At 39.0% G+C, this 72,089-nt stretch overlaps 1 pseudogene; it reads right to left on the reverse strand.

Annotated features, from left to right (window-relative positions):
* Positions 1-23,350: 23,350 nt before the first annotated feature.
* LOC142442378 (aspartate aminotransferase, mitochondrial pseudogene) lies at positions 23,351-24,559 on the reverse strand (annotated as a pseudogene).
* Between the last annotated feature and the right edge of the window lie 47,530 nt (positions 24,560-72,089).

Here is a 72,089-nt window from a genome sequence, read left to right on the forward strand (position 1 = left end):
GAAGCTCTGCTGAAACCTGTTCACTATGGGTGACCCTGCTGGCATTGTAAGTACCAGTGACATTGCTTCCAGCCTCGAAGCAACACATAAGCCACCATACTATGACAAACTGACAGACAAGTGGTATTATTTACATTTAAGAGTACTAAAAGTTCTATATGAGAATTGTGTAGGGCAGTGATTCTCTGTGTTATAATTGCTCGAAATTCAAAAACAAATTCACTGCTATCGAGTCAATTCTGACTCATTGTAAGCCTGCAGGACAAGGTAGACATGCCCCTGTGGGTTTTCAAGACTGTAATTCTTTATGTGTGTAGAAAGGCTCATCTTTCAGAGGATGGTGGTTTCAAACTGCTGACCTGGCAATTTGCAGCCCAAAGTCACTAGTACTCCTTAAAATTGCCCAGTCTCTCTCTCTCTCTCTCTTTCTTTCTCTTTCTTTCTCTCTCTCTATCTATCTCTCCCTTCTCCCTCCCCACAGAGTAACACCGTTTTCATATGGTAACCATGATCTTTCCTCTTCAGAATTTAGTTGGGCAGGAAATTGTTAGACTGCATGTGATTCTGCTACTTCACTCTATTTTATCCTTATGGGTATGGAAGCTACCTGTCCTGTTAGGCCAGGCCAGTTTCAGTTCTCCTTTTTTAGGGTAGTATTTTACATTCAAATAGGAAAAGACAGTAATACCTGGTTTGGTACTCTTGGAATGGGAAACTAAGAGCTTTCGCGGCCATGTTCCTTGCCATGTGGAGGAAGATAGCCATCAGTAGGGGAGAATGAAACTGGTATTCGACACAAAGAGAATCCTGATCCTTGTAGGCCCCTGATTCCATTGTTCCTGGGAACCAATTGAACCCTTGCCCCTTCCTGCTTAGTCAGTACTTCCTTACATACAGTACAGTTTGCTTGTTTTCCAATCAATTCCCTTTACACTTGCAGCTCCTGTGAACCAAATCTCTGGCCAAAGCAGAATTTAATACACTTGACTTTGCAGTGAGCACATATTAGGCTGGGAAAAATAAAAAGGTTCATATAACATGGCTGAAGCAGCAGCAGAACGGGCATAACTCCTGCAGGTATAGTTAATACTTCTTTAAATGAGTAGGCCATTGTCTTTGAATTGTTCGGGGTACATTAGTTTTGCTCTTGCTGTATGCTGTAGAGTTGATCCTGACTAATAATATTCTCATAGGACAGAGGACAGCCACCAGAGTACAGGATACCTAGACTGTAATCTCTAACAGATAACCAGGTTTCTGGTGGGTTTGAACTGCCCGGATTTTGCTTAGAAGTTGAGAGTTTCACTGTTGCCCTATTAAGGCTCCTTGAGCTTCCCCTTACCAGGTTTTTTGGGCTTATTTTAGACAAGGTAGAATATAATTTGCCTCAGTAAATTGGAATAATAGTCAGTACCTCAAAAGAGGAAAGAAAATATCTAAAAAGGATTTTGTATTACTTGGCTCCACAGTCAATGCTAAGGAAAGCAGCAGTCAACAGATCAAAGGAAGCATTGCACTGGGTAAACCTACTACACAAGCCCTCTTTCAAGTGTTGACGTTACTTGACAACTGAGGTACACTTTGACCTGGCCATGATATTTTCAATTGTTTCCCATTTATGTGAATGTTGGGCATTAATTAAGGAAGACTGAAGAACAATAGATGTATTTGAACAATGATGCTGGTAAAAAGGATTGAAGGTACTATGGACTGCCAAAAGAACAAGCAAATCTGTCTTAGACAAAGTACAGCCAGAATGCTCCTTCGTGGCAAGGATGGTGAAGCTTCGTCTCAGGTACTTTGAGCATGTTTTCAGGAGAGATCAGTCCCTGGAGAAGGACATCATGTTTCGTGAAGTAGAAGAGCAACAAAAAAGAGGAAGGCTTTGGATAAGATGGATTGCTACTGTGGTGGCAAAATGGGCTCAAACCTCAGAACAAATGTGAGGATGGTCCAGGGTCAAGCAGTGCTGTACACGGGCTGCTATGCATCAGCACTTACTTGATGGCACCTAACACTGATAATAAACATGTCTACTCTCATTCCAGAGGGAAACAGGCAACTCTAAAGGTATGTACAGATTCATAGATGAAAAAATATGCTCTTAGATCTTCCACTTTCAATGCTTTTAGGACTAGATACGCTTCTGGTATCTGGTGATATACTAAAAGTAATGATTTCTGAATAGTCTGCCACTTTTTCTATCAGATTGGGAACACTAGTGATATCACTTACTGTGCCACTAATTTGGCAAGAATTTTTGTATTCCAGAAAGTCTGAAGCATTAAATGAAACTAAGCCTTCTTTAGTCTACCCACTCACCAATCAGCTTAGTTAAAACTCAGATTATTAGTCAAATTCCAGACATCTGAGCAGAAAAGCCAGTGTGTCACATTTTGAGGTTTTCAAAGTTCTTGGTTAGTAAATGAGATAAGTACAGTTAGCAGCAATAGAAAAAAATGTTTCCTATTTGATTTTATTAACTGATTGATATGAATTAATGCATTAGAATATTTGATTGTGTCATAAAATGTGTATATGAGCATCATTATTCAATTTAATGTACCTATTACTGGTTGATGTGCCATTATATTAGGCTAAATTAAAAGAATTTTATGGAAAAAAAATTACAATTAAAGACTCAAAATTGATTGCATTCATAACTTAAAGGAAGATATTCCCTTCCATTAATATTTTGAATAATTATAATAATATATCAGAAAACAATGTGAAAAACTATGGACACATACAAAGTAAAACAAAGAAAAATAGATTAGTCAACAATAAAGTCTATCTTCTATTTTAAATATAATAGTTTCTCATTAGTTCAAGTTTTTAGAAACTGAGAGTAAGCAAACTCACCCGGTTAACAGCTTGCCTCAGCAAGTAAGTTTAGGTCACATTGCCTAATGAGATGGATAGATAAATAAGATGTATTTTTCTTCTTTCATCTTTAAAATTAGAATATAAATTATTTCCACATAAAGTATTTTTAAGTGATGCTATCCTTGAAAATAAGGTGACAGATTTTCTGGACAAACTCATGCCAATCTCTGAAAGCAACATTTTTATGAATGGTGACCAGGCCAAGGGGCTCCCAGGACATGGAATAGTTCAGTAGCCAACCAGAAAGTCGTTGGGAGAGATGTAATGTTGACCACCATATCCCTATAGGGGCAAATCACTTGGTTTTAGGTGTAACCTAGGTACCCAGAGGCTAATTTAGCAGACGTTGTATCTCATTCTTTAACACTTCGGTGTGCTTCCCTCATATTAAACGGATACGGCTGATTTAGAAGTAGAAGTATGCTGGATTCCTACAAGGGAGCCTGAAATGATATGCTGGAATTCTCTAAGCATTGTAGTTACTCTTTCTCTTGTTTCTCAAGAGCAGAGCAGGGTTTCTGCTTATGGAATATTTTCTTCAACCACAAACCAGCAGTATCTAAGTCACCTTGGAGTTATTAGATGTTCCAAATCAAACATAAATCGATATCTGCTAAATCAGAATCTACACATTGACAAAATACCCTAGGTGATTTGTATGCATTCTAAAGACTGAGAAGCAAGCATTGCTTTAAACTCTCTTACATTAGTTTTCTAAATGAACTTCAATTTTCTCGGTTGTCAGCTTTCTTCGGCATCCCTGTCTAGTTCACAACAAAGCTAGTTTCATCTCATTAGCTAAGCTGCAATTAACTTTGCACTTACAATAAGCTGACCTGGGTCAGGCTAGCAACTACCTTTGTGCTCTCTACGCAAGAAGGCATCATTAGCTGATTTTGGGAAAACAACCCATTTCAACATGTGACAAATTAATTTTTCATAAAGTAATAGAATCTAGCTATAAAATAATGTAAGCCTGTCTAGAAGGATCCTTACTTAGAGACTTGTTCTTTACAGGTGATTAAAATTTGGGAAAGACTGGGTGCAGTATAGGATTACTCTATTCCATAGCCTTCTGATTTGACCAAGTTTTGACTGCCTCATCATTTAATGTCTTGCCTAATTATTTAGCTCCATTACCCTTACTTTCTTTGAAAATTAAAATTCAAAACTGAATAGAACATCTAGAAAAACACGTTTTTAAAATTTTAGATCCCTTTATTTTGTCTTTCTCTTCAGATTCACAACTCTTTCCCTACACCCATCAACGTCCAAATCTCTGAATGGAAAACAGGTACCAAAATAGAAAACTCTTTCAATGCCATTTTCTATATGTTCAATTACCCAAGTTAAGATTCTCCTTATAAGTTCTTTCTTTGTATCTCCTGCATCATTCCCTCCTCTCCATCATAAGTGGTTGTTATGTTGTGTTCTAATTCTGTGTGTGAAATCCTTCAAATGAGTTATTGAATCTTTAGAAAAGATCCCTTTTGTGTCCTTAGCACTTAATTCAGACTTGGGGCTTAATAAGTATTTATTGAATGAATGAATGAATCAATGAGTTTCAAATAATGAAAGCTTCTCTAATAATGAATGATTTGGATCTTCTTACATACAACACACACAGAGACATATATATATATATATAAATCGTAGTTTCCCAGAAGAACCAAAGCAAAGAGCAGATGCTATTTACTGTTTGCAAACCTTATGCATTGATGCAGAGCCACCCTTTCAATATACAAGGGGTACCAGTTCCCCAAAATGGAATTGCGCTCAGCAGAGCAGAGATTTCTTATGCATTTTTCTTGCTAAGTGAGCATCCAGCAACTCACTCTGAGTTAGTGCACTCAGTGGCATCCCCCACAGTGAATTTTTTCAATTAAAGAACTTTCGCTCGAATCTCATTCTTTGAGATAGCCAATTTAAGAGAAAGGCATGTGGCTATGAAATTCTGTTTCCTGCTCAGGAAAAAATGCTGCAGAAACTGTTGTGATGTAGAAGATAGTTTACAAGGGCAGCACTATGGCAAAAATCCAAGTGTATGAGTGTTTTTTTCTCATTTCAAAAAAAGTGAAATGTCACTTGATGACAAACCTCATTCTGAATGTCCTTCAAATTCCTTAACCAAAAATGTCAACTCATAGTGCATTTGGGGTTCCTTCGTTCCAGGTCAGACTATTAATCAAGTTTTCTATTTAGAGTTTCTGAAAAGATTGTGCAACCACGTGGGACACAAAAGGCCTGATTTGTGGCAGTTGAGGGGCTGGTTTTGCCAGCTCAGTGTGCCACTTTGGGGCAAACAACAACAACAATGACAACAAAAACCAGCATGTCTCTCTTGCCCCATTTACCTTACTCACATGACCTCAGACTGTGTGACTTCTTTTTGTTTCTCCAAAGGAAGGGTGACTTGAAAGGACAGTCATTAGATGACATAAAAGAGGCGAAGCTAAAAACAAGGAAGGTGTGGTCAGCGGTCCATACTGATGAGTTTGAAACATGGTTCCAGGAATGGAATCACAGATTTGAAAAATGCAGTGTGTAATGGAGAATACTTTGAAGGCGATAAGTTAGTTTTGTAATAAAATTTAAATACATCGCTTTGAAAAAAATCCATTTTGGGGGGGTACCTCCTCCTACATACTAGTGCTGAGGCTGAAACAGGGGTGCCATGTTCCTTGTACTATCTCTTCAAAGGATCCTCATTTAGGGAATCAGCCAACTTCTGCTCATGATGAAAATTGTGCTATTATTTTTTCTGAATTCCACTGCTCTTTATATGTGACAAAATGGTCCACACTGCTACCTTTGCCCATCACAGAACGGGCATATATGTGGTTAATCTTCTAACGAGGCTCCCGGTGAAGACTAGAGCTAGGAATGTGCTGACGGCAAATGTGTCACTTAAACTTGACCAAGCAATCGACTACAAGGAGCTACATATAACCTCCTCCCTGGGGGATGGACAACAGAAAAGTGGGTGAAGGGGGCATCAGACAGTGTAAGACATGACAAAATAATAATTTGTAAATTTTCAAGGGTTCATGAGGGACCTGGGAGCATGGAGGGAGAAGGGAAAATGAAGAGCTGATATCAAGGGCTCAAGCAGAAAGCAAATATTTTTGAGAATGATGAGGGCAACAAATGTACAAATGTGCTTAACACAGTGGATGGGTATATGGATTGTGATAGGAGTTGTAAGAGCCCCTATTAAAATTATGTTTTTAAGTTGACCAAGAGTTTTGAACTGTAAGAAATTGAGAAATGAATTTAACTTTGAACTTTAAAACACTACTAGAGAATATAATTTAATGAAAATTGTTCAATGTAAATTAAATCAAGCAATCACCCATCTTTTAAGAAAACAAAATGTATAAATAGTTTTTTGAAGTAACCAAGTGCCCCATTCCAGATGAGAAATGTAGGGTTCTCGTTAGCATTATCTGAACTCACTGTCAAAGAAGTCAGTGCCAGCTCAGTTACTCTGTAGCCTTATACAAATGGTAATTTTAGTGGATTTACATCATTGCAAATCTTAGAGAAGAGGTTGAATCACAAATATCTTTACAGTGAAGACTGGTGCTATAAATGAGTGACATGAGCCAAGTTGGATCTGCCTTAACTCAAGAGTTGGTATGTATATTAAAGAAATAGTATTAACTTTGCCGCAGACATTCGGCCAGACAGAAACATAGTTTTGAGGTTGTCATGTATTTAAAATTTCAAAATAAGCCGATATTCTTAAACGAATACATTTCAAATATTGGAAAATATTTCTAATTTTTAGTGCGTGGCTGCTAGTTGAAAGATTGGGGGAGGGGTCAAGTCTATGTATAGGAACATCAGAAGTCTTAGTGATATACATCTGAAATATCAGTAATTTGCAAATCCTATGTAGTGTAGTTTTATTTCAACTCTTATGGGGTCACCATAAATTGGAGTTGACTCAATGGTAATTTGTTACTGGCACTAAATAATAAATGCTTGCAGAAAGGATATGCTAAATTGACCAGCATCTTTTAAACTTTGTTTGATAGACATGCTTCTTTCTTGAAATTTTATTTCAGATTGTTCAGACCTCATTACTAACTGCATGTGCTAACAGAGTGGAGTGTGTTCTATGAATATGTATTTTCAATGTGCAGTGCTTAGAGAGAGAGCAATACAGAACGGCCAGACTAGAATGGAACTTGATGAAGCTACAGGTAGTAAACTCTGGAATTACTTAAGGTATATCATTCCTGATGTTTATGACTTACCAATTTTGTTAAAAAATCAGTAATCCTGACTTAGAAATATGCATTGTCAAATGACAGTGCTATTTTTTCAGGGGATGTCAAAATCTGTATAGATATTTTGCCTACAGCTGTGTGGCCATTTTCAATAGGTGATGATGTTTTGCATGTCAACCATTATCCATGAAGTGTCCTTAAAAGTTTGAACCTGGTCGCTTTTGCGCTATAGGAATTAAAAGGCATCTGGGCAGAAGAGTCAGTGGAATACCATTGTCCTCTCCCTGAATCTCTATCGGCAATTTGAGCAATGGTTGTTAGAGTTGGTCGGTTGTACTCAGTATTGTAGTAAAATGTGACTGGGGCTAGTGAACCCAAGACAACGCACTCATGAACAATCCCTTTGGAAATTGTCCTTTCTCCACAATAAATATGAGTACATCAATAATAAAAATTGCTGTCTGTTTAATTGTGAACACAAGTAATGCTATAATTATTTATAGAGAAAGAAAATGTGTCTTGTAACTCTAACTTATGAGCATTTATGTTAAAATATAATGCTCTACACTTTATGAAAAAATTGATTTATGACTACATGACACAAGCTAGCAGAAACGTCATAAAATCGGCATTAATTACTATTATTTAGTTATAAAAAGGAAATATAAAGAATGTGTCACCTCATTCGTCCCTCTTACTTCAAATCATTGCTGGTGGGTGCTCTTACCACCAATGAAAAACCAAATATATTCTTTACCCTCCTAATTCCCTAGAATATCGTCTCTGCGGCTGTCAACACAAGGTTGTTTGACCAAAGTAAACTTGCATGTTTTAATGTAGTGAGTGTACAACTTTTTAGATGTGATTAAGCTATTGAATTGAATTGTGTGGTAGCTGAAGTATATGCTGATAAATATTGGAAAAGAAAACACAGAAAAATAAAATAAAGAAACAGATTGAACAGTGGCTATAACAATGGCCTAAAACCTAAACATTGAGAGGATGGCACAAGTCTGGGCAGTACTTCAGTGTGCTGTGCCAAGAGTTGCTATAAATTGGACCTTATCCTTTTACTTTTCTTGTTGTTAAATGTCACCCAGTCAGTTCTGACCCACAGTGACCTTATGATCAATAGAATAAAACACTGCCCTGACCCATAGCGACTTTATGCAGAACGGGCAAGGTGGCATCTGGTCAGGAGAGACCAGTCCCTGGAAAAGGACATCACATTTGGTAAAGCAGAGGGAACCAAAAAGAGAAATGCCCTCAACACGGTGGGCTGACACCATGGCTAGGACAATGGGCTCCACCACGGGGACAATTGTGAGGACGCCACCGGCAGGCAGTTTCATTCTGTCCTGCCCGAGGTCAGAACCAGCATGATGGCACCGAACAACAACAGCAGCAGCAAACAACAGCCACTACAGGCATTCTGGCCCCACAGATGTCGCGTGTTTTGCAAAAGGCAGCTTTAATATCCATTCAGAATCATTTCTCATAAAAGCATGTGCTTTTTTTTTTACATCTGAGTTGCAGTTTGACAATTGTCATAATAGCGAATCCCTCATCATTCTATTGTACACACAGTAGACCGCGTTTACTCCCCTGCTGCCATTGAGTCCGTTTTGACCCATGTCAGTCCTGTAAGATAGGGTAGATCTACCCGCGTGGGTTTCTTAAACTGCAATTGTTTACTGGAGTAAAAATCCTCGTCTTTCTCATGAGCAGCAACTGGCTGATTTGAAATGCCGACCTTGTGGATGGAAGCCCAAAGTGTAACCACTTGTGGCTATAACCTTTTTATGCACTAGGAAACCAAAAAGTTCCCGCCACTCCTCGCTGTATTGTAAAAGTTGCTTCATTACAGCGTTCTGGACCCAAAGCCACAGCATCTCGGAGGTCTTCCGCTGTTCAATGACAGCACCTATTTCCCTCCTAAGCAAGTCTGGATGTTCTCTGTTTGCATTTGGATTGGAGGGGGAGGGGTTGTGCCGGTGCTTTCCACTCTGGCAACTAGGAAAGACCAAGGTGACATTGGTGAGGAAGTTGCCTTGTGATACGATCATTATCAGTAATTAGCCACAGAGAGTAAGCTTCTATTAATCAAACCCACATCTGGAAAGACTTCAGTAATTCTGTGAGATGAACAGGGTTGTTTGCAACATTTAAATCATAAAAATCAGCATCGCACAACTTTGCAGAAGAGAAAAAGCAGGAGCATTAAAGCATAAGCCATAATATTCAATTAAACCTATTGTCTGTAAAATTAAATGTATTATTAAGCAAAAACTGTAAAATATGTAAATAAAATAAATTGATTACAGCAATATCATCTTTGATAAAATTGTAAATTCCCAAATAAAACCATTTTAGATGTGTTCTATCTATGTGTGCTTCATATGCTAGTAAATGAGATGTCTCACTAAAATTCTACAGATGCTGTAACTAAAGAGGCCAAGATGAAAGGGGAGGAGAACCTCAGTTTCAAAGCATGTTAATATGAATAGTTGAATTTTAGACATGAGGGTAATGGCAAATCTTTGAGGAAGAATGAAAGGGTGCAAAGGTGATCATTCAATTAAAATATTAGGTTTAAAGATTTAAATCAAGACCATTTTCCTTTGATCTTGGAAGGAAAACAGAGCATTCTGAGAGGAGGAGAATGAAGAGCCTTTGCCCCTGGTCAAATATCCTTTCCCACAGGAATATCTGCAGGAACCTATCCTAAATTGGAAGTTCTGGACCTACTCGTTGATAAAGAAAGAAGTAAACTTTAGAAATGAAAGCATTTCCTCTAGCTATAGAAGAACTAAGACAAATATTCTAGAGGGTTACTAATCCATTTTTTAAAACCTACAATTTGAAATATTTTCATTTCAATTTAGAGCAATTTCATTACCTAGAATGAATTGTTCCTTTCAACTCATCTTGATGTTAATATACTCCATTACTGTATGCTGTATTTAATTTTCTTACCACTTAATACAGTTTTTCTAAGGGACTGAATTTATACCTAAATGTATTGCAGTACCTACTATCTCTGTTTTCTGTTATGGATATTATGGACGAGTGCTGGATTAAATTCAAGTGACACATTTTCTAATCTCAAATCTGTAATTTTCTAGGAAAGAAATATTGGGCAACTTATTCAATTTCCTAGAGTCTATTTTTTCCCTCCAAGTTTTCTGCAAAGGTCAAATTTGCCAATAAAAAATTGTGATCCTCTTTGAAAGTAAGATGAAGATGTGAAAGTTCTTTCAACATTCCTAAGAACTTTCCACCATTTCACTCTTTTCCTCAGGCTGTTACTGCTGCTTTGTGCCTGTGGAACATCTCAGTCATTGATAAAAGTTAATGAAAAGTTGGTGCACTTTAAAATTCTTTATTTAAAAAAATCACTTTATTGGGGCTCTTACAGCTCTTATAACATTCCATACATAATTGTATCAAGCATATTTATATATATGTTGTCATCATTATTTCCAAACATTTTCTACTTGAGCCCTTGGTATAAGCTCCTCTTTTTTCCCCTCCCTTCCCTACCTTCCCACCCCTGTGAATCTCTAATTATATATTGTTATTATTATTTCATATCTCACATTGTACATCATCTTCCTTCACCCACATTTCTGTTATATGTCCCCTTTGATGGGGGCTATATATTCAACCTTGTGATGGGTTCTCTTCTTCTCCCTCTCCCTCCTCCCCAACCATCCCCATACCCTCATGATATTGCTACTCCCACTACTGTTCCTGAGGGATTTATCCATGTTTCAAGGGTTCTTATCTATATTTGTGTGTTCTCCGGTCCAGCCAGATTTGTAAGGTAGAACTGAGTCATGGTAGTGAGGGAAGAAAGCTTTCAGGAACTAGATGGACTTTGGACCTCTGCTGAAGGACTCCCTAAACACAAGAACACTTGGTTCTAATAAGCTGGACTTATTAGATACTTAGGTTCCCAACACAATTGAAGACAAAATGGGTGCATAATCAAATGTTGTGAAGAGAGTGGATGGTGCCCGGCTATCAATAGATATAGTGTCTGGGGCCTTAAAGGCTTGAAGTTAAACAAGCAGGCATCCAGTAAGGAAGTAAATAAGTCCACATGGAAGTAGCACATTAACTTGTGTGATCATAAGGTGTCTATGGGATCAGGTATCAGTTATCAAAAGACCCAAAACAAACAACTATATCAATGTGAAGCAGGGAATTTGGAGTGGAGACCCAAAGCCCATCTGTAAACTGGATATCCCCTCACAGAAGCTATGATTCAACCAAGGTGCGATGAAATGCACATCATGTTAAAACTCTTAATTCATTAGCTGTGATTATAACAATTCAAAAGTAATCTTAAAAAGATGACTTCATATCCATTCGACATGACTATAAGTTATCTCATTCCCAGCACAAAAAATATTTATATTATTAGCTGCTGATGGGTCCTTTCCCACTCATAGTGACCCCACATGTGAGCCTGGAACTGCTTTATTGTGTTTTCCTGACAGTTTTATTTTAACAATTCACCAGATATTGGTGGGTTTGATCCACTAACTTTTAGTTCTTCTTTATTTTCTAATTATTTTAAATAGAGACTTATGTTATTAATCTAAATCTTGCTATGATCCTGGATATGGTGTCTCTGGGTGATTGTTCCATGAGTAATTGAAAAAGAATATGAGTTTTGCTGATATTGGATGATTATTTCATGAAGTCCATAACTGCCTTTTGGTTAATTAGTGGAGTAGAAAGACAATAAATGAGAAACAAAATAAAACCTAGTTATCAAGAATTATGTGAACAAAATTCTTTCTTATGATTATTCCATTTTATTTTTATTTATGGTTTCTATAGGGATCTAGGGAGCCCTGGTGGCACAGAGGCTATATGTTAGATAGAAAGGGCATCCTATCATTAAGTCTCTCTCACTGAATGCTGCTATAAAATTTGGACAGAATGCATGGAAATACAAATTCTAAAAAGCAAATAGTAGGAGACAGCTAGGGGAAGATGACCAGAATTTGAAAATACCACTAAACAAGCAATGGCTTTTTCTTTTTATTCTATACTTCCCAACACTAATGACCCCAAACACAAAATTAAAAGAAAGATGCAGAAATGCAAGATAGTTAAAGATTCTGCTTTCTAGCTGAAGGGCCAAAAGGGGAGTCCCAAAGAATCAGAAAGTTCTAGGGACACCGCAAAGTTAAAGGAGTTTGGGAAAAGAGCGCATGGAGTTATTTATGACCATATGATTCATTCGTCAACTGTGCATACACTTGCATGACCAAGAAGTCATACCCAAGTCTTTAAAAGTTGAACTAGTAGACACACTACTGGCCCTTGGATGACACATGCAACCTAGATCTTAATGGAAAGACATTTGAAAATTGAATGGACATGGAAACCACCACCTTGAGCAGGTCAGTCAGAATTGGGGGACTGGAATAATGTCAACTTTCTTGATAGAGGTTTGATTAACAAGACCTGGAGTCCCGTGGCAGAGTATAGATTTTGTCCAGGATACACACCACAAATCTCGAGGACATCAGTAAAAAGTAGAACACATTGCGGAAAATAAGGAAGAAAAGTCAACACAAAAATCTATTCAGCAAAATATCATTGTGTTAGTCCACTCAAACTAGAGAAATAAATTCATGGATATTCATATGTGTATAAGAAAGAGGTTTACATACAAGAGTGATTGAATATTGAGAAAACATCCCTGTCCAGTCCAGATCATGTTCATAAGTCAATTATTAGCCCATATGTCTGATATGCAATGACACTGAATGCAGGAAGATCACAGACCAGTGGGTGGGAAGTCTTATGGATCCAGTGGCGTTGTAACCATCTCAGCACTGGCCGGGGCCTCCACATGGCTCCTCTAGCTCAGGGCACTAGCAGGGCACTAGTGTGCTCCATTTGTCTTCTCAGCTGCAATGTCTCCTAGGGAGTGAGTATGTGTCCCGCCTCCAACAGACTATTTATCTCCTTACCGCCTCCAGCACCCAGGGTTGCATCAGGGTAAGTTGATGTGGCTTCTCCTCAAGAATGTCTCGCAGGGAGTCAGCCTTGTCAGGAGAGGGTCTCCAAGGGAGTGACTAGAGAGAAAGAGTGTGTCTCCTGACTCCAAGGAGGAAATATCGGAATTCCCAGAATCATCAGAGGAAGGCCATGCCCACCCAGAGACATCATTGACTATGACCCGATTGACAGACTAGACTCCACCCCTACACTCTTAATCCTCTCAAATTCCTAAATGACACCAGATTATGTAACTACCACACTCATCTAGGTAAAAGAAAGATTTGCTTCAATGATTGGATAAAGGCCAACAAGATAATTTGCTGCTAGAATACATGTGCAACAATAATTGTTAAAGAAATTTTTCACAGAGTAGAAATAAAACCAAAGAAACTTAAACATAAGGAATGAAGATAGATTTTTTTCATTGTTATTATTTATGTAATTATTGTAGCAGCTTTAGTTACAATAGCTACAAACTATGAACATCAAGGGGTCATCATGCCTGGAGCTCTTGTTGGCCCTAAACTCTTCTCTGTGTCTTAGTATCTCTGTGCAGGGTGTCGTTCTTAGGGTTTGGAGAGCCAATCTAGGATCTAGAACTCCATAGGTATACACTTATGTAAATATATTAATTCATAAAAATGGCAGTATTGACTTAGGTATATATATTTATATGGCAATACATTGAAGAAGTGGACAGACTTCGGGCTTCTGCTCAAGTCCCCTCTCAATGCAAGAACTCTTTGTTCTAATAATCTGGCATTCTGTGATGCTCACCTTTCCAACAGGATCACTGAAGACAAAATGGGTACACAAATAAATGTAATGAAGAAAGTTGATGGTTCCCGGCTATCAAAAGATATAGCTGCTGGGGTCTTACAGTCTTGAAGTTAAACAATCGGCCATCTAGCAGAGAAGCAACAAAACCCACTTGGAAGAAGCACACCAGCCTGTGTGATCATGAGGCCTTGACTGGATAAAGCAACAGGTATCAGAAAACCCAAAATAAACAAACAAAAGAACATATTGTTGAGAACAAGGAGGTCAAAACAGAGACCCAAAACCAATCTGTAAACAATGGGACATCCCCTTACAGAAGGGTCATAAGAAGGGGATGAGTCATCCCGGGTGTAGTATAGTACTGATGAAACACAATATTTATCTGGTTCCTGGAAGATTCCTCAGTCCCCTATCATGATTCCAATCCTCCCTTACGCTGTGGGCTACGCCAAAGCATGTACACAGGTATAGATAAGAGCTCAGGATAAACAGAACCCAGGTCAAATAAACCCCTCAGACAGAAATGGGAGTCCTGATACAAAGAGGGTAGGGTGAAGGTGGGGATAGGAGTGGGGGAAAAACTGCAGGGGAAGAGAGACAGCAGTTGGTGTAATATAAAAATAGTAATTAATTTATAATTTATCCAGGGGTCAGGAGGGTTGAAGGGAGAAGAGAGGATAAAAAGTGTAGCTGATACCAAGGGCTCAAATAGAATGCAAATGTTTAGAAAATAATGATGACAACATATGTACAAATATGCCTGATGTGCTTGATTCATGGATTGTTATAAAAGCTATAAGAGCCCCAATAAAATGATCTTTAAAACAAGCAACAAAAACAACATATGAACAATCCAAATTTCCATCAATAGGTGAATGAGTGAACTGATTGTGTTTGTGGTAATTATATAATTTTGTGTCAACTTGATAAATAAGTATGGGGTGGAGTCTAGCCTGTCAACCAGGTCACATCCTGATGATGCTTCCCTCTCAATGTGGTCTTCTCATGAGGATTCTGGAGCTGCATCTGTCGACCACAATTGGATCTACAAGGATTTTCACCAACCAGCCTATGATCTTCCTGCATTCGGCATCATTGCAAGTGTCTACATGAGTCTGAAGAGGAGTCTATGGCCCCGCGTCAGTCATATGGGCTCATATTAGACTTATGGACTTGATCTGGACTGGGATGTTTGCACTTTGATATAAAGCTCTCTCTTACATATGAGTGTCTCTGGATTTGTTTCTCTAGCTACCGTGGCTAAAACAGTGTTGTAGTCACACAATGGAATAATAGTTAGCAATGAAAATGACCGCATGGATATATATCAAAATAATTATGTTGTGAAGGAACCCAGCTGAAAAAGTACATATTATATGATTATCGTTGATACCAAATTCTAGAAAATGCATACTATTATGACAGAAAACAAATCATGTGTACCTGAGTAAGGCCAGGGGGATAATAGAGGAATCACTAAGGGACAAGAAAAGAAAACTGTTTGGGGTGATGCCAGTATGTCAATTCTTACTGTTAGTTAGTATTGAGTCAGCTCCAATTAATGTTGACCTCATGCATGACAGAGTAAACATTGTCTGGTCTTGGTCTTTCTCCAGATAAACTTCCTTTACTGGCATCCCCAACATTTTAATAGGCTTTATTTTAACTTTAATTTTCTTTAAGACTCTCTTATTACTCATAGATTATGTTGCAGTATGTAGTTGGTTTTTTAAGTGTTTGGGGATTTTCTTGTTTTATTGCCATTGATTTCAAGTTTAATTACTTTGTGCTCAGAGTATATACTTTGTATGATTTTAGTTTTTTAGTTCTTCACATGTGGATTATGGTATCTTCATCTCCTCCTCCCTGGAAGCGGGGCACACACTCTTTCTTGATTCCTCCATATGTGAATGTCAGTGAATTTGTTTCTCTAGTCAAACTTGTGACACTGTGCCCTGTAACAGGCAGGTCACCCCGTTCAGGAATGGGTGCCCTGTAACAGTAACAGGCAGGTCAGCCTCCAGTCAGAAATGGAAAAATTTTAAATTGCAGCCTGAAGCAGGTGTACCCCAGCCCAGGATGTTTACGCTCCAAGAAGCAGCCTAGCCTACCTGCAGTATCATTTGGCAGACCACTGGGGACAAACTGACCTTAAATGTAGAACTTACTTTGTTAGACTTAAAAACTGTTTTGTTTCACTTTTCTAAGAATGCTTTGCCAGTTTCACACAAGAACTTGCCTTCCCCCTCTCCTTGCTTGGCAAGACGTCCCACAAGGAAGTATAACTTCCCTTTGAAGCTGTTCGAGCCTGCCTCAGTTGCTGGTGAGAGCCCAGATTCGAATCTGTCTGAATAAAGCTTTACTGTTTCCATCTCTGTTTCAGTGAGTGGTCTGGGTGAGGGTCTTGCTCGCTAATAAAACTGACCTAACACATTATGATACCTTGTGAGTGGGGTACTAGAGAAACAAATCATAAAGATGGAGAGTGGATTTTTGTTTGACCTCTGCCTTATGGTAGTTTTTTTCTTTGGCTAGCCAGAGGTTAGATATGTCCATGCACTTTACTGGGTTGTTCGCTAGAAAAAATATGGGAAGTTAAAGTTTTGATTATTTTCTTTGGTTGCTGTCTTTGGTTATTCCTGTTTGAGATGGTGAAAATGAAAGTCATTAATGTATATTTTAAGCTGGGGGGAGAAATTGCCCCTTGCGTTTCTCAGGTAGCAGGCTGCTTAGTGAAAATGGCTACCAGAAGGCCCCACCCTGGCTTGATGCAGTCAGAGGCTAAAGGCCATGTTTTGTATCAATGGAATAATTTAGATAAGAATTAAGATAAGATAGATAAGGGTTGAACTTGACTGTTTTAAGAATTAAATTTAGGATCTGGCTGTCCCAGGTTTATACTGTCTTCTTCAATTGTTATTGATACAATGATTAGTAGAAATGATTATTGGGAAGTATAATTAAAGAGCTTGTAAGTTCACTCTTTCAGCCATCAATTTGAATCTTTAAATGGGTTAGGACATGCCTGTGAAGAGGCTCTGAAAAGATAACCCCCACCCAGTGCTTTGGAATACTCGGGATATTTGCATTTAAGAGACTTGCCTAGGGGCTGTTGATTGAAGAAAACAAAAACTCTTTGGCTTTTTGATTTTTGAACTAGTAGTTTGTGCCTGAGGCTGGAAAAATCTGGAACCATGAAGAAACTCTCTTCTTTAGGACTGAACAAGAAAGGGAGCCTTCCAGCAGCCTGAAATTCTTGCTAGGTGACCACTGGGATCCACTAGTTGAGTGGAAGTGGGATGAATACAGCAGTAGAGAGATGGGTTGAGTCTGGCCACTGACACCCATGGACCTGGTTCACAGGATCTAGAGGCAAAGTTGGGAGTGGCTGGCTGGTTTGAAGTTCATGATTTAGCCCAATGGGGCTACAGTTGTTGAGAATTTGTGATGGGGCACGTGTTCTAAAAGTGAGGCAAGCAATGGGCACCCTAGTGAGGCTGAGTAAGACAGCCCACATCAAGTTGAAGAGAACCCAACCAGATGAAGAAAAGATTTTTTAGCCTATGAATTGGTGCATTTTGCTGCTGACTTTATGGATTGCCTGCCCTGATTTGACTTTGCTTATGGATGTGGACTCACAAGGTTCCAACAGGAATGAAGATTCTTCATGACAAAGAACATGCTTATCTCCTCAGAGCACTGGGTTGATATAAGTGGGCAGGATAGAAATTGGATACCCAAAATCGGGTGGATAAAGGCATGAAGTGGCCGGCTTACAAACTTTCATAGATGGGGGAACATATTCAAAGGATTAAGGTGTAGATGTTCACCAAACTGCAATTGTTAGGCATTGAATATATATTTTTTTGTTCACTTAGAGAATAGATATTTAAATGAGGCTATCATATTTTGAACTGTATACATTTTAGTTTTATTCTGTTGGGTACAAATATAATTTTAATATCATTTTGTTTAAAAATTATGTATGGTTTAGACCTCCATGAATGCCCTTTGACTCCTAGCTCTTTCCTCCATCTCCCTTGACCTTCCTCCTGCCCTACTACCATGCTTCATTGCCACCTGGGCTAGAGTATACCTCTTCTCTAATCAACCTTACCCTTGATCATTTCCCACCAGGCCTGCCACTCCCCCTTCTCTACCCTTTGGGGTCCCATGTTTTTCCCTTGTCCCTGGGTTTGTTAACACCACTTCCTTACCCCCCCTACCCCCCACCCCAAGTCCCCCCGGAACTGTCGGTCCCGTTGTTTTTCCTCCCGATAGTTCATCCAGCCTGTCCTATTCAGACAGACCTGTGGAGTCACTAACATGCACGAAAACTAGACAGAGGAACACAAAGCAACAGTATATAACCGGACAACAAAACAACCAAGACAAACCACTGAAAAAGAACAGTACATGCAAATATATATAGGAGGTTGGGGAAATAGATCTTTGTGTCTATATTTATAGATCAAGTATTAAGGTGGCGGAAGGACCTTGGGCCTCTACTCAAACACTCCCTCTATGCATGAATACCTTCTTTTATTAAATTGGAACTCTATGATGCTCACTCTCCCGACACAACAGCTGGAGCCTACATGGGTGAACAAGTAAATGTGGTGAAGAAAGCTGATGGTGCCCGGCTATCAAAAGAGATAGTGACTGGGGTCTTAAAGGCTTGAAGATAAACAAGCGGCCATCTAGCTCAGAAGCAACAAAGTCCACATGGAAGAACACACCAGCCTGTGTGATCGAGTGGTCCCAAAGGGATCAGTTACCAGGCATCAAAGAACAAAAAATCATATCATTGACTGCACACCTCCATGATAGGATCGCTGAAGACAAATGGGTGCATAAGCAAATGTGGTGAAGAAAGCTGATGGTGCCCGGCTATCAAAAGAGATAGTGTCTGGGGTCTTAAAGGCTTGAAGGTGAACAAGCGGCCATCTCGCTCAGAAACAAATAAGCCCACATGGAAGAAGCACACAGGCCAGTGCGATCACGAGGTGCCCAAGGGACCAGATATAAGGCATCATGCAAAAAAAAAATATGTGTGTGTATGTATGTGTATTTATGTGTATATGTATATATGTATGTGTATATATATATTATATTAAATGAAGGGGGAAGTGCAGAGTGGAGACCCAAGGCCCAAGTGTCAGCCAATGGAGATCCCCTCATAGAGGGGCTTAGGAGAGGAGATGGGTTAATTAGGGTGTGAGGTAGTATCGATGAAGAACACAGCTTTCCCCCAGATCCTGGATGCTTCCTCCCCCCAACTACCATGATCCGAATTCTACCTTGCAGGGCTGGATAGGACAGAGGCTGTACACTGGTACATAGGAGGGTTGGAGATACAGGGAATCCAGGGTGGATGATACCTCCAGGACCAAGGGAGTGAGGGACGATGCTGGGAGAGTGGAGGGTGAGTGGGTTGGAAAGGGGAAACTGATTACAAGGAGCCACATGTGACCTCTTCCCTGGGAGAGGGACAACAGAGAAGGGGGGAAGGGAGACCCCGAATAGGGCAAGATATGACAAAATAACGAGGTATAAATTACCAAGGGCATATGTGGGAGGGGGGAAAAGGGAGGGAGGGGGGGAAAAAAGGAGGACCTGATGCAAGGGGCTTAGGTGAAGAGCAAATGCCTTGAGAGTGATTGGGACAGGGAGTGTATGGGTGTGCTTTGTACAATTGATGTATGTATATGTATGGATTGTGGTAAGAGTTGTTGGAGTCCCTAATAAAATGTAAAAGAAAAAAAAAAAAAAGAAAATGATTAGGGAAAAATATGTACAGATGTGCTTTATACAATTGATGTATGTCTATGTATGGATTGTGATAAGTGTTGTATGAGCCCCTAATAAAATGTTTAAAAAAAAAAAACAAAAAAAAAAAAAAAAATTATGTATGGTTAAAGAGTTGTGTAAAAGTCAAGTTGACAAGGGTGGTCTGTGTAGTTACACAGTTTCTTGAGTCAACTTGGTAAATAAAGTGCAGGTGTAGAGTTTAGTTTGTCGATCCGGTCACAGCCTGATTATGCTTCCTGGTGAACGTGACCTTCTCATGTGGATTCTGGCTCTGGAAACACCATCTCTTCCTCCCTGGAGGTGGGACACACACTCTCTCTCTGCTACACATTTCTATTGACAAATCACATGGAGCAATACTAATGGCAGCCACACCCCTGGAGATGCATCCACTCCATTGGATCCACAGCACTGTCTACCCACTGGCCTGTAATCTACCTGTATTTGGCATCAATGCATGTGCTGTCTGAGCCTAAAGATGAATTCATGGGTTAATATCTGTCTTATGGGCTAATATAGAACTTACGGGCTTGATTTGGACTGGCCTGAGATGTTTTACTCATGAATAATTACTTCTAAATATAACGTTCTCTCTTACACATAGATGAATGTCAATGAATTTGTTTCTCTAGTCAACCCATCCTAACATAGGCCATAATTAGTGTGAATGAGACTTAAATTTTGTCTTTTCATTTTACCCTATTTCTATAGTTACAATGAAATGTATGGATAGTGTATAGATAAGTACAAAGTTGGGTAATTTAAAAAATATTTTATTATGATAAAATATCTCTACTACAAAACATTTGCCAATATTATATTTTTATGTGTGCATTTCAGTGACATTGGTTATATTTACCTTGTTATGAAACAAACACCATTATCTATTTACAAATTTACCACTACCATTCAGAGAAGCTTAGTACACCCTAAGATAAGAGTTCTTCTTCCTTCTAACTCTAGATAACAATGAGGAATTCATGTGTTAATAAGTTTGCCTATCTTTTGGAATAGTATATCATTTGTCTTTTGTGATTGAGTTATTTCACTCAGCATAATAGACTCACTCTTGTAGTGTGTATGTTTCAGCCATTTAGAAAATCAATCCCTTCACTGATTTGCTTATCCATTCACATTTAGTGTCATTTTTGGTATAGTAAGATTTAGTTATGCTTCATATTTGCTTCTTTCCTCTGCCCTCTTTATTTGCCCAGTTTACCTTCCATACCTTCTTGTGGATCATTTAACACATTTTTATCACTTTATTTTATTTATTTATTATTAATTTTGTCATATTTTTTTGAACTTTTTTAGTGCTAATGTTAGAATTTTTAATATAAATTATTATACTATTACATATTAAATATTTAATCACTTCATGTAGCATGTAAACACTTGTTACCATTTAGGTAACTTTACCCTGTCTTTTTATGTTCAAATTATATTATGTAATATATACATATATTTCATCTGACTAGGTTGCATTCTTATTCTTCTATCTTTATTTTAATATACTTGAGAAGAAAAGAGTAGTTTTAATGTTTACCTACATATTTATCTTTTTTCCTTCAAAATTCTTTCTTCACAAAATCAAGGATTTTGTGTGACCTGGAAAAACAAGGTAGTCTCAATGAGTTCAGTCTCTCACAGGTCTCACAGTGTTTATTTTCTAACAGCTTTATTGAGGCATAACTAGCATACCATAAACGGAACATATTAAAGAGGAAAATACGATGTTTTGACTTGTGTACACCTGTGACACACCATCTGTCTGTCAGTTCATCTTAATGTGGTGGTTTACATGTTGCTATAATGCTGGAAGCGGTGCCATTCGTATTTTACATATTAGCAGGGTGGACCAATTTTAGTGGCTCTTCCAAACTAAAGCAATTGGTGGGAGTTTGAGGTGGAACCTTATGACCTAGTGCCAGTAATTAGCCAATGGCCACCCTATGAGCACCAGTCAATACTATCTGATATCATGCTGGAAGATGTGCTTCCTCCACTGGAATTTGCTCCAGGTGTATTTGCCACAACAAAACAAACCCAAAATAATCGCTTTGGGTAAATCTGCCACACAAGACCTCTTAAAGTGCTGAGAAGCAAAGTTACTCTGAGGGCTGTCATGCAAATGGCCCATCAGGGTCTTTTCAATTGCCTCAGACGCACTGAAAAATTGAACATTGGATAAGGACGATTGAAGATGAATCAAAGCGTTTGAATTACGGTGCTGGCAAAGATCATTGAAAGTACAACGGACTACCAAAATAACAAAGTAAATCTGTCCTGGAAGCAGTACAGCCAAGTATGTTCCTTAGAGGCAAGGATGGCAAGATGTTGCCTCACATACTTTGGGCGTGTTGTCAGGAGAGACTAGTTCCTGCAGAAGGACATCCTGCTTGGTAAAGTAGAAGGGTGGTGGGAAGAGGAAGGTCCTCAACAAGATGGACTGACAAGTTAGCTGCAACAATGGGCTCAAACAGTTGGGAGGATGCCACAGGAATGGGTGGTGTGCTGTCATACAAGAGGGTCACTCTGAGTGGGAACCTAATTGATGGTATCTAGTGACAACAGCCACTGCTCTGTCCTGATAATATGTCTAACTAAGTGAACCAAAATCTCAGCGCCCCCACTTTCTAAGTTGCATTCTGGTTGCATTTTCCCCAAAGACTGATTTGATATGTTCTTCTGGCAATCCATGGTATGTTCAATAATCTTCATCAACACCACAGTTCAAGTATGTCAGTTCTTTTTTTTTTTTTTTTTTGGAGGGGGGGGGGAGTGGGGCACGGTGGTAGGAGGGGAAAGATCTACAGCGATTTGATTGAAACAGAGAACTAGACTGCAATCAATCTACATGAATAGAGGTGGTGGTTATGTTTCCCGAGGGTGAAGTCTGAGTCCTCCCGTCAGCACACACCAGGTGGCAAGCAGAGCCCAGAGGGCACCCTCTCCGGGTCCTGCCCCGTGCTGCCTGGTTCACACTGTGTGAAGAGAGGCTGCACAGCCACCTTCAACTGAGGTCGGAAGTCCCAGTGGGTAAAAGAGGTAATCAAACAATAACTGAAAGGATGCTAGCAGGGGAGGGGATGCACATCCTTGAAATAAGTAAATCCTGACAGAAGGAGTGGGGGTGGGTCGATGGGCCCATGGAACATTAGATTGAGATGAAGCTCTAAGTTAGTGATAGGCCCTTGTGTCTTCAGGCAAAGAACAGCAATGATAGGGCTAAGAAGGGAGCATTAAAATGCCTTTAACAGTAAAAAGGAGAGCCTTCTTTCCTCCTTTTCCTTAAGTATACAGAAAAGGGTGTCTTTTTCCCTCTTGCTGCAGGGCAGTGAGCTCAGTGGTTTTCATGGGACATGATTTCTTACTGTGGTTTCTTGCCAGGAAGAATGCAGCAAGGCCAAATGGGGCTTTCAGAACCCCGCCTTCTCACAGAGTTCCTCTTTCTTCGGCTGGATGAAGAGAGGGGGTCTTAGCACATAGGTGCTTCAGTGAAAGCTCTTGAAACATTTTCGATGTTTGGCTCTTTCTCACACATGCAAGCTGTCCTTGGGAGATGCTGGACGGAAAAGGATGGGGGCAGGTTTGGTTTGGGAGCCACAAAGCTACCGCCCCCTCCATGGCTGCCTCTGCCCGATTACACTAGGTGTCTTTTGGGAGAAACACGGGCAGTGGCTGAGTGTGAAGCACTGCGGTTCAGAGAAATGAGGTGCTCTCCTCCACCACCTGCCATAATGCTCCCTGAGAATCTCACAGCAGGGATAAAAAACTACAACCAGGTTGTCTCTGTACCTTCTCACCAGTGGGTGAGCAATTGGGTGGGCAAGGTAGCCTACATTGCCAGACTCTGCCGCAGAGAGGTGGCTGCCTTTTGTCACTTACATGGAGAAACTCCTTCATCAGCTGCTCCACCTGTTTAAGCTTGGGGCCTGTGAAACAAAGCATGCCCATTTGGTCCGTTTGTCCTGCCAGTTGTGGAAGGAGCCCAGTTGGGTGCGCATGCTAATGATGAGGCCTTTCAGTCCCTTCACATCCAGGGACAGATGTTTCTGCAGATCCCGGGTGCTCAGGATGATAGAGGCAATCCGGCCCATTGAGAGGAGAGCTGGAATACATGGACGGATCAAAAGCTTCGCTGTGATTCCACCCAGCGTCCATGCTGCCCACAGAGAAGGCTCACCAACACGCTCACCGTACAAGCCATGTTCTTGGCGTACAAGCCCATGTTCTTGGCGTATGACTGGCAGTGACGCACATCAAAGCTCTCTTCGGTAAAGTGGAGTGGGCTCCTGGTTACCGTCTCCATTGGCAACCTTGGTAGGCCACATCGAAGAAGGCAGAAAGATTCTTTTTCGTCACAACTTGGGGCTGGGGCCACTCAGGTGGGGTGGTGAGCACAGCGAGGCTGCTCAGACAGCATCTGCGCAGTCCAAGTCTTGGAGTCATAGTACCCACGCCGATGACGGTACATACCAGCATCCTGAAGATGCACGTGGTTTCCCCGGGATAGCGAGGGCAGAAAGACATCTCGCTGAACTTGAGGAATCTTTGCAGGAAATGGGCTCCTATCCTGAGTGCAGTTTCCAGAAACGGTCTTCAAGCTGACTAACCGGGCACTTTGCAATGCCTCACTATTCTCACTCGGGACCAGTTCTAGAGATGCCTTACACAATTCACTCAATGGGCATGTGTTCCTTGTTGAGATTTTGTGCAGCAATCTGGAGCTCAGCCTTCTGGACATTAGGAAGCCCACAAGGCTTTGCATTGTCATCTCAGTAGGTCCCCACTCCCAAGTTCATTGTTCTGCTCTTCATATATCTAAATAGTTCCTGTAGCTCCCAGAATCCGGGGAGCCGTGAGCCAAAAGTAAATGAAAGTTCTCAAAGTTTTGCTCTATCCAAGCCATAAAGAGGCAGGTCTTCTCCAGCCATATTTTGAGTACATTCGAAATGGAGAGACTCATCTTCTTGTACTGCATCTGACAATATTCTATTACTATTTACAACATTTAAGTGGCTGTTTCTTCTTGATTGTCTGACTCAGTCTGTCATATTGTCACACTCTAGGGACTTAACATGTTGCTGTGATGCTTGAAGCTATGTTACTGGTATTTCAAACACCAGACAGGTCATCTTCCGTGGAGCTTCCAGACAAAGACACCCAAGGTTTTGATGTAAGTGGACTTTAATCAATAATGTTTTAAGTTCTCTGAACCTGTGTTCAATTGTGATAGCCATTTAAGAGGACAATTATTGTTAATATATGTATCTACCAACACTAAAAAAGAAATTTACTTTCCTAAAAGTTGTTAAGACTTTTATATATATAGTATGAGAAAAGAAAATAATGGTTGATATAATTGTATAGTTTTCATTTCAAATTTAGAGATGAATCCACTGAGAACACCATCAAGTCCCTTCTTGCTTGTATATTGCAACATTGTTACACTGCTGGATTCCTCTTCCTAAGTCGTGTTACATTCACTGCAGATGGTACATCTGACTTTAGAGCAGGTGTTGCAGCAGGCCTGGCCCACAGCATCCTGATGCTTATCACCTGGATGGTTTCCAGCCACAGATTGGATTTGGAGTTGTTGAGAAGATTGTCAGAGAGATTGATGGTGTGAGCCATATTGGAATTACCCACGATAAATAACACATTATCTTCCATGCTTCTCAAAAAAACAAGCTGTGAATCACAAGACTGTAAAGCCAAACTTGGTAAATACATCCTTCCATGTGAAACGTGTCTAAAAGGACATCCATGTCCAAAGTTGGGTCAACTAACAACTCACAACTTCTAAGCTTCTCCTTTATTGCTACAATGCAAACCATCTAAATGCAATTTTAAAATGTATACCAAAGTATGCTTGTGGTTAATTACTTTTTTGTGATTTAATTTGGCAACTATGAATTATTCTCTACTTGTCACCATAACCGGTATCATTATTTGGGTTAGGCTACATTGCAGAAACAATTAAAACCTGAAATCTCAGTGGTCAAGTAGAACAAAAATCTCACTGCTCATTCATGTTCTAGTCCAGTGAGACTGAAGAAGAACGTGTGGTAGGGAAAGTGGCAGAATTTGGCCATCCACGATTACTTACTTCATGGCAATGCCTCCATATTAAACCGGTCCTCCTCATCCCTCCAGATGAAGGAAAGAATAACAGCAGGCTGTGTGCAGGGCATTTTTATGGAACATGCGAGAGGGTAGCCCACCCAATGGATATTTTTTCAAAGCTATGTATCTATTTTTTTTTTTTTTACAAAACAACCTTATCACCTTCAAAATACTCTCCATTACACTTAATACATTTGTTAAATCTGCGATTCCATTCTTGGAAACATTTTTCAAACTCCTTTGTTTGGGTGGCTGAGAGTGACTCCTCATTTTTTTTTGTCCCTTTTTCTATGTTGTCAGTTTGCTACCCTTTCATATCCCTCTTCATCTGGGGAAACAAAAAGAAGTCACATGGAGCAAAGTCAGGTGAATAAAGTGTGTGGGGCAAGAGAGGCATGCTGTATTCCCACCACCCCCTCCCCCCCAAAATTGGTGCACTGAGATGGCTGTGTGAGCAGGTACAATGTCTTGGTGGCAAAACCAGTCCCCCATCTCCCACAAACAGGCTTTTTGGTCACATGCTGTTACACAATCTTTTCAGAACTTCTAAATAGAAAGTTTGAGTAACAATCTGACCTGCTACAATGAACACCAAATGCATTACGAGTTGACATTTTCATATTTTCGGGAAGTTAAAGGATGCCCAGAATGAGATTTGTCATCAATAGAATTTCACCTTTTTTGAAATGAGAAAACCACCTATATACATGAATTTCCTCTATAGTGCTGCCCTTGTTAGCTGTGTCCAACATCACAACAGTTTTTGTGACATTTTGCCTGAGCAGGAAACAAAATTTCACGTCATGCTGCTCTATTAAATCAGCCATCACAAGCAATAAAGTTCGAGTGAAACTGCTCTTATGAAAAAATTCACCATGACTGCACTAACTCAGATTGAGTTGCTAGACCCTCACCCAGCAGGAAAAATGTGTACTATGAAAGCTCCACCCAGCAGAGCCTTATTCCATTTTTCTGAGGGTAGGGGTACCCCCTCATATATGGATTTAATATTTAAAATTCCAATAGTCTCTTGAACTAGGATAAAAACCAAGCTCATTAATATTCAGTTAATTCTGACTCAGGGTTCTCTATGTGTTACAGACTAGAGATTCTTCATAGGGTGTGTTAGTCCGGGTAGACTAGAGAAACAAGTCCATGGACACACATATGTGTATAAGAAAGGGATTTATATACAAGAGCGATTGAACATTGAGAAAACATCCCAGCCCAGTCCAGATCAAGTACATAAGTCCGATATTATCCCATATGTCCAGCAGCAATCTATAAAGTCCTCTTCAGGCTCACAAAACACATGCAATGACGCCAAACATATAAGATCACAGGCCAGTGGGTAGAAAGTCTTTGGATCCAGTGGCATTGAAAACATCTCAGTGCTGGCAGGGGTCTCTCTGTGGCTTCTCCAGCTTCCGAGGTCTGGTTGAGTCCATGTGGCTTGTCTTCTGTAATCTCTCCCAGGGAGTAGCAGAGAGAAAGAGGTGTCTTCTGCCTCCAAGGAGGAAGTACTAGATTTCCCAGAATTCCCAGAAGGCCATTCCCACACAGAAGTCTCATTGGCTATCTCCAGATTGACAGTCTAGACTCCACCCCTACACTCTTAATCCTTAAATTGACACCAGATTAGGTGACTGCCACATAGGACATTGTTTTACTGTAATCTTTACAGAAGCATTTCATCAGGCCTTTGTTACGTAGTGGTGCTTAGTGGCTAACAGTTGAATCTAACCATTTGTTGAAACGGAAGGACCTGTAGGCATTCATTTCAAATGGAGTTAAGCAATATAACAAGGAAGAAGAGATAAATTGTTGGTGGTGATTATTAAAATATTTGTTACACAAACACTCAAAATGTCTTCAGACTGGGAGTTTAGCACGTGGTGAACTTAAATTAATTTTCTTAAACTTTAGGGTAAGATCACTAAAATTGAGGTCAATGTATTAGCTATCTCATTCATAGAAGTAACATGATGGATCAGAGCATTTTCAACAAGCATCTTTTAATAATTATAAGTGCCAGATTTCATCAGAAGCCTAGAGCAAGTATTATCACTGTGAGACAAACTAAATGCGACATGTGTCAATATTTACACAAGCAGATTACAACAGTGTGGTCTCATCAGTTCAGCTATTGTGTCTTGTGAGCTTAACTAAATTTCAAACTCCATAAGGAACTGCATTTTCCCCTGAAGTTATTAAAGGGTAGATTTCTTTTAATTAAACTCATTTGCATGACTAAATTGGATTTAATTACTCTCATTCATTTCACTAATACCTTTCTTTGATTGAAGAAGGAGAACTTTTATAATTGATTAAAATAAGATGTTCTTGCCTTCTAACTTGATCCTGGAGAATAGTCCTCATTTTTTCTTTTAAATGATGAGGGAAACAGGACTTTTTTTCATCTAGTTCTGCCATTAACATTTTCCATGAACCTGGATAGACAATAAGTCATTCTGCACCTTTGTTTTACACACTTGATGAGCAACGGGGTCTCTTTTAGTCTACCATGACCCAGACAGATTATGTTTTCAGTGAGTATGAAAGTGTTTGAAATGTTTAAAATAAAGTATAAGCTATGAATATTGCATAATGTATTAATATCTAGAATTAAAGGTGTAAATTTCCTAAAAATAAAGTTGTTTATTTGGGGGGGAGGGGATGAGTCATTGCTTTTATTACTTAAATGATCAAAATTTACCATCACAGTCATTCCTTCCTGCATGCATGTATGCACTTATTAAATGCAGGATTGATTTTTACCCAGTTTTCTATGCAGTATGATTGACAATGGGCAATTCAGAAAACACTACCAAGATTAATCAAATAGCATATTATTCCCTAAGAGTCCACTCCTTAGAGAGAAAACAATACTAAACAAATATATATATATTTAAAGTGCACTAATAGAATCATGCAAAAGATGTGTGGCTCAAAAGAGGAAATTGCCAAATCTGTTTAAGGAAATTTGAAATAGACCTTGTGAGATTAGCAAGTTTAAAATAATGGGTTATAAAACAATCAAGGACTAAGGAATTGTGTGTTCAGAGGCAGTCAAGTATGGATAGATTGACAAACTTAAAAATGCTATCCTAGTTTGGCTTAAACTTTGACTAGAGCATGCAGTGAAGGAGAATAAGTTATTAAGTGGGTGAATTGACTTAAAACATAAGCAAAATCATCACATTTTTGTTTTTAAAAGATACTGATGTGCAAGATGGAAAACAGATTAGAGGAAAGTGTGCTAATTTGAAGATTCTTCAGGTGAAAATTTCAGGCATGATAAGATGGTTTCACTAAATCTGAGGCAGAGAACAAATACATATAATGCACATATGCGTATTCTACTGGTATTAAGAAGGGAGAATTGTTTAACAAAAGTTTAAGGTATTGTGGCAGTTACATAGTATGGTGTCAATGTGAGGATTAAGAGTGTAGGGGTGAAGTCTAGCCAGGAGATAGCCAATGAGGCCTCTGTGTGGACATGGCCTTCTCCTGAGGATTCTGGGAACTCCTGATTTTCCTTCTTAAAGGCAAGAGAGACTCTCTGTATTGACTCACTCCCTTGGAGACTCTCTACTGACAAGGCTGACTCCCTGAAAGACATCCCCGAGGAGAAGCCATATGGACCTACCCTGATGTAGCCCTGGGTGTTGGAGAAGGCATGTGGAGACCTCTGGCAGTGCTGAATGCCAGTGCTGAATGCCTCTGCCATGCTTACAATGCCACTGGATCCACAAGACTACCTACCCACTGGACTGTGATCCTCCTGCATGCAGCATCATTGCATGTATTTCCTGAGTCTGAAGAGTACTTTATAGATCGGTATCAGATATACGGGCTAAATATTGGACTTATGGACCTGATCTTCACTGGGCTGGGATGTTTTCCTAATGTACAGGCTAACATAGGTATTATCTTGGTTTGTATATTTGATCAGTGTTAAGTAACAGTGCCATATCCAACAACATAAAAGGAATCTTTGTTTCAATATTGGCCAGATGACGTTGAAATGCCTACACTGGTGAAGACAACCTCAGAAAAAGGACACAGACTAATATTACTGTAATAGAATTTGTAATAAAAACATTTTCCCTTTCAAGCTGCTTGTCACTTTCTTTTTTGGAACAAGGTTCTTTCTTAAGTTAGTGATTCTTTTTTTTAATGTCTTTCCGTGGGGCTTAGCTCCTCATCTTTTGCTGAACGGTACAAGACGACCAATCAAGAAAGAAAATAATGACACCTTAAGGGTCCTGGGAGACAGCGGGATCACCAGCTACAAACATGAGCTCAGTGTTCCTGGTGGTCATTTGTGTCTTTTTATCAGTAAAGTCTGTTTGCAAATAAAGCCACCGAAGAAGAAGAAAACAAAAATATGAAGAAAGACTGAGGTCTATTGATAGTTTTTAACCATTGGATCTAGCCAACCTTTAGTTAGTCTTACCCTACTAGTTTTAAGTATGTGAATCTCAATAACATAAAGATTATTGTAAAGTTGTTTAGAGATAAATAACATATAATCGTGTTCAATCATTTGATTATGTTAAGAAGGGTTATGCCTTCATCACCACAATCAATTTTGGATCATGCCCCGTTTCTCCTTCCCTACCTCCCTTTTCATACCTCCTGATCATTATTAGTCCAGTTGCTATCTTCATCGATTCCCCACCCTTAGTTCTCTGCACAGAAAACATACAAAACTAAGACAAAAATCAACCAAAAAGGACCCCGCAGCAAGGATCAAACAAAACAGAGGAAAACCTCAATCTAGGTGAGGGGTGAAGATGGGGGTTAGTGGGAGAAAAACAAAACCCTCCACTGAAAAGAACGCAGAAAGATGTTTTAAAACCAGAATAAATTCAAAATGGTTTAAAAGGGAGCTCTAATGACAAGGTGTTACATTGCAGCCAAACTACAGCTGCTAAAATCCACGTTGTAATGCTTTCTTGGTACTAAAGGGTGGTGAGGAAATCAGATACCTGTTAGAGAAATAGTGCCTGAGGGCTTGTCTCAAAATAAGTAGCCATCTAAATGTAGGAGCCAGCTAAGTCCAAACGTCCAAAGCACACCAGCCTCTGTGATCCAAAAATTGTAACTTAAAACCCAGACTTGGAGGAGGGAAACATCTGTAGGTTAAATTTTAAATACCCAATTTGCAGAATGCTAAGGGTGATAGTGGAAACTCAACATCCATTTGCAGGGCCCCTACATGGATGGGGTCTTCAATGAATCCCCATGACCATAGTCTAAGAATGTGAATAAAATTTGAATATGGCTCTTTTGCTGTGGTCTCTCTCTCTCTCTCTCTCTCTCTCTCTCTCTCTCTCAATCCTTTCTTCCCCCCTCTCTCCCCTCTTTCTCTTTTCTTCTCCTCTCTTCTCTTTCTCTTCTTTTCTCTATCACCTTCTCTCCTTAATAAAAACTCATTTGGATCACCAAAAAAAAATTTGAGTATGATGCATGTCAGTTATATTTCTGCGAATTGTAATTAAAATAGCTTTTCATCAAATGAATAACGATTCACATTTTGGGAATGAATGCCAAAGCTCAGATCAAATATTGTAAGATGATGAGTGAAAAAGAAGGAGGCAGTATTATCTGGGGACCATTAAAATCAGAAGGAATATAGATAGGTAGATAGATAGATAGATAGATAGATAGATAGATAGATAGATAGATAGATAGATAAAGCTGTGACAGTCTCACTTACAGAAACTCTGTAGGACAGAGTCAAACTCCTCCAAAGGATTTTCAAGGCTGTAAACGTTGGGAAAGCAAACCACCAAGTCTTTATCTCACCCAGCAGTGGGTGCCTTCAATCCATAGACCTCAGCTAGCAGCTGAATATTTAACTCCTGCTTACAGAATCGTGGTGGTGGTGGTTCAGCTCATAGCAATATTATGCGAAAATGAACAGGTCTTAAGTCATCCTCACAGTGGTTGCTCTGTCTGAGTCTATTGTTGCCTCGATTGTGTCAATCTATCTCACTGAAGGTCTTCTTCAATTTTGCTAACCCTCTACTTAGATAGCGTCTTTCTCTAGGAAGCAGTCCCTACTGATAGCATATCCAAAGCCATCCTTGCTTCTAAGGAGTAGTCTAGCTATACATCTTCCAAAACACATATGTTCATTCCAGCACTCTGTGGTGTATTCAATATTCTTTGTCAACATCAGTATTGAATGTATCCATTTCCCTCAATTATTATACATCAAGTAGCTTTTATATACATATGAAGTGATTGAAAATGTCATAGTTTGGACCAAGTGCACCTTAAACTTCAAAGTGAAAACTTTTCTTTTACCAAATTAAAGTGATATTTTGCAACAGATTTTCACAGTGTAATACATTATTTGGTTTCTTGGGTGTTGGTAGTTGATCCAGGTAAAAACAAAATCTTTAACAACTTAAATTTTTTTTCTCCGTTTATCATGACATTGCTCATTTGTTCAGTTATGAATATTTTGTTTTATTTATATTGAAGACAGAAGTCTTTGATCCTTGATCTTCAAATCCTCTTCAATTTAAGCAATTCCATGTCCCCACCTCATGTACCAAAGTAGAACTCTGCTACACAGAGCTCTGTCACTTGTAGATCACGGGTTACAAATGAGTGTTTCTCCAATTTTAATACTGTATTCTTCTTAATGCAGTCAAAATTCTCAAGCATTCAGATTAAGTATGTATGGTGAAATAATTCATCACACTCCTTTTCTGACTCTGATCCAAACTATATCATCTTGTTCTGTTCAAATGATGGCCTCTGGGTCTCTGTTTAAGTCATAGAGGCTTTCATTTTGCTTGTGTCTGATGTGTCTTTTTTTTTGGTGATAAACACATTCCTTTCCAGCTTTTGATATTTTGATGCTCTGCTTTCTATCATATTAAAAAGCCAAAAGGCATGTTGTGCATCAAACGCATACGGTCATAGCAAGGTAGACTTCCTGGCCTTCATCTTTACAAGCAATGACCACAGCTGCAGCGGAATCATTTCTGATTCATGGCACTGCGTGTACCAACGTAGAGCTTTGTAATATAGATTGTTCAGTGGCTGATTTCTAGAAGTAGATCAGCAAACACTACTTTCGAGGTACTTCTGGATAAACACCCAACCTTTCTGTTAGCAGCCAACCAGGTTAGCACCTTCTTACCACGAAGAGACTTTTCCTCAACATAGCCCATAATATAGCAAATGGTTGGCTCAATTACATATTTTTAAGCAATAAAGTTGTTTGGAAAGCTATACTTTCGAACTAAGCAACTATGCTTCTAAGAGAATATCGCCATGATCCATTTTTAGAGAACCAGGTTAGCTGGATCTGAGATCATTTGAGCTATTTCACCAAGATAAGCTCTCAGCTTTGCAATAATTTGTGACAAATCTACTTTTGTCAGATGCTATCTTAATATAAGCCTTCATTACAATGTGCAGGTATTATCTATGACTTATTGACTTATCATGGCGTTTTTGTTGTTTATAAGTCAGTAATTGAAGTACATATAGAACCAACTGAAAAAATAAAGCACAACACACTTATGTTAGGTACCAACTTTTTAATACAATTGGCCAAGTATTCATTAAAGGGGGAAATTCTCAAATTTAGGGTTAAAATTTTAAAATGCTAGTATTCGTTTCTGATCTTCAAGATAGTGAACTGGATCTGGGACAGGTTAAACTAATGTCATGTGAATAATAGATAGAGTATATGAGATTAAAGGCCCATCTGCGCTTGGGATGTAGACAACTGAATTAGTTGCACGGTTCTCATAGGTGAGCACTTTCTCTTGATGCCTGCATTTGGGGATTTGGATTGGATGTATTCAGTCATAAAAGGGAATGTGTTATGAAAAGATATGGAAACAAACAAATCACAATACCAAATCACAATACCAAAAAGGAGAAAAATCCCACAAACCACACTTTAACAGTCCTCTATTTATACTAGCACATTCTGGAAAAAATCACTCAAAAACCTGTTACTAATCATTTAAACCTTAGGCTGTCAACATTTTTCCATTTTGCTAGCCAAATAGTCATGTGCCGCAGCCAGAGGGTTAAAGAGCCAGATTTTCTGTCCCGTACGGTAGCTTTGTGTGAGCAATATGGAGGACCTCATCGTCGCTGCAGAGGCTCCCGTTGAACATGAAAGGGTCTATCGAGGCAAAAATATGTGCAGCCTTCTGGGCCAGATTAGATCCGAAGGCCTTCTCAGTTGGCTGTGCAGCAGGCTAAGCTGTCCAGACCTGCTGTCCCACAAAGGCCAAGATTCACTCTCGGCACCTAGTCCTGCCGTGGGCAGACCACACAAAGGCTGTTTCTCCTGCGCTCAGACACCCAACAGACCGAGGAAGGATGAAGAAGGTCTTTGTTTTCTGCAGACAATACAATATGCAATCTGATATAAATTAGATCAAAGACAGAAATGTCTCCGTTTTCATAGAAATAAAGCAAGTGAGACACAACACCAAACACAATCAGTTCTGGAACTCTGTAGAATGTCACAGATTTTTCAATTCCTTACTAAAACTAAACAAATGACAACCATAGTGTATAGTCAATGATACAACAAAGCATGTCTCCAGCAACCTAACTAAAATATTGCTTTTCTGATTATAGTCCTTAAATGTCTTCACGAAATATGTTTAGTTGATTCTGATTCCTGATAAATCCACCGGTCATAGTAGAACTGTGCTCCTCCGTGACTTGTCCATGGTTTGTCTTTCGAGTGGAAATCACCTTTCTCCTGAATGAACTCAAGCCTTTGAATGAACTCAAGCCTCTAACCTTTCTGTTAGTGTCTGAAAGAGTTTATCTTCGGGCCCCTTGGGAACCACTCTAAATGTGTTGTCACCACTGTTGCTATGGGTTGCTCAGTCCATTTCAAGCCAGAGAGAAACATGAGAGAGAACAGTCCCACAAGGTTTTCTAGGCTGTGAAACCCAGGGACACTGTGAAACCTTCCTTGAGGGGAACAAACTGCAGGGATTTTCCTCCTGCAGATGCACGGATGAGTTCCTAATGCAACCGAAATCACCAAGTGCTTGCATTGTGTTACCAGGGCTCCTGGGATACATGTTAGGAGGAATAAAGGGGAAAAAATTAAACGAATTCCCTCACGTTTCTATTCACATATTGCTCTTGTACTTTGTGGACACAAGCAGTGTTTTTGTTTTGTTTTATTAATTTTGGGCATTGGAGAAGACCTGGTGGTGCAGTGGTTAACACGCTCGGCTGCTATTTGAAAGCTTAGTAGTTCAAGCACACCAGGGAAAGAGATGAAGCATCTATTTTAGCCAAGCTTTACAGCCTGGGAGATATTATGAGAAATTCGATTCTGCCCTACAAGGTCACCATGAGTTAGAACAGACTCTCTGGAAGTCAATAGAATTCATTTCACTCATTAGCATCTATACTATTTGACTAAAACACAAACACTGACTGTAATAACATTTCTAAGTCATTATTAGTACTTTTTACTTCATAGAAGGCTAAAGTTCAAATATCACTTGACAAGAAATCTGCCCACATTATTTCTTCTATAAAGTTCCCCAGAGTTTAGAATTTTAAAATCTGGTTCACTCAATACAGTATAAAATTGAAAATCTGACTCAAGCAATCTAATATAAATTAGACCAAATCTATAAAACATTTCACCTATCAGAATAAGGAAGAGAAAAACTCGAGTATTGGTTGACACACAGGCAAAGGCTGAGGTTTGCTCTCATCTATCCCAATTAGGGTTTAGTCATTGTGAACAGAAATGTGAAGCTAAGCCTTACTGGAAACAAACAAATTCAGGGAAACATTCCCTTTTCCTGCACCATCTGATCATCGCTTGTTGGTTTAGAAATCTGACTGAAGTGGAATGGCAATGTGTCACTGGGTTTCTTGCTGTCACAGTCAAAGCTCAGTGATGGAAGGAGGAGATGAGGCTTGACTGTGGATTAAGAGGAGCCGCTATGCATCCTTGGAGTTAGACCCAAAACTTAGGTTCCATCATGCCCTTAATTCTCAAATGTGTTTCCTGTGAAGACAGGAGTACTGTTTAAAATGTTTGATAATCTGACAAGGCCATAAGGCTTAATGGAATCGATGATTACACACAGATGGACGATTAACTCTCGAGGTTTAACGTTAAAAAAAAATACTGTGCTGGATTGCTTCTTAATGGAATTACACTGCCCATATGGAAAAGAACTATACCCTAAATATACCCAGAATGATGGAACAGGTGGCCGAATCTGGGCAAGACTGCTTGGAATGCACAAAAGCATTCTGAACTTGTAACTGCCAGAAATGATTTCTGGAGGAAAGAAAGGGTGGGGGAATCTTTGAAACTGTGTTAAATTTTCTACATTTTGGAAATATGAATTGCAAAAAAATGTGACTACTGAGCCCTAAAGAACAATTTTTCCTAGTTTTTTTCACGTTTCTTCCAAAGATTATGTCTGTTTGTAATTGAGGCAAAGCTTTATGTATGGTGATGATTTAGTTCTGGATCAGTCTCATGGTGGGCCGGAGGCGATATACCAGGAGCTTCAGAAAGTTTATGGGAAATTCCCACCATGTTTTCACAAACTTTTTGAAACCTCTTCGTACATTATAACTATAGCTTCCAAAAGATGTGTTGGGGTGTAAGATGAGTCTGTTAACCAAAGTGAGGTTGAACCATATTTCTGCATGTATAGTCTTTTATATATATACATCTATCTTTTATGTACCCATTTCCATGGATACGCAAGAGCTGCATTTGTGAAAATGGTGGTAAGATATGAGCATTAGTAAACATTTACATATAAATAAGCAAGTGCTAAAGGTAATATAACTCCAATTAAGGAACTACTCCTGACAGAGGATAATTGAAGTGTGATTTTTTTTTTGCTGGTATTCAGCAGAGATTTCAGCATACATATCAATATATTTTCTGATAGCAGAGTCTCTGATTTCCATGGACAAGGTGTGATGAGGTGGGATAGTCTTTGGAAGGCCTTTGGATTCACAATTTTAGTGAGAAAGAGGAGTTACTGAGCATTTACCATGTGTTGAAATGACTTTATCATTTTATTTAATTCTGACTATGACCTTTTCTGATTCAAACTCCACCCTGGGGGTGCCTCTATAAGAGCCCCCCATGAGGAAGAGTGCCACAGACACCTGAAGCCAAGACCCTCTTGTCCTGCCCATGCAGAAACCCGTTTTACTGGTTAGGGAGTGGGGCATGGTCAACGGCAAGTTGCATTCACAGGCATGCCCCGAAAGCAACTTGGAGTCATGCAGCGCCCTGCCAAAAGTGGGGCTGATTCCCAGACTAGCACCTCAGCTGCCTGGAAAGCCCAGCCTCCAGCCTCAGAAAAAGTCCCTGGTTCCCAGGGGGCAGTCAAAGACATGGGATCTGAGCTAGCCTGTAAGTCATCCATGCCCCCTGAAAGCCTGGGGCAAGCAGAGGCCCAAGAAGGAAAGCCCTGCTCCTGAGCAGCCTCTGCCTAAGGCCACTGAGGGGACAATACAGGGGTCATCTCAAAGTGAGCCGCCTCCCTGTGGAGAGCAGTGATGGCCCCTCCACGTTCTTCGAGGGCAGAATTGTGCTCACTACACACACCAGCTCGGGCATACACCACCCCCAGCCAGCCCCCAAGCCCGAGACTGACGTTCTTGGGGTTCTCTACGCACAGAAGTGTCCGCGCTTCCTGACTGAGATCATCCTAGATTCCATCAGCAAGAGGACCTCAAAGCCTTCACAGCCAAGGTGGTGTCCCTGGCCAACCTACTGGTTGTCGGTCTCCGGCTTCCAGGATGGTCGCACACCCTGGCAGTTCCTGTGCATTCTAGCACACAGCTAGTAATTCATAAACCTGGACTAAAGAGAAGATGACATTCTTCAGAGTCCTTTCAAACATAACCCTTTTGGAAAGACGGAGTCTGCTCCTCCAGTTTTGCACATGCTAAGACTGCTGGGACTCTTCTTTGTGCCTGATGCCTTCTATATTCCTTATGGATCCACACTCTTTACTGTCCCTCCCGTTTTTTTAATATATAGGGAGCTCTTGCAGATATTGTAACAATCCATATCTCAATTACATCATGCATAATTGTACAAAAACTACCACGATCATTTTCAACACATTTCCTTTCTTTGTGAACTCTTTGATATCAGCTCCCTTTTATCCCTTCCCGCCCCCTTTTAATTATGATATTATATATTATTTGCCATATTTTACATCATCCAATGTATCTGTTCACCTGCAAGTCTGTTATTTGTTCTCCTCAAGTGGGGTTATACACTCATTGTTACTATCAGCTCCCCCTCCCCACTACTTCCCTTACCTTCAGGGAATCATTACTCCTGTTATTGTTTCTATTTGGTTATTTGTCTTCGCTTTCTTGCATTGAGTGAAAATACACATTTCTAACAAGATTACTGACATAAAACAAAGACCATAATAGTAAGGGAGCTCTGGATAGTTATGTGTTTCATCAGTGCTATACTACTCCCTAGATTTATCATACCTATCATCCCCACTCTTTCCCAGAGATTCATTGAGACTTTCAGAAAAGACACAATGGAAGGACCATGTAGCACAATCCACAAAGAATAAGAGGAAAAAGAAAATACTAAAACCATGAACGGGATGTGAAGAAGCCTTTTAATATTATTATTATTTCTTACAAAGTTCTCCTTTTCTATTATTTTTTAAATATCAAATGTTAGATTTTTTAAAAAAACAAGTGCCTCTTATTTTGATGACTTAAATACATACTTTGTTTTCCCACTGGTCTGGATAATTCAGCAAAATTATATTATTTGGTCTATTGAAAGGTTTTGAAAATAACTCTTAATCATGGAAATACATTATATAATGTCAACTAATATGACTTTCAGATTTGTGTTACAACTCTACCATAAAAACAATACATATTTAAGGGTTTATTCTAAAACAAACCTTGATAAAATTGTTCTACCCCAGTTGGCTAGCAGGTGTCTAGAAATAATTCTGCTAGTTTCTTATTCCTTAGCATTTCCTACTCTTAGTTTTTATTTTAATAAAATTATGTTATTTAGTATTAGCAAGGTAGCAAGGTATTTTCCCCAGACTTATTCTAAAAGAGAGAGAAGTGTCATTACTGACAAGAGGCAAGATAATGAAGTGGGAAATTATCTAACACAGTGAAGATATAATATTTTAATTTTTGATCTTTTATTTCATGCCAATTAATCATGAACTTTCTTCTCTTAAATGCTCTGGGCTTATATTTCTCTCTTGAGATGGTTATCCTGCTTAGACCCTAGGAATTTGAAATAAATGAAATATGTGAAAGTATTTGAAATATAGAAACAGAGCTATTGGAGATGAGGAATTATGTGCATATTCCCCCTAAATTTCCTGTAGCACATAAATTCTCAGCCAACATCTCCAGCCTGCGATGAAAACACTACTTACCCAGATGTATTGTGGACCCTTTAAGGAAGGGAACACGCTTTACTGCACCCAAAAACACTTTGGAAAGAACCGATTCAAAATACAGTTAATCAAATGGTATAGGAAACTTTCGGATGTATTTTAAGAAGAAAATGCATATTTACTTTTGAGGTAAGTTATCAGCTTGATAGCATTTGTTATTATGAGAACATGAAAAATAAATAGCATTTGTATCAAAGGGTCAAAATGATTCATTACTTATATTAGTCGGTTATCTTCAGAAGTATTTTGTGCCTCTATAGAAACCATAAAGGGATAAGTTTAGATTGTTGTTGTTAGGTGCCGTTGGATCAGTACAGACCCATAGTGACTCTGTAAAACAGAACAATCCCTGCCCTGTCCTACACCACCCTCAGCCCACTGTTTCAGCCCACTGTTGTAGCCTCTGTGTTAATCCATCCTGGGGATGGCCTTCCCTTTTTTGCTCCCCTTTGAGTTTACCAAGGATGATGGCCTTTTCCAGGACTGGTCTCTTCAGATAACATGTCCAAAGTGCATGAGATGAAGTCTCACCATCCATGCTTCTAAGGAGCATTCTGTCTGTACATCTTCCAAGAATGATCTATTTATTTCTGGTAGTTCATGATATTGTCAATACTCTTTGCCAAAATAATTCAATTGTTTTTCTCTGGTTTTCCTCCTTCAATTTCCAATTTTCACATGCATATAAGGCTATTGAAAATATCATAGTTTAAGTCAAGCATACCTCAGTTACCAAAGTAATGTTCTTGTTTTTCAAACTTTAAAGAGGTCTGATGTAGCACATTTCCCCAATGTAATGCATCCTTTGATCTCTTGATGGTTGCTTCCAGGAGTATTGATTGTGGATCCAAGCAAGATGAAATCTTTGACATATTCAATCTTCTTTTAGTTTATCATGATGCTACCTTTGGACCCTTTGTGAAGATTTTGGTTTTCTTTACATTTTTGTAATCCATACTAAAGGCTGCAGTTCTTGATCTTCAACAGCAAGTGCTTCAAGTCCTCCTGGATTTCAAGAAGCAGGGATCTATAATCTGCATAACTCAGGTTGTTAATAGCCTTTCTTCACTCCTGATTCACACCCTCCTTGAAATAGTCCACCTTCTTGGATCATTTGCTGAACATACAGACTAAACAAGTATGATGAAAGGATGCAACCCACGGATATGGAGCAAACCTTTAAAATATGGAGGACTCATTTTTTTCTCTTTACATAGCTATCTTTTGATCCATGTATAGGTTCTGCAGAAGCACAGTTAAGTGTTCTGGAATTCCCATTCTTCTTAGGGCTATTCATTGTTTCTTATGATCCACACGAATACCATTTCATAGTAAAATGCAAATAAGAATCTTTCTGGAATTCTCTGCTTTCAGCCAAGATACAACTGATGTCTGCAACATTATCCCTTATTTGAAGTCCTCTTTGGAGTCAGGCTTGACTTCTGGTAGATCCCTTTTGATGTACTTCTGCCACCACTGTTGAAGGATCTCCAGACCTTTACTTGTATGTAATCCCCATGGCATTCTTTTAAAGTTTCTCTCTATTGAGACGTCTTTCTTTGGAAGATTTAAATTATGGATCTCTTGTACACACTTGGGTAGGTAACTATCTTCTAAATTTCTTGTCATAGACTCGTGAGTGTTTCCAGTGCTTCATCAGCTGGCTGAAACATTTCAAATGGTATTCCATCAATTCCTCAGGCCTTCTTCTTGGCTGATGTCTTTAATACAGTTTCACTTCTTTCGTTGGTAGCATTGGTTCTTGCTCATATGCTGTCTCTTGAAATGGTTGAATATAGACTTTGTTTTTTACAGTGACGGTGCATTATTTCCATTTTCTTTTCCTGCATCATTCAGTGTATCAGTTGTTGCTTGGTGTCATCCAGTTGGTTACGACTCATCTCTATCAACAGCATGAAACACAAGCAAACAGCTTTCTGGTATTCTATGCTTTGAAGAAAGCAATGATATTCCTTGTTCCACATCCTCTGCTGACTCTGTCCTGAACCTGTGGAAACTCCCTGTCAATGCACTGCTACAACTATTTAATGGTGTGATAGTTAGATTTATTGTGCCAACCTACCCAATAGGAACACATGGGAAGAGGTTAATCAGGTTACAGTTTGATTGGAGGGCAAAGAGACAGTGGAGGACAAAGAGACAAGTGGCTCGGCAAGGCCAGCTCCCATTGCCCTTGTTCCTTGGTGATCAGAGCAGTATGCTGTTGCTTTAGCTAGTTCTCTGCTAGTTCAACCTGTGTGATATACTACCTGTGGGCCAAGCCAACCTATGGATCTTGTTGGTAGAGCTTGAGGCTCCTTGGAGACCTGCTTTGTCACACTGCTGGTACATAAATTGCTTGAGGTTGGTGGATCCTTTCTTCGTGCTTGAGTTCTAGATCCCATCAACTCCTGCCTCACTAAGCTCCTGGGCTACTGTCTGCTGCTGACCCACCCTGTGGTCTGCTGCCTGCAGGCAGACTCTGCCTGCCTTTCCTGATCGAAGACTCTGCTATCTGCTTCCTTGACCTTAGTCCTGGCAGCCCACATGAGTTGAAAGACTTCCAGTATATTAACTGTTCCACACAAGTGAGTTGAACTAAGTCCTTTGTACTGCTGTGTGGACTAAGTAGCTGTTATATTCCTTTTCGCTGTATAAACCTATCCATATATAAATATTAAATGTCTTGGTTTTGTTTCTCTAGAGAACCCTGCCTAACACAGATGATCTTCAGCAAAATTTTGCTTCTAAGTGATATCATTGATATTATTCTAAACTTGAGCATTGTGTTAGATCACCTTTCTTTGAAATGGGTACAAATATAAATCTCTTCCACTCAGTTGGCCAACTAGCTTCCCAATTTCCTGGCATAGACTAGTGTGTGCTTTCAGTGTTTCATCAGCTTGTTAAAACTTTTCAATTGGTAGTCTATCAATTCCTGAAGTCTTGTTTTTGACTAAGCATGGATTTCTGCCTTCAGCACTATTGGCTCTTGGGGGGAAAAAAGATTTGGGGGGAACCTTTCAGTATTGTATCCAGGCTGTAATTTTCTCTGATTTATTTTAGTTTAAAATATCTATGATTATTTCATTCTTCCTTTTTGGTGTTCTGAGTCTTTGCATATTTCATTTTAGTTTACTTTTTCTTCTGGAGCTTCACTTTAAAATATTCTTTGCATCTCTTTAGCTTCATAATTTCTTCCATTTGCCTTAATTACTTTATGACTTAGGGCAAATTTTAGTCTCCTCTGACATCCATGCTGATCTTTCCTTTCTTCCTTGTCTTCTTAATGATCTTTTGCTTTCTTCATGATGTCTTGATGTCCTCCCACAGCTCACCAGGTCTCTGTCTTTAGAATCAAATCTGTTCTTGAGATGTTCTAGAAGTTCAAGTGGGATGTACTGAAAGTTGTATTTTGACTCTTATGGAATTATAGAAATGCTTTTCACCTTCAACCTGAACTTACATTAGAGAAATTGATGGGCTATACCACAGTAATCCCCTAGCCTAATTTTAGTTTTGATGTTGAGCTTCTCATTGTCTCTTCTCACAGATGTATTCAATTGAATTTCTCTGTATTCCACCTGGAAGTGTCCACATATATATCAACTTTCATGCTGTTGAAAAAGGTATTTGCTAGTAAAAAATTTTGGGTCTTGAAAAATTCTCTAATTTGGTCTCCGGCTTCATTTCTATCATGAAGACCATATTTTCCAACTTTTTTCTATTCTTCTTTGCTTCCAACTTTTACATTCCAATTGCCAATAAATATCAATACATCTTCATTTCATGTTTGATTAATTTCTGACTGAAGATATTGGTAGAATTCTTTAATTTCTTCATCACTAGTTTACATGCTCAGGGTATAAATCTGAATAATAGTTGTATTAACTGGATTTCTTTGAAGGAGGATAGACATTATCACATCACAGTCAGCATTGTACTTCAAGACAGCTCTTGAAGTGTCCTTTCGGTGGTGAAGCAACACCATTCCTCTCGACTGTGTCATTCCTAGCATATGAAACCATCAGATTTTCTGATTCAAAATGACCAATGCCACACTGTTGCGGCTCACTAACACCTAGGATATTAATCTTTATGCGTTCCATTTCATTTATGACAACTTTCAGTTTTCCTAGAGTCATACCTTGAACATTCAAAATTCCAATTATTAGTAGAATTTTGTAGCTCTTCCTTCTCATTTTGAGTCTTAAGTCAATAGAAAAGAAAGCTCCCAAACACTTTTTCCTACACAGACTTTTTTCCATTCACATAATTATGTTCAACTATATTTTAAGAAGGCAGCTCTTATTCAGTCATATTTTGAATGTATTCTGACCTGAGAGACTCATTTTCTGGTACTATCTCTGATAATGCTCTGCTTGTATTCATTAGGCCTTCATTATATGAAAATATTCAAATGCTTTGCATAAGATTTTCCTCTGTAGTGGCTGCTGATTCCTTTTTGGTAGTCTGTTCTTAGTCTGGAAGATTTGCTGAAATTTATTCACATTGGGGGAACTTTTTGGCATCTGAAATAACAGTGACATAGCTTGCAGCATTACAAAAACACACAAACCACCACAGTATGACAAACTGACAGATAATAGTGGAATGTATCAATTCTGGTCATATGGCATAAGTATCCATCTTCTAGTACTACATGAAGCACTTCTTCCATGCCCTCCTCCCAGAGTCCACAGTTGTGATGATGGAACTAAGGAAAATATGTTCATGGACACATGAAAAATTTACATTTCTTCATTCTTTATACAATTAATAATTTCTCTTTTAGCAAGATACCTAACATCAATATTTGAATATCCCTAAAATGTTTAATAATGGATGTCACCATGCATCCTTAATTTAATGCCTTATCTATGAAATGCTATATATGTATATATTTAATACAGTGTTTCTTTTGTCTTATGATATTCCTTCTGATGAGTGTGACAGAATATTACAAACAAGATCAAGAACAGAGGGACTGTCCCAAGGCTAAGATTAAGTAAGGTTTCTATCATTTCATCACTTTTATACAAGGTCACCTCTTAAGGGGAAATCTCAACTCCTGGATGATATGGAATGACCATCACCTCCAGACCCATGTGACAAAGGCAAGTGGCTTGGCAGAGATATTACCATAATCTGTAAAAGAGCCTAGACTGGGGGAAAGAAAATATTTCCCTTGGGACTATATCAGGATATATCCAAATGTACAGTTTTTACTCTAGAGATCCAAACATACATATTTTTTCAAAATGAGGATCATCCTGTAGAAGAATAGATTTGTTCTGTACTATTGAACTGTTCTCAAAATAACTGCAATCACTTATTTATGGATAAATAGAAGTATGTAATTGATAGCTGTAGATGATATAGAACAGACTTCATGAGGAAGATAGATTTGGTTGTCTCTTATTTTGCAGAAGTATTATCAAAGTTGATAAGAAATAGCAGTTTGGGAGATTTGGTAAAGATATATACAGGTATAGGTAGATAAACCTGGTCGTGTAATGGTTAACCATAGGTGAGTAACTGGAAAAAAATGGCAGTTTGGTTTCACACAGTGGCCCCACAAAAGAAAGTGAGGCAAATGCTTGATAATTTTGGCTATTAATAGGTTAAGCCAATTGTCACGAAAAATTAAATCATAGCTTTTGAAATGTGATCATAAGTTGAATAGAAGCATAGCATAATATCAGACATTCATTATCAAAACTGGGCTTTTCTGACAGTAAAAGTGTTTCAAACCATGATCCATAAAGACTTGGATTTCTTTTCTCATCGAAGAATAGCTGAGTCATGAGTAAACTGGAAACAATGGTCATTGTAAATACTTATTTGTTACTTCACCATCCACCTCATGCTGTCTAACCTTGGGTATTTTTTTGCCTTCATAGCTACCAAACCCTTGACTGTTTTCCCTATACGCAACTACCCCACTCTCCAACACCAAACCAAAGTCATTGCCATTGAGTCAGTGCTGACTCATGGTGACCCCCTGTGGCTTTCCAAGACTGACTGTTTACAGGAGTAGAAAGCCCAATATTTCTCCCAAGGAGCTGCTGGTGGTTTTGAACTGCCAATCATGTGGACCACAGCCCAAGGAGTAACCACAACATTACCTGGGCTCCTAGCAATACCCTATTTATTCCTTTAGGCTTTTGTTTCAAATCTCCTTAAAGTGGTTCTTGCGATTGTACATTCATACATGTATATGTACATTTGGCACCATTATGCACTACTCAGTTTTATTCATAAACTTCCACATACACACACGTACACATGTGTGCATGCACACACAGAGAGACTTCAGACTAAGGTATGAATTTCAGATCTAGGTAGCTAGACATAATGAAATCAAAATAAAACAAAATATTTCCTATTTTGATTTCTTTGAAGGTCAGGGTGGCATTTAGATTGTATGTCATCTTGAATTTGTATGAAAGTGGAGTCCAACCTATCAATCAGGTCATGGCCTGATGATGCTTTCTAGAAGGTGTGACACTTTTATAGGAGAGACACTGAGGGCCCTTACTCTCACCCCACCCCCACCTCTCTTTGGCCCTTGCCTTCCTGCTTGCTGGCACTCTGTGCTTGCCTCCAGCGGTAGCCTCATGTAGGCTGCCCAACCCTGAAATCTGCCAGTGTCCTGCCACATTTCCATTGACCTTGGATCCACAGAACTCTACAACCACCCACCTGTGATCTTCCTGCATCCCACTGCATCTTTATGCATCATTGGCCTGCAGCTATTGAGTCTGAAGAGGTCTCTAGTTAACACCAGACCTATGGACTTAAGTTGGACCGGCTGTGATGGCTTCTTGAGATAAAACTCTTTCTTATAAACATTGCTGGTTTTGTTTCTCTAGAAACTCAACCTAACACAATTTAGTACCAAGGGAGTGGGGTGTTAGAGAAACAAATCATGAAGAGAAGAGTGGGGGCTTTCCTGATGCCTGCGACATGGCAATCAGGTAGAGTTGGATAAGCTAGGTTGGGAAGAATCATTCATTTATTCATCTTGAACAAATTTGCACATTTATCATTGATTTTATACAACAATTTTTATTACTTGATGCCATGTGATTTCTATTATCAATTTATCCAGATATAGCTCTTTTCTTTTCCTAGTAAATTGCTATGTTTTATAATTGGCATTCCACTGTTGTTAGATGCCATCAAGTCAGTTCTGGTTCATAAAGACCAACAGAATGAAACACTGTCCTTCCTGTGTCATTCTCACAACTGTTACTGTCTTTGGTCAATCCATGTCACTAAAGGTCTTGCTCTTTCTTCCTCATCCTGTACTTCACTAACAAGCTCTGGTGACATGGTGAAATATACATTGGGCTAGTAACTGCACAGTCTGTGGTTAGAAACTACCAGCCATCCCTTGGGAGAAAAATAAGACATTCTACTCCCAGAGAGATTTGCAGTCTCAGAAACCCACAGAGGCAGTTCTGCTCGACTCTATTGGCTCACTATGAATTAGTATCAACTCAATGGCAGTAATTTTTGCTTTTATATTCTTGCACTTTACCAAGCAATGTGTAATTTTTTTCCAAGCAAGGTCACTCTTGATACTATGTCCAAAATACATAAGATTATGTCTTACTATCCTTACTTCTGAGGATCATCTGGCTGAACTTTTTCCAAGACAGACTTGTTTATTCTTCTGGAAATCCATGGGATATTTCATATTCCTCACTAATACCCTATTCAAAGATATCTTGGTTAGAAGACCAGATTTTGCATGCATATGAGGTGATTAAACATATACTGTTTTGATCAGGTACACCTTAGTCATTGTGGTGTCTAACCGCAATGTCAACTTGCTGGTACCTGTGTGGAGGTAGAGGTCAAGTTCAACCTGTCAATCAATAGGAGGCTGTTGACACCTCGTTGGGGATGTGGCCTTTTCTGTTAGAGGGAGATTGAGAGATTCTCTTTTGCCACCTTCACCTTCCTGCTTGCTGGGACGATTGGTCTGCCTCCAGGGTTAGCTCCTGGTGGGCCACAGACCCCTGGAGCCAACTCCAAACTGCTCTCACCCTGCCGTGTTCCCACTAATGCTAGATCCATGGGATTCTGCACTCATTGGCCTGTGATCTCCCTGCTTCCCACTTCACCTGTTGGTGTCATTGGCCTGCAGCTCTAGGAGTGGTGAAAGCCTTGGCTGGCATTGCATCTGTAAACTTGAGTTGGCCTAGGATGGGATGTCTTCTAGGTCTGAAATCACTTCTTGATGTAAAGTTCTTCTGTATATATATATTTTCACTGGTTTGCTTCCTCCAGATAGCCTGGCCTCACACACTTATCAAAGTGACATCCTTGCTATTTAATACTTTTAAAAGTTCTGGTGATGTAGTAGTTAAATTACTAGTCTGCTAAATAAAAAGTTATTGGTTCAAACTAATCAAGTGCTTGTGCAACTGAAGAAAGCAGTTGTCTACTTCTGCTAAGTCATGAAATCGATTGTATACTTCCACTAAGATGATTTCTAGGAAACCCAATGGAGCAGTTCTACTCTGTCATATAAGGTCACTATGAATCAGAATAAGAGCTCTGTTGATTCAGTGGGTGAAACATTGGCCTATTAACTGAAAGGTTAGTGGTTCAAACCCACCAGCCACTCCTGGGGAGAAAGAAGAGGCAGTCTGCTTTTACAAAAATTTACAGCTTCAGAAACCCATGGAGTGGTACTATTCTGTCCTATAGAGTCACTGTGACTCAGCAGGGATAGGCGTCAATGAGGCCTTCAGCAGCACATGTCGCCAATGCAACATGTAGTTTGATTTCTCAACTGTGGGCATTGATTATGCGTCCAAGTAAAGAGAATTCCTTGAGAACTTTGATCATTTCGCTGTTTCTCATGATTTTGGTATTGGCCCAGTTGTGAGAATGTTTGTTTTCTTTGTGTTGAGAAATAATCCAGACTGGAGCCTAAAGTCATTAATCATTAAGTGTTTCAAGTCTTCCTCACTTTCTCCAAGTAACAAACTTATATAGGTGTTTTATTCTTAAATTGATGTTATATATTTTCTAGGTTTCCCTTATGGAATTATCCAATGATTCCAGTGCAGTTCTCTAACAAAAGTAAAAACAAACAAAAATCTAAAATAAAAAGCAAAAATAGTGCATAGAATAGTGCAAAAAAGGAAAAACTTAGGAGTTGACTCTCTCACAATTTTTACAACATGCCTGTGCTAAAACTTTCGAGAATCTGAATTCCAGTGTATCATGAGTCCTGTTACCTAACACTGTGCCATCGGAACGTCTCCAACATGTTTACTTCGTGAGGTGCCTATGGCCACTGCAAAATAAATGATCTGTCACCACTATTTATAGGTGCATTCTGAACCCATCAGATCCTGACTCATGGAATTACAAATTTTAAACTGTTTAAAAATATGTGGTACATTGTTTACTTTGTCCCAATGCATTCAACAAAGTACTAAAAAACTAGAAATTAGACATTGAGCTTTAACTCAACATTGTACAAGCATGCACAAACACATATTTCATTACTAGATTTAAGGCACTGTGAGAAACACAGAAGTAAGACAGACAGACAGACAGACCTATCTAGAAATAGAGTTTGGTTTGAAAATTGTTAAGTGCTTGACTGCTAGCCAAAAGGTTGGTAATTTACATCAACCCATATACATCATTTTTGAAAGAAATCCTGGCTATCTACTTCCAACAACCCTAGTCTTGAAAACCCTTTGGAAGGGCCTATTCTGTACCCATGAGGTTGTCATGAATCAGAGTTGCCTCAATATAATTAAGATAAAATTTCAAATTAGTAGGGTAAAATATTTAAAAAGGGAATATACAATTAAATGATGGAAGAATTTGGTAAAAGAAAACAGAAGAACAGATGGAGCTAAGAAAAATGGCAATTAAGAAAGTTTCAGAATATACATGATATTTGGGTGTGGTGTTGATGAGAAGATAATAGGGGAAGAACCTTTCAGAAAGCAGAAAGGAAATGGAAGTTAAAGCAGAAAAGTTCTAATGCCTAAAAAATACATAGAGTACCATGGTCCTGTCAGTGGTACTCTTGGGTCCTATTCCGTTGGCTCTGAGTCCTCACTCCTCTAGAAATGGCAGAAGGCATCACTGCCCAGCACTCGGACCTCCTCGCAATCGCTCATGGGCTTGAGCTCATTTTTGCATCACTCCATCTCATGAGGGTCTCACTAATTTTGGCTGACTCTCTGATTTTCCAAGCCCGATGTCCTTTTTCAAGGACTGGTTCTGCCTCATCCTATGTCCAAAATACATGAGGCAATATTTTGCCATCCCGATTTTTAAAAATAACTTTAATGGAGACTCTTACAGCTCTTCTCACACTCCATCCATCCATCCATTGTGTCAAGCACATTTGTACATATGTTGCCATCATCATTTTCGAAACAATTTCTTTCTACTTGAGCTCTTGGTATCAGCTCCTCATCTTTTCCCTCCCTCCCTCATCAAGGAACTCTTGATAATTTTATACTTTTTAAAAAATGTCTTATACTGACCGCTGTCTCCCTTCACCCGCTTTTCTGTTTCTCCCCCTGGGGGAGGAGGGCATTATATGTCGATCATTGTGATTGGTTCCCCTTTTGTCCCCCACCTTCCCCTGACCCTCCTGGTCTTGTTGCTCTCATTATTGGTCCCGAGGGATTTACCTGTCCTGGATTCCTTGTGTTGTGAGCTCTTATCTGTACCAGTGTACATGCTCTCATTTAGCCAGATTTGTAAGGTAGAATTGGGGTCATGATAGTGGGGGGGGGGACATTAAAGAATTAGAGGAAAGGTGTATGCTTTGTCAGTCAGTGCTACACTGCACCCTGACTGGCTTGTCTCTTCCCTGTGACCCTTCTGTGAGGGGATGTCCAATTGTCTGCAGATGGGCTTTGGGTCTACACTCCCCATCCATTTCTGAGAAGTATTCTGGCTGTACTTTTTCTTACATAGATTTGTTTGGTCTTCTGGTGGTCCATGAATACTCAATATTTTTTCTGAACAAACTTAAAGACATTATGAATGTGCATTACATCTTGAAGTATCTTAAATTATATGCATATATACAACTATATATTAATATATACTAATAAAAAACTTCAAATGACTCATCTGTTTGTAAATATCCCATAACCTAGTGGCGTTCACTGGCAGTGCCATAACTTCACAGTCTCACTTCGATGGAACGAAGGTGCTCATAAGTTCTTATGTCCTTCAACATCACTATTAAAATGTCTTATTTGCTTCTGATTAATTAGGATTCAATTTCTTCTTCTTGGCATTGGATTTTCCCTCCTGTTCAGTTTATCTGGACAGGCTAGGTCTGTTTGGGCATGCACTTAATAGTGGGATTCTGGGTCAGAACTCAGTGGCGTTGCAACAGTGATAAACTCAACTTCTGCTAACTGTGAATTTGTGTTCCTAAGTGCCACAAACCACATTGTAAAATGCCACAAAGAGGAGCAGTACATAGGTCGGGTTTTGGCAGTCTCCCTGCAGTAATAGCTATGATGTTGGCCTGCCAGGGATTAAATATAGCTGAGAAACTGCTCTATTTTCCCTTATCTTCCTCTATAAGCATAACAGAAAGGGTCAGGTCTCTGAATGGGGGCAACGAAGGGCACCTTTTGAGAGAAAAGGTAAAATCCTTTGGAGGAGATTTTAATTGCCAGCTATCTAAACCAAGTGCTTGTGAGTGGATTACAACTCACGGCAACCCCATAATTTGTGTCAGAGCTGTGTGTCAGGGGGTTTGCAGTGGGGTCTCTGGATGGCCTCGAACTGCCAAGCATCCTAATAGCATCAGCGGACATCTAACTTGCACCACTTAGGAACTTTGGCAACGATCTGAAGTCCACTGATTTTTGTCCCGTCAGAAACGAACTGGGGTAATGGCAGACACTATGTGTATAGCCAGGACGTGAGATGGTGGGAGTCAGTAGGTCTCCATTGGCACAGAGCTTCTCATTTCCCCGCAATAGCATCAGAGGCACAGTGCGCGGTCCGCAGTCTCCCAAGAACTGTGCATCGGATCATCATTAGACAGATGGTAATGCACTTGTTATTTGGAGAAAAAAAGCGATATCTAGACTTGACGGTATACAGTTAAACTCTAGGAGAAGCGGAGCCTTTCCTGCACGGAGGGTTAACTCTCTTTGGAGCGTGAAGGGAAGTTTGAGTTAGCATATACAACTGTTCAAAATTGACCCCAGCAAAGGCCTCGTCAATTCTCTTGTTCTGAATGACCTAAAGTAGCTCATCGTTTCCAAGGATCATGCAATGAATGGCAAAAAGAAAATAACTAAGATGGAACTAAAGAGAAAGAATTTGGAAACTAATTGACATGCTTTGAAAAATGCCAGAATGATTACCTTCCTGGGTATTTAGAAGAAATTATCTTGAAATATAATACTGTTTCTCTTTGTCCTATTGAATCCAGTCAACAGGATTTCACACTGGGAAGAAGCCCAGAAGGTTTGAAATCCTGTAAAGGAAAAAAAAGCATATTTTTAGAATTATGGTAACAGCTGCTAAGAAATGTATTTCTATTTTGTAGTTAGTCTGAGCTGCCTAACATAAATGTGTAGTAGAGAAAGATAACAGAGATAAGGCAAGTATAAAGAATAATAGCAAAGTGAACACTGTCTTTGGTTGTTGTTGAGAGAAAAATGGAGTGCTAAAGATGGCATTTTGTCAAAATAAAGCTATCAATTATATATCTAAGAACTAGAACTAAATAGCTATTCCCTCTCTTCCCCTGTCTCTTTCCAACCTTTGTCTTCTCAACTCTTTATCTATTTTTTAATCTCCTTGTGAAAGAAGCTTAAGGACTATTTACATACTAGCCCAGTTCTTGTTTAAAATTATCTTCCAATATGATACCACTTGTCATATGCATAATATAGCATCCAATCCTCCCATTACAATTATAATTTATTTTTAAAAATAGGACCTTGACTTGATTTAACAAGTGAATTATTTTGTAAATGACTACAAGTATTAATTAGTTTACTTTTGTGTGATGGGATTTTTCTTCAATAATATATTGCTGTGATGATTAAGAATAAGTAAAAATGAATATTTAGGAAGCTCATCATTTAAGAGTTCCAAGGAATCTAAAAAGTACCCTTAATTTTTATCTTTGAGTCTAGAGTGACACCTTTAAGTAGTTGTTAATGTGGTTTTCCTACATTCTCTTGAATTTTTTGGATGATTTTCTCTATAGTCAGCATACCGTATTCCTCTCATTCAAATCCTAGAAGATGGAACTCCTCCGCTACCCTTGCTTTTCCGCCCTTCCCCTGACAGTTCAAACTCATGTGCTTATCCTTGATTTCTTTCTCCCTTGTGCTAGCCCTCTGGGCAGCTGGCTGTTTCTCCTTATCCCTCTCCCAGCTTGTGAAATACTGGGGAGATTCTGCGGCAGGCCTATTTCTCAGAGGATTCGAAAGCTGTTTGCAATCTGTCTAACCCAGAACCCACTTCCATCCCGAATGAATCCAACTCATTTTACTATGTCATTCTTCTTCCTGTCTGGCAAATTCCGCTCCCCCCCCCACTCTCTCTCTCAGTATTTTTAATCAATCATAAAAATAGACCTGGTAACTACTTAAGTACAGTGTGCTCAATCTGGTATCCTGGGATTTATTATTATTGGGACATTTCTTCTTTAGAACAGGGACCAGCTCTAATTCTTCCTTACAGGCTTAGATCCATTGCAGGGACTTACCAGCAAAAGATGGTCGAATATATTTTCTGACCAATTGTACTATATTTTCATTCAATCCTTGAGATAAATTGTAATTTGTGTGTTGATAGCTTGCTGTGTCAATGCGGGGAGGACAAATATTGCTTATGAACTTCTACGATGCACATAGTCATAAGAGATGATCAATTGATAGTTACGATATTTGGCTAATCACTAAAATACCATAATAACTGTCATATATTGAGCACATATTTAGCATCTATACCAAGAAGTTTCATGTGCTGTATACATTTACCTCATTTAATCTTCACAAGAAAAATACAAGGCAGATATGTTTATTATCTACATTTTACAAATAAGAAAATCCAGGTGCAAAAAAGAATAAATAACTTATTCAATTTGTATGAAATATTAGAAAGTAATAATACATCTGCATTAAAATATTTTGTTGAGACACTTTATAAGTGAGATGCAAAGAAAGGGGTAGTAAAAATGGACATCTCATAGTAAAAACTTGAAAGCTGATATGTTAGCTAGAAATCAGGAGTGATTTGACTACAGAAAATAACCACAATTCTTTCCTCCTGGAATCTGCACTCCCTAAAGAGTAACTTGAGTAACTTTCCACTTCACTTGAATCTGAGTAGGTCTTGTGATTTGCTGTGGCCAATCAAATATGGCAGAAATGACGTATCAATTCTGAACTAGGTTTCAAAGGGCCGTTCACAAGTATACTCTTGTCCTTGGAATTTCCATATGAGAAAGCCCGAGCTAACCTGAAAAGTACAAAAAGAGATGCAAGTACCAAGTAGCCCAATAATCACTATCCAAATCCTAGAGGTAAAGCTGCCTAGGTCTGCCAGCAGACCACCTGAGCAAATTTAATCAAGATCAAACAGCCTCACCCATATTAACACAACAACTATAAAAAGTATGACTTTGCAAGAGAGGAGAATCTAGTTCCACTTGAATCCAATGCTAATTTCTAAATTCCTATGAGGCAGACCTGCCTCCAACCTCCACTCTTCTTTACCAATTCTGACACCATTCGTTCCTCTCATGGCACTTTGTGTCTGTACTGGGTTCAGCAAGTTGTTATAATAGATACAGAAAATTCACATGTAATACTCAAGATTATGGTGTATATTTAGTAAAGATACAACATCAGGAATGGTCATGGCATGATTCTTCCTGTTAGGAACACCTCTTCTCAGTCATGCTCACATGCACACATCCCTCTGGTTATTGACCTCTCAGTCGTGCAGCCCCTGAGCCTCAGCCCTTTTCAGGCAAGCGATACAAAGGGCCTTTAGCATTTCCAATATATGCCCAAAGGGCATGCCACTCAACCATAAGGCTCTCTCAGCCTGAAGGCACTCTACTCCACAAATGAGGCTTACTCCCAAGGCACCCAACTTTCTTTTTTTCAAGTCCCAGGAAGCCCACAGCTTTGCTGTCTTCTGCTATTGGCTCTGTTACTTCTGTTGCCACCATGTCTCCATCAATTTCCTGGCTAGAATTAAAGCTACCTTCTTTCTGGATTGAAGGGGTTCAGGAATCTCAGGGTCCAAAGGACAGGATCTATTCCTTGCTCTTCTTTCCCAATGAGCATGAGATCCCCTCTTTCTGCTTTTGGTATAACTCATTTTAAATCCAGTAAGATGGTACAACTCACCACGCCCCAAATTAGTGTCCTACATACTCAGTTCTCAGCGTCCCATCTAGTCATTGGCGGGAGGAACAAAGATGATTACAAGAAGTGCCATGATTCACTCTTTCATACCAACTAATAATAACATATAGACTTCTAAGTAATAACATTGTTTTTTGAAGCCATCTATGTTTGTCATGATTGGTTTGCAGTAATAGATAATTGGCAAGGTAGTAGTAGTTTGATGAAAAGACTTTTACCTTCCATGAGGGAGACCCAAGTTTGATTCCAGGTCAATGTACCACACAATCACCTTTCTGTCTCGGAGCTTGTATGTTGCTATGATGCTAGACAGATTTCAGTGAAGCTTCTAATGATGAACTGGGAAAAGGGCATAGTGATCTATTTCTAATTATCAGTCAATTGAAACTCAATGGATCAATCCACAACTAATTATAAGAATTGCACAGAACCAAACCTTACTGTATTCTGTTATGGAGTTATGGTGAATTATCATCAAGTCACCGATTCAACAACAGCTAACAGTAATAACAAATACTTAGATAATTATAGAGTTTTAATATAAAATTTTGCATGCTGTTTTACTAGACTGCCATGACTTAAACTTACCTCATTCTTTCACCATTAAAACTTACCTTAAATGCATCAATTTTAAAATAAAATTCTATTATATGACAAATTTCAGCTTTGTTGTCTGTAGTGATTTGTCACGCAATGTTATTTTCAAAGCTCAAAATTAATTGCAAACATGAAACAAATCCTAGTGTTAAGACATACTTAAAAACAAGTTACTATCTCAAAATGGATAATATGCATCTTGGAAATGTAATTGATCAAACCAAAAGTGTGTAAAAATAATTGGGAAAACTAAGGAGTGAGTTAATTAGCAAGAAATTTATATAACTATGAAGAATACCTAATGATCAAAACCAGTGAAACATTATATTTAAAATGGAACCATATAATCTTAGGTATAGCCAGATTGAAAACTCAAACTGGAGAGCACAACTATGTCACAGAGGTTTGAAGATTACAAAATATCAAATCCTAGCCCTTCAGCAAAAATTAAACCAAAGAGTATGGTGCTCACAAGAAAACCAATTAAATGGTGGGGTGGGGAAGAAGGTATGTACATCTTTATTCCTTCCAATATTTCTCCAGTCTGACTTTTTTGAAAAAAAAAATGTAGGTATAGACACACTTTAAAAACTGCACATCATGCAGAAATATCAACAGCAATAAAGCAAAAACAATGCATCAATTTTAGACCAACTATAATGTTTTTATAAACCTACTATTAAAACTATTTTAAGACAAGAGAAGATTTGGATTTTTGTATTTGAAATAACTCAAGACATTTATAGTATATTGATGATCAAAGAGAATTCTTCAAACACTATGTACATGATAAAATACTGAGATAACCAAGTGCTCATTTTAATATATGTATATGAAATATGCAGCAGACTCATTGACAATCTGCCATACACAGATAAAACAACCGTGCTTTCTGAACTAAGAACTGATGAATTTTAAGACAAAAACCATTAGTATGGACTACAGATCTATGTAGGAAAAACTGAAATCCTCACTACCTGACCAGTGAGAAACATAATAAACAATGAAAATGTTAAAGTTAAGGATTTCATATTACTTATATTCATAATTCATATCCATAGAAAAATCAATCAAGACATAAAATGACATACTATAGTAGGAAAAGTACGAATCAAGGAAATTGGAAGTCAGTAAAAATGAAATGAATAATAAGGCAAAAAATGATAGTTGAGCCATTAGTGAGACGAACTGGACTGGTATTATATAGTTTCATTAAGACAGTGGTATCATTTACCATGCAGTAAATTCAAGAATAATGGTGTCGTGTTCTTCCTCCAAAGAGGATCTTAAGACCTATTTGAAATCACAATGATGTTTGTGATAATATCGACATGCACACAAAGATGACTAATTAATGAAACTATTATTCATGATGTCCTTTTCCAGGAAGTCTCTCTTCTGAGAACATGTCCAAAGTATGTGAGACTAAATCTTTCCATCCTTCCTTGTAAGGAGCATTCTAGCTGTACCTCTTGCAACATAGATTTCACTGTTCTTCCGTACTCCACTGTCTTGTCAATATTTTCACCAACACCATAATTCAAATGCGTTGATTTTTCTTCAGTCGAATTTTCACATGCCTATAAAGTGACTAAAGACACCATGGGTTGAGTTAGGCACACCTTAGTCTTCAAATTTATATCCTTGTGCTTCCATAATTTAAAATGGTCTTGTTCAGTAGATTTTACTAAAGCAATATGTAATTTGATTTCTTGACTGCTGCTACCATGAGCATTGACTGTGGATTCAAGCAAGATAAAGTCCTTGAGAGCTACAATCTTTTCTCCATTTATCATTGTGCTATTTATCCAGTTGTGATGTTTTTGGTTTTCTTTTGGTTGAGTTGTGATCCATACTGATGGTTGTAATCCTAGATTTTCATCAATAACTATTTCAAGTCCTCAACACTTTCAACAAGCAAAATTGTTCATCTACTTATTTTAGGTGGTTGAGAAACTTTCCAAAGATCCTAGTGCCTCATTCTTCTTTACATAGTCTAGCTTCTCTGATTATTTTTTCAGAAACAGATTGAATAAGTGGGGAAAAGATACAAATCAGACACATACCATCCTGATTTTAAGGAATGCAGTATTCCGGTATGCTGTTTGTAGGACTACCTCTTGTTGCATGTACCTCTTCGCTATGAGCAACCCTGCTGGGATTAAAACACTGGCATCATAGCTTCGAGTACCACAGCAGCATGCAAGCAACCCTGTATAGTAAACTGAAAAACAAGCTGTAACAAGGGCAGGGAATTCCAGAAATTCAAGCCAGACTCAGAAGAAAGTGTGGAAATAGGAATATTGTTGATGACATCAAATATATCTTGGCTGAAAACAGACAATACCAAGTACAAAGGCAATGAAAAATGGTAGACCTTCAATGAGAGGGATTTACATAGTGACTGCAACAATGTGCTCAAACATAATAACTGTGAAAAATGACCTCGGAGTAGGAATCGTTTCCTTCCCTGGTATATACAGTCACTATGAGTCAGAAGGGACTCCTGACAATAGTCACATTAATTAGATTTTCTTCAAGATGGCCTAGAGGCATCAATGAATCAAAAGATGTTTTATTAGCTACATCTGCTGAGCAGAACCTCTTTAGAGTATTAAAAAGCGAGGATGTTACTTTAAGGAATAGGGCGTACTTGACCTAAGCCATGGGTATTCCAGAGTACTTCACTGTGGTCATGTGGAACTTGTACATGGATCAAGAGGCAGTTATCCATACAGAAAAAGGGATAACTGCATGGTTTAACATTTGGCAGGGTGTGGGTTAGGGTTGCATCCTCTCACCATACTTCTTCAATCTTTAAGATGAGAAATTCATCACAGAAACTAGATTATATGAAATAGAATGTGGCACCTGGATTTGAGAAAGGTTTAGTAATAAGCAGAGATACACAAATGACATAACCTTGATTGCTGAAAGTGAGGAGACTTGAAGTACTTCCTGATAATGATCAGGGATTGCAGCCTTCAATATGAGTTGCAACTCAAAGTAAAGAAGACCAAAGTACTCACAACTTGACCAATTAGTATTATCAGGATGAGTGGAAGTTGAAGTTGTCAAGGATTTTGTCTTGCTTGAATTCACACTTAATGATCATGGAACTAGCAGTCAAGAGATCAAAAGAGGTGTTGTATTACGTAACTCTGCTGCACGAAACCTCCATAGAATATTAAAAAACAAGTTAAAAACAAGGGTGCTACTTTGAGGACTAAGGCGTGTTTACCCAAGTCATGGTATTTCCAATTGCCTCACATGCATATGAAAGTTGGACATTGACTAAGGAAGACCAAAGAAGAATCAATGCATTTGTACTGTTGTGCTGGAGAAGAATGTCGCAATATCATGGACTGTGAGAAGGATAAACAGGTTTGTCTTGGAAGATGTACGACCAGGATGCTCCTTGGAGATGTGGATGGCAAGATTTTATCTGAATACTTTGGCCATGTCACGTAGAATAGTCCCTGGAGAAGGATACCATGCTTGCTAAAGTGGGGGACCAGTGTTAAAGAGGAAGACCCCTTCCCTCAGCAAGATGGATGGACGCAGTGGCTGCGACAGTGTGCTCTGGTGTCGAAACAATTGTGAGGATGGAATGAACTGAGCTGTGTTTTGTTGTGTTCTGTTGTGAAAGAGTCATTGTCTATTGGACCTGACTTGAGGGATGCAATGGTAAAGGAGAGGCCTACTCATCAACTTATTCAAAGTCACCATTTTGTGGAAAAAAGATGTGTTATCCTTTTACCTATAAATGTCTAGACCTGGAAACTTTATGCACACGGTTCTACTTACTATGAGTTAAAATCAACTTGATGGCAAGGAGTTTAGCCTTTTTTGCTTATCAGCTTCATGTCATTATGGGCAACTGTGACTCAATCATAGTAGGACACTCAATTACTTACTAGAATATGAAATTTAAAAGATTATAGAAAGTAGTAAAATAAAGCATTTCTGGACCTGTGGGAAATTATTCCAAGTAAAGTATTATATCAACAGTTTAAGACGGTGAAGAAAAGCAATAATGGTCTTACACAAAGGAAGTCCTAGTGACTTCAGGAGTTACACATTGGGCTGCTAACCACAGGTCCGCTGTTCGTGTCCATCAGCCATTCTTCCATACAAAAGAATGTTCTGCAATATCCAAAAGGAAGGAAGGCATAACAAAAAAGGGTAAATTTCAAAATAAGTGAAAGAAGTCAGACACAAAGAGAGTATCTACCCCAACTATCTAATACACCAAAGAGTCCCTATTCCATTTATATAAGACAAAGTTTCTACTTATAAAAAGGAAAACTGATCTATAATGATAAAATATGTATCAGTGGTTGCCTAGGGAGAGGGCGCATGAAAGTGGTGGAAAAAAAAGACCTCAAAAGGACTACCAGGGGAAAGATAAATATGTGTTTTCTTGATGGTAGTTATGGTTTCACATGTGTAAATATTTGTTTTAAATTAGCATATTCTACATTTCCAGGATGGAGATATGATTTACAAATCATCTTATCTAAAAAAAACTATTATTTTTAAAACACCTTCTGTGCTCCAGGTTGTGTGCAACATATTGGAAAATCAGTAGCCCTACTAATCATTAGCATACGTTTTTTTCTAAATCATTTTATTATGGCCTCATACAGCTCTTTTTTATAAATAATTTTATTGGGCCTCATACAACTCTTATCACAATCCATACAAACATCAATTGAGTAAAGCACCCTTATACATTCATTGCCCTCATCATTCTCAAAATTTGCCTTCCACTTGGGTTCCTGGAATCACTCATTTTCTTTTTTTTCCCTCCCCTCCCTCCCCTTCCCTCTTCCCTCATGAATTAATTAATAATTTATAAATTATTATTTTATCTTATCTTACTCTGCCCTGCGTCTCCCTTCACCCACTTTCCTGCTGCCTATCCCCCAGAGAGGAGGTTATATGTAGATCCCCGAGATCGGTTCCCCCTTTCTACACCCCCTTCCCTCCCCGTGTCACCACTCTCATCACTAGTCCTGAGGGGTTCATCTGTCCTAGACTCCCTGTGTTTCCAGATCCCAACTGTACCACTGTGTATCCTCTGGTCTAACCAGGTTTGCAAGGTAGAATTGGGATCATGATAATTGTGAGGTCGAGGAAGCATTTAAGAACTAGAGGAAGGTTTTGAGCTTCATTATTGCTACTCTGAACCCTGAGTGACTCATCTCCTCCTGACTACCCCTCTGCAAGGGATGCCTAGTTGTCTACAGATGGGCATTGGTTCCCCATCATGCACTCCCCTCATTCACGATGATATGATTTTTTCCCCCTGCCTTTGTAGCTTGAAACCTGGTACTCTCGGCCCTTCATGATCACACATGTTGGCGTGTTGCTTCCATGTGGGCTTTGTTGCTTCTGGGCTAGATGGCTGCTTGTTTACTTTCAAGGCTTTAAGTCCCCAGATGCTAAATCTCTCAATAGCTGGGCACCATCAGCCTTCTTCATCACACTTACTTATGCACACATTCGTCTTCAACGTTTATGTGGGGAAGGTGATCACACAATGATGGTTTTTGTCCTTTGGTGAGTGCTACCTGATCCCTTCAACACCTTGTGATCACACAGACTTGTGTGCTTCTTCTCTGTGGGCTTTGTTGCTTCTGAGCTAGATGGCAAAGGCTTGAAGGCATTAGCAGACTTTTTAACCACTCTGGGAAAACTGGTTGCATTTGCATCTGTCTTCAGGCCAGAGAAGATTCATGTCCTGAATATGGGGTTTCAAATGACACGATTAAATTAAGTGCTGAACTGGAACTGATAGAGTAACTGAGACTCTCCAAGAAGCATACTATCTAGCTAAGTCATGAAAGCCTTGAGTGATGCAAATTGCTACTGACCACTAACCAAAAGGTTGGTAGTTCAAATTCACCCTTAGGTGTCTTGGGAGCCAAGTCGAGCATGCTGTCACAGCTTTGAAATGGTCTGGAGGGAAGGTCTACTCTGAAAGCAGGGGCTTCTGGCCGCCATTGGTTTGGTTCGGGGTATTAGCAAAGGCACATAGAATTGACCCCTGTTCTTTCATTTAAAAAGAGCTGTGTCACTTTTGGACACAGTTTCCTGCCTTATGTTACCCCTATCCAAATGGTCAATACTGTCATTGTAAGTGACTGATCTTCTCTTCAAAATGGAGTACCTCAGGAATGTCATTTTATTTCTTGTCTGTTTGTTTCTAGTTTGCAGGCAGTGATGTCTCCAGTTTAGAATGTGAAAGAGACAGCGAGTAAATGTATCAATACTCAGAGAACTTGATATCTGAACCAGTCCCAAACATTCAATTTGATGGTTCACCTCTCAGGACAGGTACATTAGCTGTTCCTTTGCAAAGTCAGAAAGTTGAACCTATTCTTGTGATTTATTCAAACAGTGTCCGCGGTTGCTGCTGAAGAGAGTGTTCATTTAACAGAGGATTGTAAAACTTTAAAACCAATCCATGCTTCTTCCTGACATATAGCTTGAACACCCATTTCTCTTTCCGTTCAAGCTCTTTCTTCAATTTAATTCTCTCTCCTTCAGACTCTTTTAGACAGAGTGCTATACCATATTTGGCCGCTAAATCATGAAAAATGGTACAATCTCTATACTTTTTTTTCTAAGAGTCTTTGTCAAATTATTCTCTCCAATAGGTAATATACTGCTACAGTCAGTAATTTCAACGATTTGTATGCATTTCAGGTTTGCCAATTACCCTTCCAAGCTGTAAATTGCCTATTTTGAGAGCATAATTTGATTTTTAATGTTTGTCTTAACAGCCTGATTTGTTTTGTTTTTTGATTTGTTTCACATTTTAGTAATGAATTTTGAGCTGACAATGTCTCTCCTAAAAGGAAGGTGGAGCATGCAAGCCTTTTAGAGCTACGGCAGTTTGATCCGAATATAAATTTCTGTCTGGTGCCGTGGCCCTTAAGTGGAAAGTGTCAGCTCCCACTCCTCTCCTGCAGAGAACAGTCATGACTTCTTTCCAGGAGGTCTGCTATCTTGGGTTTCAAATGCTCCCTGCATAATCCTCCAGTTTAAATACACATGGATGGGCAAAACTGGCCCAAAGAAATATCTCAGAAAGAGAAGTGATATTTTTCAAGTCATCAGTCTAAAAATAAAGAACAAAATGTGCCCTGGGGTTATGTAAATGTACTTGGCTCCAGATGTCCTCTGATTCATTCTGCATCTTTGTCTTTCTGGCCCAAACTTCATGGAAACACCAAATCTTTCATTTCTATGCATATGTTCTAAATATTCCCAAGTTGTAACTACTTCTAAAGCATAAGCACTACTAGCTCCTACGTGGAGATGAAACATGACCTCTATGACCAGTGGTGGTTTAGCGATAGGATTTCGAGCCTTTCGTGTGAGAGACTCGTGTTCATCTCCCAGTCAGTTCACCACATGTACAGCCATCTGTCAGTGGAGGCTATGATATCGAATGGATTCAGCAGAGTTGCCAGACTAAGACTGATTAGGAAGAAAGGCTTGACTTAAAAAAATCCTTAATAAAACCTATGGACCATCATGGTCAGATCTGTAATTAGCACAGAATTTGTCCATCGGTTGTCATGAGTTGAGAGTCAACTAGCAACAACATAGTCTGAAGAGTATTTTCACTTGTTTTTATGCAATGAAAAAAAAAACCAACACCATTTTCCTCCATGTTCAAGTGAACATTTGAGAAAGAGTGAACAGAGATAAAAAAGTAAGAAAGGTGAAAGTTAAAGAAAGTAAAGGAAACTCATTCACAGCCAGAGAGTTGATTCCAACTCATAGCGACTCTGTAAGACAGGGTAGTGCTGCCTCTGTGTGCTTCTGAGACTGTGACTCTATCACTCTCGACAGGAATAGAAAGCCATGTCTTTCTCCCTCAGAATGGCTGGTGGTTTCGAACTGCTGACATTTTGATTAGCAGCCCAATGCTTAACCACTATGCCACCAGGGCTCTTTCAAAGAAGGGAACAATGGTTGTAAAGAAAAAGATATGTGAAGGCCCCTCAGGAATAGAAGTTGAAAAGATAATCAGAGAGTAAAGCTTTTCATTGCTTTTCAACCATGTGAAAGAAATCTCGCTAAATTATTTAATAATTCCTTCAGGAAATCAATTTGCCAAACTTTGAAAACCTTTTAACTTTGATTTGGATTTTCTTAGAACATTTCATGTCAATGTGGTACATAAAATATGCATAAAAGAAATACATAATTTTATCCTGTTTGCAATATGGAAAATATGCATAAATCACATCAAATTATGTCTGAACATATTGAATGTTCTAAGGGAGGAAACATTTTTTTTTAGATTTCAAGTACAATTTAGAAATACTAGATAACATAGAAATAAGAGAACAGCAATAAAATAGTTAATTAAAATTCAATTTATGTTTCCCTGGAGTCATTAACAGGATATTTAACAGTTCACTTTAATTCATGTTATCAATGTACAAACATTTCAAAAATAGGGGATTGAGAGGGCATTTCAAATCTATTGCAGGCTACTTGAGTTTTTCAATTTCATTTTTATTTTGCCATAATTACAGGTTCACATGAAGTTTTGAGAAATGATATAGAGAATTCTCATGTATCATTCCCTAATGATGATATCTCATAAACTATAAAGCAATCTTATATGCACAGTGTACAGTTAAGCATATTTTTATCTTTCACAAATGAAAAAAACCAAAGAGCTAATTCTGGCACCTAGCAGCCCGACAGGACAGGGGAGTGCTGCCCAGTGGGTTTCCAAGACAGTAACTCCTCATGGGAGTAGAAAGCTTCATCGGGAGCCTTCGGATTTCCCTTTCATAGTTTGTCCTCTTTTTAACCCTCCATAATCCACCACTAATAACTTCTTCATGTCCAACTTTATCGTTTTTAAGAATTTTATATAAATGGAATCATATAGCATGCAAAGTCTGGGGACTGGCATTGTTTCCCCTTCAACAGAATTATGAGACTGGTTATCACTTGTATAAATAGTTCGTTCCCTTTAACTACTGTGTAATTATCATTGCCATAGGCACATGTATTTGTGCAAACACAGATTTCTACTTGCCTGGAATGGATGCGTGTGGACGCTGTCGGTGCCATCGTTTCTCCCAAACCAACAGCAACTCTGTGCACAGAGGAATGGAACGCTGCCCAGGACTGGACCAGGCTTCAATTGTTTGTTTTGTTGTAATGATAGGCTCATATGAAATTTTAAGAAATGACGCAGAGAATGCTCACGTACAATTTAATGGTGATACCTTAAAATAAAAACTACAATGCAATCTCATAATATGCTTGAACCCTTGGTTCCAGCCAATTGTCCCTCTGCAGGAATTGGTCTCTCCGCTTAACATGTCCAAAGCATGTAGAAAGAACTGTCCTTGCCCCTAAGGAGTATTCTGGCTGTACTTCATCCCAAACAGAATTATTTATGTTTTTGTTACCAGTGTGTGTTGTTGATAGGTACCACAGAGATGGTTCCAACCCGTAGCACCATACACAATAGGACTAAACACTGCCGGATTCTGCACCATCTTCACTTGTTCCTACGCTTTAACCCATTGTAGCAGCTACTGTGTCAATCCTTCTTGCTGAGAGCCATCTTATTGCTGCTTCTCTACTTTATCTAGCATGCTGTCTTTTGCCAGGGACTGGTCTCTTCTGACGACATGTCCAAAGTATGTGAGATGAAATCTTGCCACCCTTGGCTCTAAAGAGAATCATGGCTGTACTTCCTCTGAAACAGAATCGTTTGTTCTTTTGGCAGTCCATGTTGTTCGGCACCCTGAAATTGACTTCATCATGTAGCAACACAGCCTGTGCCGTGCTGGCGACTGCTCCTAAGCATGAGCCCTTGCTGCAGGCACCGTGTCAACCCATCTGCTAAACGCCTTCCTCATACTCGCTGCCACTGTCCTTCTCCAGGGACTGGTCTCTCCTGACGACATGTCCAAAGTATGCAAGATGACGTCTTGTCGTCCTTGCCTCTAAGGAGCGTCCTGACTTTCTCCAAGACAGATTTGTCTAGCCACGTGGCCGTGAGGTTGCTTGCAATATCTTTGCCAGCACCTTAATACACAAGCATCAGTTCTTCTGTATTTTTCCTTATTGAATGCTCAACTCTCACAGGCATATGCGGCAAATGAGAAAACGATGGCTTTGGTCAACTGCACTTTATTCCTCGAAGTAAGATTACTTATCTGGAATAAATACACAGAACTAAAATGTACATGTTTAAGGAATTATCAAGCTGTGTCTGCGCTTTTCTGGAAAAAAGGAACTGTCAATTTTTTCCTAGTATTATTGCTTTAGTGTACATTCACGGTAGTAAACATGAGTATGACTCACCAAGTATAACTACTAGGGTTTCCATTTATACATGAACAATTGAAAATATATGTATTTTTATATTTGAACAGGTCTCTCTGAACACTTCATGGCTAAAGGCAAGTTCTCTCACATTAAGCATTTGTCTTAGTCTTATTAGGATGCCTTCCCTCCAAAAGTTACTTTTGTGTCACGGAAAAAAGGGATTTTGAAGCCAAAGTTGATATCAGATTGTTAATAAAACTCAAATGTGTATTATCCCAAACTAGAAAAGTTTTTCAGCAAGTGTGTGGGAATGCTGCCTCACATGGAAACAGCAGTTTTCGATTGAGTGAACATTTAAGGCAGAGATGTGCTCAGGAGATTGTGGCGACTGTTTGGGGGATGCCAAGAGTAACATTGAGGAATTTTCTTGAAGGGCACAGAATGGTCGTGGACACATATTGAGAATGTGTTTTAAGAAAACTGAAAGCTGTTTTGGTGAGAAAAACCTGGACTTTTTTCTACCACAACAGAACACGGGTTTATTCTTCCAGGTTAGCCATGGCTGCCCTATAAAAACCTGCTGGGAAACCGTATCCCACCCACCCTCAGTCTTGCCCTTGCCCTTTCAGACTTATTTTTGTTTCCAAAATTCACAGCCCATTTAGAAGATACATTATTTGGGTTCCTCGCGTTTTAATGTGGTACAAATTAAAGAACAGAGAATTTTTCACATAAGAGTCCAAAAACCAACCTACTGTCATTGAGTTGGTTCTAAGTCACAGTGGCCCTGTGTACAGCCCACAGAACACCCAGCGACACAGAGGCAGCAGCAGAGGCTGCAACATAACAATTGTAAGGATGAGACAGGACTGGGCAAGCCAACTTGTGAAAATCTTCTATTTTAATGCCGTCTACTTTACCGAACATTAGTGAATAAATACAGGGCAGCTGAGCCCGAGTTCATTAGATTTGTCGTACAGTGAGATGAGCCTGGCTGTTTCTGTAACGGCTTACAAAGGCTCAAACCCTAGGTCGGACTGCTGTGAGTTGAAATCAATTGCATTGCAATTTTCCATTTTATTTATTATACTACTTCAGAGACTTTTCTTGCTTCAATTTACATCAGCATCAAAATTTAAGCTTCCTTGAGGGATTCACATACTGGTCTTTAAGTTTGAGGAACAAAAGTCATCTGAAAGGGCTGGGTGGTTCAAGGTTTACAAATGAATTTCTTGTAGGATAGTCCTTGCTGCTCCCCCAAATCAAGGGGTCCATTATCATGATGGTAGGAAAAGTCAGTGAATGTTTCCTGAGCTTTTACTCAAAGATGCTGTTTTAAATTTTCTTAAAACTTCTTCATAGAAGGCCCTGTAATTATCCTGTGTCCTTCAAGAAAATCTATCAATATACCCCCACTGAAATCCACCAAAACAATCACTATAAACTTCAGAACTGAACTCACTTGTCAGGAACTGGCCCAGCAGATCTCCGATGGAAGTCACTTTTGTGACTGGACATTTTTTAAAAGACTAAGTGCACGACTGAAACACCATGTTGGCAGCACTTCACCGCCGTTTGATTCATAGCAAACCCTACATAAACAGGAGGCAACACCACCTGGTCCTGTGCTGGACTCACAATGCTCTTTGGTTTGAACCAAAGGTCTTCTAACTTATATTTTTTCATATTTCATTATAATATTTGCATTTGTTCTCCTGAGCTGCCTTTGGGAATGTTCTATTCGGTCCTTTGACTTCATTCTTTCTTTCATTTGCTTTAGCACTCTACGATTAAAAGCAATTCTGAATCTCTTCTGACATCCACTTTTCTTTTTCCTTCCTTATCTGTATCTTTAATGACATGTTGCTTTCCCCATGTACACTGTTCTTGATGTCTCCCCAGCTCATCAAGTCTCCTGTCATGATTGTTCAATACGTCAACTCTGTTCTGGTGACCTTCTCCAAATCCGGGTAGAATATAATCTAAGTTGCATTTTGGCTCTTTTGGACTCGTTTAAATTTTCTGTACCACCTAAAGACTCCATGGGAGGGGGCCTGGTGGTATAGTGGTTACCTGGTGAGCTGTGATCCTCATGGTAAGAGGTTTGAGACCACAACCTGCAGCTTTGTGAGAGAAAGACTGGGCTTTCTATTCCCACAGACAGTTACAGTCTGGAAAACCCACTGGGGGTCTCAATCAGTGACTCAGTGGCCATGTGTCTGATTTTTTGGCAGGGCTCCTACAAAACACACAGTTGTACATTTGTTGTTTGTTTGCTTTTAAATCCACTTGACCTTCTCTCTTTTTTAATCTTTTTATTAGGGGCTATTACAACTCTTATCACAATCCATACATACATCCATTGTGTCAAGCACATCTGTACATTTGTTCCCATCATTCTTCTCAAAATATTTGCTTTCTACTTGAGCCCTTAATATCAGCTCCTCATGCTCCCCCCTCCCTCATGAACCCTTCATAATTTATAAATTATTATTATTTTGTCATATCTTACACAAACCTCTTTTATAGGTTATATTTAGGTGCCTTACTAATATGTTCAGGTTTAAGCACAGCATTAATTTTGTTTCTACTTGTTCACATTATTATATATTTATCTTTTTCTTTTTTAATAGATGATTAATTTCAGAATTCTTCTGTGGTTAATTCATATTTGTTTTGAACTTCTTCTTTGTACAATTTAATTTTTTAAAAATTTTTAAATAAAAATTTTAAATACACACAATGCTGATTGTACCATGATTAAGTGATTGACTGTTGACTGAAAGTTTGATGGTTCAAATCCACAGAAGAACAACATGCCAATATGATTCCATGAAGATTACAGCTTTCAAAACAGATGACACTGTTCTACTCTGTGTGTAGGGTTGCTATGAGTCCAAATGGACGCAATGACACACAACAACATAATCTATCACATATACATAGCTGTCACATTGCACTGCTGTCAACATTTTACCAGAGTGAAGTATAGAAGCTTAGCTCTCTTTCCACACTTTTGTGCTTCATTTAGGATATAGTTGAACCATTTTTCTACATACATTTGAGAATTTAGCAGATGATATATAGTTTTTGTTTCAATCATAGAGCATAATTGAGAAGATAAAATTGCAAACTCATATCAAACTCACTGTCACTGAGTCTAGTGACCCTATAGGACAGAGTCAGAATGAACGTTCAGGTTTCCAAGGCTGTAAATCTTCTTTTTACCCCCTTATATTCATTTATTGGTGGTTCTTACAGCTCTTATCACAATCCATACATCCAGCCATTGTGTCAAGCATGTTTGTACATATATTGCCATCATCATTTTCAAAATATTTTCTTTCTACTTGAGCCCTTGGTATCAGCTCATTTCCCCCCTGCCACACCCTCCCTCTCTCAGGAACCCTTGATAATTTATAAGTCATTATTTTTTTCATGTCTTACACCAACTGCTGTCTCCCTTTACCCACTTTCTGTTGTCCGTCCCCCTGGGGTGGGGGTATATATTAATCATTGTGATGGGGTCCCCCTTTCTCCCTCCACCTTACCCTTACTCTCCTGGTATCGCTACTTTCATTATTGGTCCTGAGGGGTTTAACTGTCCTGAATTCCCTGTGTTGTGAGCTCTTATCTGTATCAGTGTACATGCTCTAGTCTAGACAGATGTGTATGGTAGAATTGGGGTCATGATAGTGGGGCCAGGAAGTATTAAAGAACTAGAGGAAAGTTGTATGTTTCATCAGTGCTATACTGCACCTTGACTTGTTCACTTTTTCCTTGTGACCCTTCTGTAAGGGGATGTCCAACTGTCCACAGATGGGCTTTCAGTCTCCACTCCCCTCCCACCTCATTCTCATCAATATGATTTCTGGTTCTTTGATGCCTGATAACTGAACCCATTGACACCTCATGATTACACAGGCTGGTGTGATTTTTCCATGCGGACTTTGTTGCTTCTCAGCTAGATGCCCACTTGTTTATCTTCAAGTCTTTAAGACCCAGATGCTATATCTTTTGATAGCCAGACACCATCAGCTTTTTTCACCACATTGGCTTATGCACCCATTTGTCTTCAGTGATCATGTCAGAAAGGTGAGTATTACAGAATGCCAGGTTATTAGAACAAAGTGTTCTTGCTTTGAGGGAGTCCTTGAGTAGTGGCCCGATGTCTGTCTGTTTCTTTAATACTTAATGTATAAGTATATGTACGTAGATCTATTTCCCTTTCATGATATATCAATATATTTACATATGTACATACCTGCATTTTGACCTCTAAAAATGTCCTTTGCCTCCTAGTCCTTTCCTCTATTTCCTTTGACTTTCCTCTTGTCCCACTATCATGTTTGGCCTTTATTCGGGTTTCAATAATTCCTCTTGACTACATTACCCTTGATTAAGCCCCACTAGGGACCCTACACCCTCATTGCCATTGTTTTTAGGTCACTTGTTGCTCCCTTGTCTTTGGATTTATTGGCACCCCCTTTTCTTTCCCCCACCTCCTCCTCTCTAGTTTCCTCCTGGTAAACACCAGTCTTATTTTCTCCTCCAGATTGTTTATCCAGCATATTCTATCTACATAGACATACAGAGACAATAATAGCACAAAAACAAGACAAAGCCAAACAAAACAACAAAAGAAAACAAAAACCAAAACAACAACATAAATCTTTACAGAGCAGAATGCCTTATCTTTCTTGCATGGAGTGGCTGTGCGTTTGTACTTCTGACCTTGAAGTTAACAGCTAAATATGTAACCAACTAAATATGAAAGGTAAAGAGAAGATTGAAAATGCATTGTGTTTACTCATGTTTATTGTTTCCTTTATAATTTCTTCTACCCTGATGTTCTAAGAGTTCTTTTATCATTTATTTCTTATGCTGGCTCCAGCCTTGATCTTGCCACATTAGAATTCTTGTTGTTCCCCAAACTAAAACAAAACAAAACCTTTAAAAAGAAACATGTTTTGAATCCCTCATAGTGTCGTAATTCTTGTTCTGACATGTAAAAATAAAAGAGAGCAGAAATCTTCCAAGAAGGATTGGAGCTATATAGCCACCACTTTCCAAAGTGTATAAACCTTGATGGAGGATATATCTAGAAACAACCACTGATATTTTGAAACTTTTGTTTAATAAACAGTTCTATAATTTTTGAAAATTACTTTTTGACTTATCTGTGTACAAGATACTAACTTGCTATCATTGACTGGGTTCTGGCTCATCATGTCTATATCAAAATAACTTAAACACAAAGTAAACTGAAAACTTTATTTCATGCCTAACCTGTCCCTTCACATCACTAAAATGTTTAGAAAGAATAAAATAATTCACATATCTATGAATAAGACATATATATTCAAATGTTTTAACTTCCTATGTTGTTGGAGAAATGAATACAAAGCAAGTAATAGTCATTTTCTAGCACAATATTCCCTATTCTCTTCAATACTTGGCTATTTTCTATGTTCTTACTTACACTTAATAATTTATTATAGTGGTTTAGGTGGGAGAAAATGATAATGTAATGATTTAGCTCAGTGAAACTGCAAAGGGTAAACAAACAAACTCTCTGCCACCAAGTGGATTCCAACTCCTGGCAACCCTGTGTGACAGAGTAGAACTGCTGCTGTGCGTTTCCAAGACAGTGACAGTTACAGGGGTGGAAAGCCCCCCTCCTCCCCCGCCCCCATCTTTTTCCTGAGAAGTTGCTGGCGTTTCAAGCTGCTGGTCATGCAGAAAGCAGCCCAGCTCCTTACCACTACGCCGCCAGGCTTCGTGTAGAGGGTAAGGTACCCCTAAATTAAGCACTCGCTGGCATTAGCTTGATAGAAAATCACCACAACAAAACCTTCTCTTGAACACATTAGAGGCAGTAGTTACATGATCAAGTGATCCCACAAGCCTTGGCCTTGGTAGGTGCCGATGAGACAGTTGCGGTTTATAGAGATCCTATGCACAATGGAATGAAACACTGTCCAAGTTCTATGCCATCTTCACGATGTTATGTTATATTGAATGACTGCCCATTGTTGTAGTCATGTTGTCAATCCATCTCCTTAACGATCTTCCTCTTTTTTTCCTGGCCCTCTATTTGCCACACATACTATCCTTTTGCAGGGACTAATCTCTTCTGATAACATGCCCAAAGAAGAGAGATGAAGTCTCTCCATGCTCACCTCTAAGGAGCCTTCTGAATGTACTTCCTCTAAGACAGATTTGTTTGTTCTTGAAGTTCATGGTCCTTTCAATATTCTTGGCCAGCACCAATATTTAAATGCATCCATTTCTCTTCAGTCTTCCTTATTCAATGTTCAACTTTTACATGCACATGAGACAATTGAAAACATCATGGTTTGGGCAGTCACACTGTAGTCCTCAAAGGGACATCCTTGGATATA

Source organism: Tenrec ecaudatus, chromosome 3 (assembly GCF_050624435.1).
Source record: "Tenrec ecaudatus isolate mTenEca1 chromosome 3, mTenEca1.hap1, whole genome shotgun sequence".
Lineage (NCBI taxonomy): Eukaryota > Metazoa > Chordata > Mammalia > Afrosoricida > Tenrecidae > Tenrec > Tenrec ecaudatus.